Raw genomic sequence first — 72,089 nt, forward strand, 5'->3', positions numbered from 1 at the left:
GTGAGCATAACCAAGAAAACACTGTATTTCTTTTTTTTTATCACTGTACTTCTTAACAGCAACATTTTGTGATGACCAACTATGATAGACTTAGCTCTTCTTAACAACAGTGATCAAAGAAAATTCTAAAAGACCCAAGTTGGAAAATTCCATCCATATTCAGAGAAAGAACTATGAAATCTGAATGCAGAACAAAATATACTATTTTGACTTTTTAATTTTTTTGTTCATGTGTTTTCTCTCCTTTTGATTGGATTATTCTTTTACAACATGACTAATATGAAAATATGGATAACATGATCACACATCTATAACCTAACCTATATCAGATTATTTGCAATACTACAGTGGAGGGAAGAAAAGGGTGGGAGGGAAAAACATTACAAAATGTTGAAAATTTATCTATATGTATAATTGGAAATATAAGTTAAAAATATAAATTCTTTGAGGGCAGACACTAGCTTTGTTTTTATTTTATTCCCAGTGCTTAGTACAGTGTCTGGCAAATAGCAAGCATTTAATGCATGTCTATTGAATGACTAACTGACAAATAAATTTTCACTGATGCATAATTTAGCTATTCTATATGATCTGGCATTGGAAAAGAATGAATAAGGAACATAGATTAAGGATATAATGAGGAAAGAAAGCTATATGAATTTTAAATGTGCATATTCTAGACAAATTAGAAAATAATTTTAGAATATGGCTCTTTTCCTTCACACAAAGGAGGAAATTATTGAAATAGCATTACATTTGCTATTCTAGAAAACATGATTAGCCACTGTATAATGACTTTATGAAGTCAAATGCTTAGAAGTGAGCTATAAGAATCTACAATTGTAGAACATTTAGCTATGAGTTTTTATGAGTAGTTTAGACTGTTAAATAAAGTAATCCTCAATGAGGAAGGAAAACAAAAATATGCCTGGCCCCTAGTGAATGAATATTTTCCTTTGAATATTCATATCTTCTATCCACTAGCAAGCAATTATTGATGAAAAAATATTTGTCGGATCAAAGACACTGACTAAGTGCAGGAGGAAACTGTGGAGACAAATTAACTCATTCTACTTTTTTATGGATGTTTCAACTAGTTATGAAAAGGCATTGAGAAGAAATTTGAAGAAGATATAATATTATTACATTTCAAGCTCGAATCAAAATGTCAGTACTAAAGAGACATAGAAATCCAGGGTAATACGCACAATTGGCTACTTCTTTTTTATCTCAGTCCGTTAACCATAAATTAAATAGAACTGGTGATCCTGGATTCTGTTTCAATGACTAAATGAGTAAAAGAATAGAAAGCTGTTTAGTGAACCTAAGAGAAATGAAATAACATGTTCAAGGAAGGAATATGTCATATTCGTTGTATCTGACTTCAGAGAAAAAAATTTTAATTGATCAAACTACCATTTTCCCTTTAAAGCAGGTAAAACAAATAAACTTGCAAGGTGTGGTAATAGGATCTTCACTCTCATAGGCAGAACAAATATGAAGTTAGAGAGAATGGATGAAGCAAAGTTGTCCAGGTAGTTATTGTATATGCAGTGTGAAAATTCTGTCAAAAGAGTAGAGAAATATCACAAATTTGAACAAAATATAAATATCATTTAAATATTGCCTACTTTCTGTTAGACACTTTGCTAAATGTTTTACATTATTATTTTTGTGTGAAGATAAATATGAAAAAGAAAAAGTATTATATGTGAGAATTGATATGATTTAATAAATAAATACCTATGAGGCTGAGGAAGAGGAAAGAATTAAGAATAACTCCCTTTACATGAATATAGGTGACTGAGATAGTGGCATCCTCAATAGAAACTAAGGTGTGGAGTTAGAGTTTGGGGGAAGAAAATGAAATTTTTTTGTTTCATCTACACTTAAATTGAGATACCTGTTGTCTATCCATTTAGAGATATCCTATAGAACTGGGGCCCAGGATAGATAATTCAATGGATATCGACTGATCTATGATCAACTGTTTATATGACCCTCTCTATATGACCTTCTCTTTTGTAATTCTTATTTGTGCCTTTCTATAAATCTTACATAAAGGAATCAGACAATATGTTGTAGAAATTTCTAAGGTCCTTTGGTTTTGCTGAGGTTTTTTGTAGGGTCCTTTGTCTCCCAGTGATATTCCTAGCACAAACCATAGGACATCACTAGCCTAGAATTAGTATCTTAGATGACCTAAAGAACAATGGAAAGAAATGTCATTGGTATGAGTAGGCTGGAATATGTTTTTAATAAAGTTATGTTTTATATCATATAAAAATTCTGTTATAGAAAAATATGACTTGAAAGGAAGATAGTTCAATAAGGCAGCACTGGAGCAATATTGGTACTAAAAACAATTTGATGTAAGGAAGACTGAAAGCACTCCTCAGTTTCCAAACTATGATGCAGCCTGAGCTCCTACTATTTGATTTTGTTGACCAGACATTCAAAATAGACCGTGCAAACTGTAGATCACTGAGTTTGACCTAAACTCTTGAGAAAATTTTGGAACACATTTTATGAAAAAATATTTTTGCTGCTTTAAAAAAATTGTTTTCAATTTCTACCCAAAAAGAACCTTTACCTTATTATAAGTACAGTTAAGAAAAATAAATGAAAACATCAGTCAAGTCTAAAATCTATGCTTCATTCTGTATATATATATATATATATATATATATATATATATATATATATATATATATATATATAATTTCTCTACCAAGAAGTGGTAAATGAGTTTCACCATCAGTCTTCAAAAGACATGATGCACCACTACATTTATCAGAATTTTAAAGTCACTTATGTTTCTTTTTATTTACATTAGTATTGTTGCTATTTAAATTATTCCCTACTCCATTGATTTGCTTTGCTATGATTCAGTTTATATGTCTTCCCTAGTTTCTCTGATTTTTTCATATTTATTATTTCCTAAGACAGCAATATTTTATCATATTTATATATCAGAGTCTGTTCATATAAAAATGGTCATCTACTTTCTTTTTTGCTAGTATAAAAAAACAACTTTTTGTTAGTATAAAAATATTATGACAAAGATAGGTCTTGCTTTTATATAGCTATATAATTTGTTCTATCTTTACTCTTAATTCAAAATATCTGAATAGTTTGTCTTTAGGATTTCTTTAAATTTGCTATTTAGGCTCTTTATATTTTTTTCATTTTTGATCATGGATTCCAGGTAATACAATCATTTTTAGGCTTTTTTTTTGCAAGGGCAAATGGGGTTAAGTGGCTTGCCCAAGTCCACATGGCTAGGTAATTACTAAGTGTCTGAGATTGGATTTGAACCCAGGTACTCCTGACTCCAGGGCCAGTGCTTTATCCACTATGCCACCTAGCCACCCCTACAATAATTTTTTTAATTGTCTCTTCTTGATCTTTTTTCTAAGTCAATGTATCTTTACTTAGAATATTTTGTATTTCTTCTTATTTTGCCAGTCTTTACACTTTGCCTTAATATTTCTTGTTGTCTCACAGAATCCTTAACTTCTATTTGGTTGATTCTAATTTACAAAGACTATGTTGCTTGGACAAATTTTTGTGCCTCTTGAGATATTAGTTCTCTTTCTGGTTCTCTATTGTAGTTTCATTATCCCCAAATTTCTGTTCTGGACTTCCTTCTTTTCTCTTTCAATACTCTTTCATTTGGTGGTCCCATCATCTTTCTTTTCTATATCCTCAGAACTACTTTTCTATTTTAATCTCTCTCCAAACCTCCAAATCCACATATCTAACAGTCTATCAGGCATCTCAAAATAAATGTCCCTTAAAACTGAATGCATCATCCACTATCTCCCTCCAAAAAAAAGAGAAATCATCAATTATAAACTACTATTTTATTGTGGGGGGTACCATCATCCCTACAGTCTCCAAAGTTCACAATTTAGGTGTTACCCTCAAATCTTTACTCTTTCTCATTGCCATTACAAAACCTATTATCAAGTCCTATTGATGTTTTCTTTTGTGGAATTTTTCATATATATGCCTTCTTCTTCCCCTATGATGACCAATTAGACTACTAGTCAACTGATTGATCTCCTCACCTTAATTTCCTCCCAACTCCAAGGCCTCCTTCAAATCAGAAGTCAAAGTGATCTTCTTGTAATCATGTAACCATCCCTCCCCACCTCCCTCCCAGTTCCAAACCAAAACATACCTACAACTCCCTGTTATTTCCATATCCCTTATTTTACCCTAACTTCTTAGGTTCTCTGCATTCCAATTACTTTGGCCTCCTTGCAGTTCTTCAAACAAGATAATCTATCTCTAGACTCTAACATTTTCATTGAGCATTTAAATGTAGATTGTGTAGTATTTTATCAGATCATTTGAAATTGAAAGCAGATAGATTTCACTTTTGTAATTCAGTTGTCCATTTTTACTTTACTCAGTGTTTTACAAATCTGACTTGAGATTAATATTCTGGGCCTTAAACAATCTGGAAAGAATCACAAGCCAACTACCTCTTACTACAATTTTTACAGTGTGGTTTTATGAATAACATAGTCACATTTTCTGTAGCAACAGTGACATCCAGTGACTATTCAGATTAATTCAAGAAATATTATCACATTTTATAACCTGAGACAAAAATTTTTTGACCATTTCAAAATTTGAAATGCTAATTTTACTTTTAATTGTTCTAAGACCATATTCATTCAACATTGAATCAATTTGTTGAAAAAATATAAAATAAGAAATCGAGAAAGTAAGCTGTTGCTTTTATATTATAAAATCAAATAATTATTTTGACTTTGAAATAAATCCAAAATTTTTATTTTTGCTTTATTTTATCAATTAGATTTATAGCTGATAACCATTTGCCCACAAGAGTTAAAGGTGCTAGAGAAATATTAAAACAGAATCATTTGTATAGGTCACTGCTAATTTTTGCTTCATTACTCCCCCCCCAATTTAAAATGTATATGTAGAGAAAAATACTAAGTTAATATTGAATACTGATCAGAATAATGTGTTTAAATTATGTGACAGATAATGGAAATAACAATAGAAACTGAGGCAAAAGAGAGATTTTTATATAGGGTAAATATTTCCTCAGTAATTGGATTTTTACTAACATTTGATTTAACTGAATATAGAAAGAAACTATTATCTAATAGTTCACATTTCAGTGTATACATAATTTCTTTTTATGACTTCCTAGCAAAAGCTATGGGCATCTTAGTCAATTTACTTGCAGAGTTTCAAATTGTTTTTCAAAAAAGTCATGCAAATTCATAACACCAATAGCATTATTAGTGCACCTTTCTTCCCCAAATACTAAAATATTGAATATTTTCATATTTTTATATCCGTCAATTTTATGGATTGTTTTAATTTGCATTGCCCCTATAATTAGTGATTTGAATAATTACTTCATATGGTTATTTATAGTTTGAAATGCTTTTGAGAACATTTTTCCTTATATGCATACAACAAATTTCCTTTCTTTCTTTGGTTTATTAATTTTTAACAATGCAAAAACATTTTAACTTCATATAATCAAAATTATATATTATTTCTTTTCTCTTCATGTCTCATCTGATTAAGAATACATCTCTTACTAACACCTGTAAAATATTATGATCTACTCACATTTTTTTAAATGATAGGATTGAAAATATTAAGATTTGGAAATTTTGATTTTACTGTAGAATGCAGTATATATATTCTTTAATTAGACCTACTTTGCCACATAATTTTCCTATTTTCCAAACAGATTATATCAGAGGAACTTTTTCTTAAATAATTTATTTTATGATTTATAAAATGATGGATCCTTTGAGTTACATTTTTCTTAGTTTTGCTTTTCTAGTCTTTTCCATTAGTATACATTGCTTTTTAATCATTATCAAATGATTTGGGTTTATATTTTAAATATTTTAAATCTTTGATTTTGTGATAATTTTAATGAGTATGCTAATTGACACATCATTAAAACATAAAACAATTTTGATAATATTATGAAATTTATTACATTTACATTGCCCAGATTTGAGCATTGAATAATCCTGCATTTATTAAAACTATTATTTTTTTCCTAAGAATAATTTTTTATTTGAAATGAAATAAGTAGTTTGGGTGCTGATTCCCTAGGTTTTTCAAAATAAGCTATTATGCTGTCAGAAAAACTGAATGGTTTTATATCCTCTTTTCCTCTCTTTATTTCTTCTAATAATTCCCTTATTTTAGAGTAATTGGTAACATTTTTCAATTTATATTAAGTAATAACAGATAGAATGGAAAGCCTTGATTTTCATCTGTATTTATTGAAAAGGTTCATAAAATATCTCCATTAATTTTTAATACTTTCTATGATATTGCAAATATATCTCTCAAAGCAATTTTTTCATTTTTTTATTATGACTGCTATATTTTCTTTATTTTCTGCATCTATTGAGATTTTAATGGTTTTGTGTTTTAAATATGGTTATTTTAATTGTTTTGACAATACTGAGTCATTCTTGCACCTTTATGCAATTTAGACATAAGGAATAGTTTCTTGGATCAATTGATGCAAACTATGATATTGATCTATACTTCTCTGCTCCATGTTCACTCAGTTGGGGTATTAAAATATCCATCTGTTGCATAAAAGGATGCTAGTAGACTGCTCATATTCTCAGTTTTTCACAATGATTTGAGTAACATTTATATTAATAATTCTTTAAAGTTTTGGAATTTGTCTGAGTCCATTAGTTCTAATAGTGTTTTAGTCTATTAATTCCATTACAGTAAATTCTATGTTCTCTTCTTAAATTGGACTATTTTAAATCCCTATTTATTCTTCTATTTGGGCAATTTATATTTTTGAATAAATTATTCTATTTCTTAGCAAGTAGGTAGTAATAGATAGAGTTCTGGGAAGAGAGTAGGAAGATCTTAAGTCAAATATGACCATGGACACTCATTAGCTGTGTGTGACCTTGATCAAATCACCTAATTTTAGTTTCCTTATCTATAATAGAAGCTAACTTGCAGTGTCAAATCATATAATACTGAAAAAGTAACCACCATAAAAATGTTAGCAATTGTTTCTTATTATTGTTGTTACTGCTATTATTAATAATAATGGAGTTTCATTACTATTGCTTCATGCTCTCTTTTATTAGCAATAACCATATTACCAAATAACATATATATATATATATATATATTTAGATATATAAATATGATTCTAATCATTCTTTTAAATTTTTTTTGTTTGTTTTTGATTTATTTATCCAAATACTATTTTTGATTTTCTGTTCAGTTCTTTTTAATCAGATTGGCTAAAGATTTAAAAATTTTAATATTTTTATTTAAGAATCAGCTTATTTCCTCATTTATTACTTCTATGGTATTTTTGCTTAAATTTGTCTATTCACCTTTTAATTGTCCATATCTCTTAGTTTTATTTTTGGTCTTTTTAATTTTAAAGTGTTCATGGAAATCATTGATCCTTGCTATTCCCTTAATATGTATTTCTAGGAATAGATATATTCCCCCTGAGGAATATTCTAGTCACATTAAAGAAAAGTTTATGATTTTATCATCATTTTATTTTACTTTATTATTTCTATGTATTGTTTTATAATCTCATTATTTATAAATTGGTATTTGGGTCTGTAGCTTTAATTTATGTTCCCTGTAATACTTACTATTTTTATTATTTTGCTGTATGTAAAGAATATCTTTAATGGTTCTACCTCTTGATATTTATTTGCAAAACTTTTGTTCCCTAATCCATGACCAGTTTTTGGAAAAGTTCCATGTGGTGGTCAAAAATTTTATATTCTTTAGTATCTCTAGTTAGAAGATGTCATAATTCATTTTATCTCTAGTTTTTCCAGTAATTTGTTCAGTTCCTTTCCCCCTTCTATTTATCTTTTTATTAGAATTAATTAAATCAGGGCAGCTAGGTGGAGCAGTGGATAAAGCACTGGCCCTGGAGTCAGGAGTACCTAGGTTCAAATCTGGTCTCAGACACTTCATAATTACCCAGCTGTGTGGCCTTGGGCAAGCCACTTAACCCCATTTGCCTTGTAAAAACCTAAAAAAAAAAAAAGAATTAATTAAATCTGAGAAAAGGACAGTGAAATAGTCTATCCTATCTGTTACTGACCATGTATTCATTAGTTCAGTCAATTTTTCCTTTATGAATTTAGGTACTAAGACATTTGGAGCATATGAGTTTAATATTTCTGATGCTTTCATTTTATTTTATAGTGGGTTATCCCTGATTCACTGGGCACCAAAGCTATCTCAAATTCTTCCTATACTGGGAAATTTAAATTTATTTCACCATCTCTAGTCACCAGAAAATATATTATTGATCTCACCTGGATAGCAGTTCCCTTTCCTTTAGGTCTATACATACTGATTATCCCTATACATATGGATAACCTACAGTTTCCCTATTCTTTCATTTTCTTGCTAAGTCCTGCTGCTCTTTGCTGCATACCCTTACCTTCCATAACAATTCCTTCTCTACAAGGTCACAGGCCAAGATCTGCTGCTTGTTGCCACAGAATGGTGATCAATGGCAAGATATTCTGGAAGAGACTTCAAGAGCAGCAAGAAAAATTCTGAATAGATCCCAAAGCACAAGTTGGTGGGTTGAATGGTGCAAGAGTCTGGGTTATGGGCTAAGGGATGTATTTGACTGAGCACATTAGAGATTAGTATTCTCTGCTTTAAATTCGTAAGGTTTTTCCTTTGCTAGATTTCTTTATGTCTGAGCCTGTGGAGAGATTGGCAGTTGTTTGTTCTATCATGCACAGTTTCTCTATGGGATAATTTTGGAGAGCTAGTAAGAACTAGAGAAATTATCTAGTACAATATTTTTATTGACATGACTCAAAAGTAAATTCCATCTTCCATACTACACTGTATATGAAGTAAAAGCATCTTATGACTGTGCTTGAGGAGACCCATTTTTCAAAAATATTCTGAGGAAAATGTTTCTTTTTGAGAATTAAGGGAAGATTAACTAAAACCATTAAGAGACATACTGATCAATTCTTTTCTGGAAGACATTGAAAAAAGGAAATTCTATAGTATTGCCAGTAGTTTCCATTCTTATTCATTCTATTCCATTAACTGAGTCCATACTCCTAGTCAATTTTTCAGTTGTTTCAGTCATGTCCAACCCTTTGTTATTTCACTTGGGATTTTCTTGGCAAAAATATTGGAGTTGTGTGCCATTTCTTGGTGTATTTGTTTTATCAGACAATCAAAAGTTAAGGAACTTTGCCAGGCACACATAGACAAGAATATCTGAGGCTAAATTTGAACTAAGACCTTTCCTGACTCCAGATCCAATAATCTCTATCTTGTGCCACCAACTACCTCTAAGAGGTTGGCTTGTATGGCCTTTGAAATCCTTTCTAATTCTATGATTCTACAGGGAAGGAATCTTCCTTGAGTTCAACAAGTTTTACTTTGCTATTAATTGATATATAACAATCAAATAACATAAAAAATAGAAAAGTTGATATTATATAATCCTTTAAAATTTTTTCTATGTATCTGCTTACATTTTAAAGGTCCTTTGAGTTTTAAAATAGTAGGTACATCCATAATACATAGTACTTAAAGAAAGAAATATTTTAAAGGAAGGGATTAGGAGATTATCAGACTGGGAAAGGTCTTCAGAAAGTAGAATTTAAGCTGAGTTTTAAGGGAAGTCAGGGAAATTCATTATGCATGAGTCAGAATTTTCTGAGTCATATTCAAACTGCAAGATGGGTCTTTCTTGTTCTGTAACCATGATATATGACCCAGAACAAATAATTGTACTTAGCATTACTATAATGACATAACTTAAAATGCATTTCACTTGCATTAGACTCTACAGACATTATTTGTAATGTAGGTACATAAATAACTACCAGTTATAACTACCATTTATATGCAGGAAATTATTATTATAAGTCATTGAAACTAAAGTATAGAGCTATGAGAAAAGTTGTCACTTAAGAATCACACAATCTGAACTGATTTCAATCAGCAGGCTTCCCTTTAATAGCACTACCTATCAAATAGTGAGCTGCCAGAAAATAATAATCTATTTGTCCAGTTGTCTGGTCTATTTGAGATAGCTGCTAATCTTAAAAGGTAATCCTTTATCCAGAATTTGTATTCTGAGTAATAAGGAGATGATTTTTTTTTCTACTAGTCATACATAAATGCATTGTGGTAGGTCATAGTAGAATGATCCCTATACTTGAATCCATGAGTAATCTGAGCAGCACACTTGCCTCTGGTGCTTACTCACTGCGTGATCTTGACAAAGCATTTGTGATTCTCTGAAACTGCTTTTTTGAGAACAAATCATTACCAATTATGTCTCTTGAAAATGATATTAAAAGTTTAATACTGGTTTATCCTCTTCCTATTTTTATGGACTAAAGTTGCCTATCATCAGTAGTTCTGAAATGAAAAAATATAAATGAATGTTTAAACTTCCAATAAACATGTGGAAAATATTTGAAATGATTTATATTTCTTTTTCTTTTGTTTATTTTAACTTCCACTTACTGTAGCAATTATTTGAATAAAGACTGTCTTTTGTTGAAGACAGCATTATAGTGATCACAGCCAAAGAATCAACACTAAGTACTACTGTAAGACCAGTAGCTATCTGGTAGACTGCCACTTTAAAACCAACTTAAAGCATATTTCATTCTCTACTAGATAATTAGGACACACAAAATTGATAGAAATTTTCTCCCCCCCAAAAAATCTTTACATGGAAGAATTTTCTCCTCTTGCCTTCATGCCAATGGGATTGAATTTTTGTGTACTACCACATAACCTTGCATTTTAGTGCATGCAAAATGAACATCTGGTGTTCATCAACAAGTTGTTGTTGAGTCATAAAATACATAATTTTGGAATTGCATATTATGTTTGCATGCATATGTGCATGCAGATTAATCAATTATATATGTATGTGTATATATATATATATATATATATATATGTATGTATTCAGATTAATCAGCCAAATTCTGATAACTTCCAAAATGTGATAATTCCTGGGGAGATAGGAAGGAGAGAATTAAAGATATATTAGAAAATAATTTAACTTGATTGAGTCTAAGGGTGTTTTCATAACTTAGTGGTCCTATTCAGTAAGAAGTAGGACTAGCCCTAGTAGGAAAGATGAGAACTTGAAAAACATGACTTCAACTTTGTTATTCTGTCTTCCTTTTTTTCCTTTCCTCACTCCCTTTTTTCCTTCCTTCCTTCCTTCCTTCCTTCCTTCCTCCCTTCCAGATTATTCAAAGAGAAAAAGAATAGTAACCAGTAGAGTGTTAGTAAATTCTTTTCATAGCAGTGAGTAATGGAAAAGCAAGTAGGTTAGTTTTACTTGAATTTAAAGGGTATTGGAGAAGAAAATATGGATGCCTAGAATGGCAGATTGAACCAAATTATATAAAACTTTAAGAGCCTAGAAATCTGTACTTTATCAGAGAGGAAATAGAGATCCTTAAGTTTCTTCAGAAAAGGTGAGCTACTTCAACAAGTAAGATGTGCTTTAAGACTACTTTGGAAATCATGATTCTACTTTGAGGGACTGATACAGGACACAGATCAGACCTTCACTATCCCAATAACTTAAGGTAATAGGGAAGGACTGAGTTTGCTCTTACACATTGTGTCTCAGTTCTTTACTGTTTCAGGTCCAGGACTATGTGTTTATTTATGTTCTTTCCAGTAGGCAGAGTACAGATTCTTGCCTAACTCCACCAATACCTTTAACTCTTACTATTTCTTAGTCTAAGATATTTTGTAACTGTCTAATCATGTCATGGTCTAAACACTCTATTCTTATCTTTGGAAGATGAATTTCCAAATTTTCAACATTACATATTATCTATACCACTGCTATGCCCTACTACTACCTCTTGAAGAACATGGTTAAGAGTTTGTACCAATTACAACATGCTTTTTTCACTGCCTCTCCATACTTCAATTGCTACCATACACTAACAGCAATAGTTATGAGATTTTATTCTTTTCTAAGACCAATAATTAAAAATATCTGCCATCTATGACTGTTATAATACAACTTTGAGTTGAAGCTATGGAGGGAGATGTGAAGGTTTCATTCATGTCCAAATCACCAGGAACCAATATTTGTTCTTAGCTCTTTCCTTCTAATTACAACATTACCTGGACCAAGACTTAGAAAACTGTCATTCTTTGCCATTTAATCTTTCTCTATTGGCATATTGAAACAAGATACCAATTATCATTATACTTATTCAATGGTTTTAGAAAATTAGGAACTTAGGTGAGATATATATATATATATATATATATATATATATATATATATATATGGCATGCAAAGATATTGATACAGATGTGCATCAATTCCACAGGATTATGTCAATGATAGACTTTAAGAAAGAGTAGATTTAGGTGGAAATCATTTCAGAGAGGAAATTAAACTAATATAAGCAACATGTTTTGTTTTTTAAAACATTCATCTTAAAATGATCAAAAAGTTCCAATTTCATTAGGGAAAAGAACTAGAGAAGCAATGAAATATGTTTCCTCTTTCAGGGGTAATAGTGAAATGTAAATATGAGAGTAATTATGGAGCAATCACAAGGCGAGTAAATCCCACCAGAATCCAAATGCTTCAAAGTTCCTCTCAAAGGAACTCAACCAATTTATTTGAGTGTCCAAACGTGCTTTGAACACAAATTTAAATTCAACCCACTTCTCAAGATGTCATAGGCCTTCTGGAGTTAACAAATTTAAGTATTTGCTTGGAAACAGAGGTAATTATTTTCTAATGCCCTGAAGTTTTCTCCCATGCTGTTTCAATTTATGTTGCTTCTTGGATCATAGCCTTTAGAAAAGCAGAAGGTAAATATAGACAGAACTCTATAACTACCAGCTACTTTCTTTCCCTTTATTGAAAAAAAAAACATGTTTCAGTGGAAAATTGAAATAAAGTGAATTATAAAAAATAGTATTTAACGGTTTAAAATTTCTAAATGGCTTCAAACATCAACATTCAATAATTTGAGAAATTAATGAAAAAAAAAAGGTAAAAAAGGTCACACTACCTGTGCTAGAAACAAATGCATTAGAATTCATTAGGAAAAGCCAAAATAAAACTAAAACATAACAAAATGTAAGTAGAATATTAAGAATTCCAGTGATTCAAATTTTTTTTTCAGAACAGAGGTTGACTTATCATTCTATAATGAAGACTAGAATGAATTCTTCACTTCAATATTGAATTTATAGTTGATGAAGAAATCAACTACAGATATATATGTGAATTTTTAATGTCTATTAAAATGGAAGGAACTGTTTACCTATTTTTTTTTTTAGGTTTTTGCAAGGCAAATGGGGTTAAGTGGCTTGCCCAAGGCCACACAGCTAGCTAATTATTAAGTGTCTGAGACCTGATTTGAACCCAGGTTACTTCTGACTCCAGGACTGGTGCTTTATCCACTGCGCCACCTAGCTGCCCCTGTTTACCTATTTCTAAATGCCGAAGACTGGATTTCATAGAGAACAACTTAATATATTAATTTGATCAAAAGTGAGATAAACTTTGATATCCTCTGAAAGAAACTAAAAACTGCTTCTAAGTTATTTTAGTATTGCATATTATATCCAAACTATCTGATACATGATTGGTTCTGAAGTAATATGTTTGTGTGTGTGTGTGTGTGTGTGTGTGTGTGTGTGTCTTAAATCACTGTGGGTTATAAGGGTCATATTTCTGTTTGCTTGGCTTCACCTGATGGTTTTCTGGTATTTTGGGAAGCAAAAATGGCTCACTGACTTTTATTGGGCTGTTTGGGATACTAGAGAATAATGGAATCAGATATCAAATAAAGCAAATTAAACTCCTAATAGGATATATAATTTCATGACTAAAATAACTGGACTACACACAAATTAATATGCACATGCATATGCATATATATGTGTGCACATCTCATTGTACAGGGTTTTTCAAAACCAGCAATAAATTATTTTAAAAAATTAGGGCACTACTGTTTGTAATAACAGGTATTATATTATCATGTTATATTATTACAACATGTTATATCATATTGTATGATGTTATATTATTATGTCATTTGATATTATTATATCACTTAATATTATTTATATATGCTCCATGTAATAAACTTATTTCTTTGTATCATATTCATTTAATTCTCATGAAATGTGAAACACTTTTCACATTTATCATACCAGGAATAATAAATTTCCCATGAATCTCCAAGAAGAAATCCTTTTATTTCCTCTTAGATATGGTAGTACTTCAAGTGAATCCAAAACCTCATTGATGCAAGCATGTACTTTATTGACACATATTAAAATTCATCTAAGCCTTTTCTTGCCGAATGATTCAGCCAATGTCCTCATAACAAAATTTTGGTAAACTCCAACCTATAATCTTTTAAGTATTTAATATTTAAAAGTACCAATTTAGTTCATGGACTTTTTATCTACTATCAATCCATCTTCCTACCTAATTTTTCCAACTCCTTTTTGGATCATCTATTTCTCACTATGCTGGCAAATGTTTAACAATCCGCTCTCCCCACCAAAAAATGCACCCATTACATAATTTTTAAGTTTAATCTGTATCATTAACATTTTCCAATAATTTCCTTAATTCTATACAATCAAGATAACAACATCCAATTTGTAACAATTACCAATTTCCATCATTTAAATAAATCCTTATACTGAAAATTTGACAACCAACTCTTACAAGCTGGATGAGCTAGCTATAAAGCACACCATTGCTTTTATGCCATTTCTTGCAAGTCAGGCAATATGTTGGTGCCTTCATATGCCCACTATATCTCCCACTATTGATATTTGATACTTGCAATTTCAGCTCTGTGGACAATAAGAATTTTCATTATTCCTAACTATATTGCAATTTGTAGAAATTCCTATTAAAGAAATGTGTTAAAACAAATGAGAATACTCATGATAAATTTAAATGGTATTGTACAATTTTTAAATGCACAAACATATGAAAGCAAAAAAAATAGAAAATATATGTTCACTGCCAATGTGCAAAACAATTTGAATGGTATAGTAGAGGTGAGAGAACATAAAAATTAGAATTTCTGTACTGTCATCAGGTAGAATCCCTACAGTTTATTCTCTTTCTCATCTTTGATGAATTTGGATAATGAATGTCCTCACATATTAATTCTAGTTCTTTTATTTGCCTTATTTTTCAGTTAATTGCTGAAACAGATTCCATTATGAAGTTTAAGCTATAATTAATAAAGTTAATAAATTTAAACAAATAATAATTTCTAAAAGCTGTCAAATTTTAAGATATTCAGGAATAGGGGTGGCTAGGTAGTGCAGTGGATAAAGCACCGGCCTTGGAGTCAGGAGTACTTGGGTTCAAATCCTGTCTCAGAACTTAATAATTACCTAGCTGTGTGGTCTTGGGCAAGCCACTTAACCCCATTTGTCTTGCAAAAATCTAAAAACAAACAAACAAATAAAAAAAGATATTCAGGAATAAAAATTTCAGGATCTTAAAGAACCTCTTTTTGTAAATCAGAAAATCATAATAACTCATATGTTTTGAAGTTGTAAATAATTTTCCTCACATCAAACCTATAAAGTAAGAATTTAAATTATTTATAATTTGGATTTCTAGTCAAACCTGGGAATTTTATATGAGACTTTTCTAATTGCTGGAGAGAATCTCAATGAAATTTTCTTTCTTCTTACTCTTTCCATCATTCAATCACACAAGAAAATATATGGTCATTCTCTGTAGTTATTAGGATTATCTCATTCAAAATGTCCCCAAAAGAAACCTTAAGTTCCATATTATTAGTTTCATTTTACAGATATGGAAATTGATTATCAGAAAGGTTTAAATGATCTGTCCAAGTTCACACAGGTACTACATGCATGAGGCATAAATCAAACCCTTCTCTTTTTGATTCTAGGCCTGGTACATCATGCGGGTGGGATCAGAATTACATGAACAAAGGTCCTCCTAGTGGTTAGTCAAGTTTTTTGGTTTGGTTTTGTTTTCCCCTTCAATATTTTGTTAAACTAGTCAAAACTGATTTTAGAGAGGAAGTGAAGAACTTCTTTCGTCTTTCCTATTCTATCTACACATTATACTGGTGTCCTAACCAGTCTTCCCCTTTCATTCTCAACTATTATACAATCTCCCCTTTATAATGCTTACAAAATAATCCTACAGAAACACAGATCTGTACTCAAATTTTTTCAGTGACTGCCAATGATGTCTTTAGAATAATTCAGATTCCACAGATTGGTCTTTTGTTTTTTTAGCTATTTAAGATATTTTTCTTTTTCTTTTTTTATCAAAATTTCATTTTTTCTAAATACATGTTATGACAATTTTTCAACATTCATCCATATGCATATGAATGTTTTGAAGTTACAAAATTTTCATCTACCCTTCCCACTCCCCTCCTCCCCTCCCCTCAGAGGCCAACAGTCCAGTTAATATTGTACATACACAATTGTATTAAACATGTTTACAATTACTCATTTTGATATGAGGAAATAAAATTAAGGAAAAGAAGTACATAAGAGAAATTTTTTAAAAAATGAATGTAATGTTCATCAAATTCTGAAGGGGTTTTGTGTTTTTGTTTTTTTTTTGTTTTTGTTTTTGTTTTTCTTCCTCTGGCAGAATGATCTTTAAAACCCTTATTAACTGATTCCAGTTTACAATATACTTTTTCCTATATTCCATATGGCTTCCATTCAAACATTCTATTTTTTTTTTTTGGTGGGGCAAGGGCAAGCCAACTAAGATGATTCAAAATATGTCCTTCCTGGAACCCACAAACAGGGATGTGTATAATAGAAAGTACCCTTGCTCTCAAGTTGATCCAATGATCCTTTGATTACAAGTCAGTTAGATTGCTCAATGGAAAGAGTGCAGTCAGGAAGATCTGAGTTCAAATTTGACCTTAGACATTTATTAGCAATGTGACCCTGAGAAAGTTATTTAACCTCTATTTGCCTTAATCCACTGGAGAAAGAAATGGCATTCCAAGCCCTTTGCCAAGAAATTGAACCATACTGTTTATGGGATCACAAAGAATCAGACATGACTAAATGAATTTTAAAAAAATCCTCTAATCATTTCCTGTTAGCTCATTTTGTAATGACAGAGAACATCAAAATTGGCTGTTGTACCAGAACTAAGTGCTTACTCAAGAATATCACTATACTAACTCTCAGAGCAGCAATAGGGTAGATAGAATCCCCATTTCCCAGGCATACACTGCACATGATATGCACCTAATTTTTTGGAATGGAATTGTTTATTTGATTACCTCCTTATCCCCATAAATGCTTACTTTCTTTCCACTAGCCTATTCCTCAGAAATTATTTTGTCTAGGCACCAGATCTTCTGAGAGGTTTTTGTTTGTTTGTTTGTTTGTTTTTCTGTACAGTTGTTGTGAGGGCAGTTAGGTGATGCAAAGGAAAGTATGCTGGACCTAGAGTAAGTAGGACTTACCTTTCTGGATCAAATCTCAGGCACTTAGTAATCCTAGGCAAGTCACTTAACCTTGTTTGCCTCAATTTTTCCATTCAAAAAATGATCTGGAGGAGGAAATGAAAAAACCATTCCAGTATTTTTTAATAAGAAAACTCAAAGGGGTCAAACAGAATCAGACACAACTAAAAATGACTAAACAACAAAATTCTATGATGGAAAAAGCTTCATAGTGGTCTGTGGTCTGCTCTAGCAGATGTAAAGAGGGTATAATATGTAGGGAAGAGATATAAAATGTAATGGATTCTCTCTGTTCAAGGAAGAAAGTAATCTCAGAGTTCTATTTCTTTTGAAATCATGTATAATTGCTACTACATGGATAATTGATGCTAGAATTTACCATTTCAATTCATTATAAGGAAAATAAAATGTCTTGCCAAGGAGGGCAACCAATCACACTAGTGGGTATATATTCCATAGGACATAATTGTGAAGTATGAAAATCACTTCTTCCAGTTCCTTTAGTCATAAGAATTGTGATTTTCTGATTTTTCAAAGAATGAAATAGAAAGCATTAAAAAATGAGACAGGAAAGGGAAAAGACCAATGTGCTTGAAGTCCAGAACCCTGGAGTCCTTGCTTTGTCAAAAAGAGATTAAGATAAATTGCATCACTTTGGAGATATCAATTCCCTCTCCTGATCACTAGATTTGGAGTCAGAGGATGCAGGTTAACATTTTGGCTCTACTACTTACTATCTGTGTGAATATAATCAAATCATTCAACTTTGCCAGGTTTTAATTCCTTCACCCAAAAAACAAGGGTGTTGGGCTACAGGATTTCTGAGCACCCTCTCAGATTTAAATCTGTGGTGTATAAAATATAGGGGTTTGTTGAGATCCTTTTCAACTTTAAAATTTTTATTAATACAAAAAACTTGAAAATGTTTACAAAATTCTGTCAACAGAGGGCAGTAGTTAACCATAAATAGCACTGTATGCTCGTTCATCAAATTATTAAAATTTTGTTAGCTGATGGGAAAAGAATGACAAAAAAAGAGGTTCCTCACCTCCACCATAAGGTCTTAGATCACACAATGCTTTTTTAATTTAAATTTATTTATTATTCTAATTATATGCCAAGATAGTTTTAAACATTCTTTGGGTGAGGAAATCTATCTTACACTAGAGAAAAATGAAAAGAAAGGGATAGGATGAGGGAGAATGGGGAGAGGGAAGGGGGAGGGAATAGGTGATAGAAGAGAGGGAAGATCAAGGGAGAGGGTACTCAGATGCAACACACTTTTGGACAGGACGAGGATGAAAGGAGAGAGAATAGAATAAATGAGAGTGGGGAGGAATAGAGCTAGTAATAGCAACTGTGGGAAAAATATTGAAGCAACTTCTCTGATGGACTTATGATAAAGAAAGCAACTCACCTCAAAGACAGAGCCATTGGAATCTGAACACAGACTGAAGTATATTTTTTTTCCTCTCTCTCATTATTCTTGAGGTTTCTCATGTGCTGGGGCGGGGGGAGTTATGTTTACTCTTATGTTTATTCTCATAACACTTTTAATTTTGATCACTGTATAGCATGGAAACAATGTAAAGACTATCAGACTGCCTTCTATGGGGGAGGATTGTAAAATTCAAAACCTTGCAAAAAATGATAGATAGAAACTACTATTGTATATAATTGGAAAACAAATAAAATGTTAACAGAAAAAAAAGAGAAGTTTTTAGTACTTTGGACAAATTCACTTACCTTTGCAGTATCCTTTCCAGGAGGTACATGTTGACAATAAGGTTGGCACTCACTTTGCCAGAGCTAGTTCAGTATTTGGCTCCTAAGGAAAGTGTGGGAGAGAAGAGGTATTAGACTGTCTATCAAACTGAAGGTCTACAGATCCATTGTGTTGTCCTCATTGTTAAAAGCCTGTGTAACCTAGACAGTCTACTAGTGCCATGTCAGGAAACCGAGTTGCTTCCATTTAAATTAGAAAGATTCTGAAGATCATTTGACAGGAGAAGATATCAGACACTGAGATCCTCTCTCAAGCTAAACTACCTACCATTCCAACATTACTACAGAGAATGCAACTACAATGGGCTGGACATGTTAGAATGCCAGACATATGCTTGCCAAAAAAACCCTATTTTATGGAAAATGCACACAGGGCAAACTTCCACAAGGGGGTCAGAAGAAGCAATACTGAGGTATTCTGAAGGTCTCACTGAAGAACTTTAGAATTGATTATACAGCATGGGAGACACTGGCACAGGACCACCCAACATGGTGTGCTCTCATCCACAAGGAAGACAAAATTGAAACAATTCAAAGAAAATGTGACATATAAGTTTAGAGTACCCACCCCAGGTATACAACTGGACAATTTGTGTCCAAACTGTGGTAGAGCATTCTGAGTTCATATTAGTTTGATCAGCCACAGTAGGACACACTGTAATTTGTCTCAAAAATAGTGATTTCATATTGGCATTCTTCAGTAACGAAGGACAAGAATCAACCAACTTCATTCCTGAAGAGGACTAAAATGACATCATTGTGTTAGTATCAAAGTATAGTGTGTCCAACTGTGGTTGATCAGAACAATATGAGTTTTGAAAGCTCTTCCATAGGTTGGGCACAGAGAGTTCATATGAAGATTTGGATTGGAGTTATCTCCAAATTTGTACATCTTGGGTTTCTTTTGACCTACTGCTATTCTGCTTTCTCCGTAGAACAAAGGACTTACTTTAAGGAAGATACCCCATGCTGAGTGTTCATGTTCCAGTATCTCCCATGCTCCCAAGCAATTCCAAATTTCTTCAGAAACCTTGAGAGTGTCCTAGTATCACTTCTTCTGACTTTTGACTTCTGATTTCTCTTATGAGGTTTCTTAGTAAAATAGGCTTTTAGGCAAATAAATGTTTGATATTTGAACAATGTGGCCAGTCTAATGGAGTTGTGTTCCCTTCAGCAGAGTGTAAATGCTTGGCAGTTTATCTAGACAAATGACTTAGTTTTGGGTATCTTATCTTGAGTGATCTTCAAAATCTTTCTAAGATTATTCAAATAGAAGTTATTCACCTTCTTGGCATGGTGCTGACATACTATCAGCTTTCACAGGCTCACAACAATGTAGTCAGTATAATGGCTTTATAGACCTTCAGTTTGGTAGACAGTCTAATACTTTTCTCCCATGCTTTATTTTGGAATTTTCCAAACACTGAATTGGTCTGGCAATACATGCTTCAATCTCATCATCTATGTGGACATTCCTGAAAAGTATAACTGTCAAAGTAAATGAATTTAACCACAGGATTTAAGATTTTTCTATTTGCTATAACCAGTATTTCCACATAAACATGGTGTGGTGCTTACTGGTGGAGAATCTCTTTATTTTTATATTGTTAGGTCAAAATTAGCAAAAGCAACAGATCTATTCTTAGTTGCATCTCAGTCTCAGAGGCTGCACTGAATGTATAGTCATCTACAGAGGAAAAGTTATGTAACAACTCTCCACTTTATTTTTGACTTTGTAAGCCTTTTTAAGTTAAATAATTTACATCAGTGAGGTAGCTGACCTTAATGCAATTTTTATCCTTATTGAAGGTGTCCAACAACATTACTGAAAACATCATGCTAAAAGCAAGGGGAGCAAACAAACAGCCATGCTTCATTCCATCGGTGAATAGGAAAGGCTGAGAGTTAACATCTATTATCCAGAAATCATGAAACTGTAATATCATATTAATGAAATTCTCCAAACAGGCAAATTTGGCTATGATTTTAAACAAGCTTATGAAGTAGCAAACACCATCTCAACTGTTCCTTGACCCTTTCCAGCTCTCGGGTTAATTATCATCCAGGTGAAGGAGCAATCTATTAAGGGAAATTCTGGCAAGAATCTTATCACCAATGACTAAGAGTGAGATCCTACTGTGACCATCATATGACCATCATATACCAATGGAGGTATTCTTGAGTTCCTGGAGGAACCAAAGAACCTGGAAAAGTTCTGTCAGGATTTGTATGAGTAGAGCATCTCCTACCTGGTAAATCTCAGTTGGGATAGGATCAGTATCAAGTGCTTTGCCACATGAGAGGAGTCTAATGGCATCCAATGCCTCTTCTTCAGTTGAACATTCAGCTAGAGAGGAATTGACTTCAACCCTGGGTATATGGTCAGTGACTTCAACATTGGTTGATAATAGTCTATGGAGAACATGATGAAAATGTTCAGTCCATCTGTCTAGGAACATATCTTTATCACTAATCAATGTCACTCCATCAGCACTGAGTTGTTGAGAGAATTATTCTCATTTTGTATTTGTCCAATTGATGATCTGAGAGATTTATTCTCATTTTGTCCTTGTCCAATTGTATTTTTTAAGGATTTGTTTTCTTGTTGCAGGGTATTAATTGTCTCTCCCAAGTTTTCCAGTTGATTTTTAAACTCCTTCCTCATTTCTTCAAGGAAGTCTTTCTGTGTTGAAGACCAGGTCATATTCTCCTCAGAGGTTCTAGGTCTCTCTGAGTTAGGGTCATTCCCTTCCAAGAATTTTTTTATGGATCCACCTTTTCGCTGACCCTTCTTCATTTTGCTAAGACCTTGAGTTGGGGAGGGGCTGGTTCACAGGGGCTTGATATCACTAGAGGCTTTGCTCACTGAGTGCAATGTCTCTGACTGGCCAGTAGGAGGTGTTGATTGCTTTCTATGGAGTGTCTGTGACCTTGATTGAGCCTTTCTCCCTTAGCTTGAGGGGAGGAGTTGGAGCTAAAGAGTCCTTTTGCCTTCAATCAATGGTGGGCTTTGCCCTGGTCTGAGGTCAACAGCTGGGCTGTTTCTTCTGCTCACACACCTATGCCTGAGGCAGAAGTTCACTATTGTTTATTCCGGGAAGAGGCCTCAGCCACAATGGAGGCCTGGACTCAGAGTTCCTCAGACCAGAGGAGCCCAGGGATGGTGTGTCTGCAGCTATCCCCCCCAGCCTTGTTGGCAAGCTCCAGAGGGTCAGCGTGTCTCTGCTCCCTAGTTGACTCTAGCCCCACCACTGATCCAGCAGGTCTGGCTCTCGAGCCCTCAGACTCCCTGGCTCTACTTCAGCTGCTAATCTGGCTGATTGGGGTTGATCTGCCCTCTGGGCCCAGACTCACCCACCTGAATTCCTCCAGTGCTGCTGAGGGAGACAAATCCTGAGGTAGATGTTCTTTCTCCTCGTTTTTCTTTCTGGGTTTTATGGGTTGGATTTCTTTTAAGAGGTTTGTTTCTTGTGATAGATGGGGAAATATCAGGAGACTTTAGAACTGTGCCTGTTGGGCAGCTAGGTGGCGTAGTGGATAAAGCACCAGTCCTGGAGTCAGGAGTACCTGGGTTCAAATCCGGTCTCAGACACTTAATAGTTACCTAACTGTGTAGCCTTGGGCAAGCCACTTAACCCTGTTTGCCTTGCAAAAACCTAAAAAAATAAAAATTAAAAAAAAATTAGAACTGTGCCTATCTTCTTTCCACCATCTTGGCCCCGGAAGAGCACTGAGTTGTTGAGAAGTACCAAAGGTCTTTGGCCCATAAATAGTCCTCAGGGCATCATAAAAGTGCTTTTGATTGCTACTATCAGAGGTCTTACTCTTTCCTGAACATGGCTTCACCCTACAATGCTAATAATGCTAATGTAAATGGCAACATAGGATTCAAAAAATGTTTTTTTCTTACATGCTATGGAGTAGATCATACAAGTATAGTGAATTCTTTTTTTTCACATAGGAACCTAGGGCCTAATCTAAGGCAAACCATTAAGCATCTATCAAACTCTTACTATATGACAAACACTGGAAATACAAATATATGCAGACAGAACAGCAGTACCTGCCTCAAGGAGCTTATATTCTAATGGAGTACTATAGCATTTAAGAGAAAGTTAAAAAGGGCAAAAGAGGGAGGGATTCACAAAGAGTCTGGATGGGCAAGAAAGTCTTGAGAGTGAGGAGCATAGTCTAGAGAAGAAAGAAGACATGGATTTCCTGGGTGTTTTCTTTAAATTTGAAATTCTCAGAAAAACTAGTCATTCATATGTCATCATGTTCCCAACATAAGAACAGTAGTAGTAGTAAACCTTTGATTATTTCATTAAAACTACTTTCCCTACATAATGTTGCCTTTTCACCATGACAAAAAGGGTTCTAGAAAAATGAAAACCAAAATTTTAATTCAAAAACTACTGCCTACAATTCTGAATCTTCCTTTCTTTCCCCATCCCTCTCACCATAAGAACTTCTCTGTTTCACCTTTACCCTTCCATGCACATTCTTTTGGCTTCTGGAATTCCTTCTAATTGTAGATATAATTATGAAAATAATGATATAGTTATTTCTTTCCCACCTCTCATTCAGTATTTCCATCCTACCTGTTCTCATGCTTTAAGAAAGAAAGTAGATCTAATAATATACACATGTCTTAGTTGTTCCTCCAGAATTACTTTCATTTACAGAGAGAACTGTAGGGAAAGAATCCAAAGGAATAGAGATAGTCTAGTGTTGGAAAAATACTGGGTTTTAAATCAGATGATTTGGGTTTAGATCCTGTTTTTACTTTTGCATAATGGTGCTCTCTCTAAGCTTCAATTTCTTCATTTTCTAAATAAATGAATAGAATACATTATTTCTAAGTCCTTTCTAACTTTAATACAAAGAAAAATTCTCTATTTGTTAAATATCATGTGTTTTGAGCAAATACGAGATAGAAAAGACCTAGTAGTAAAAGGACATGCACTTTTTTTAAACCCAAGGCACGAGAATAGTTGGGATGGAAATACTGATTGAGTAGTGGAAAAAGAAATCACAAGCAAGATGGTTTCAGAAAAATCTTTGTAGACTTATATGAACTGATGCAAAGTAAAGTGAGCAGAATCAGGATAGCATTGTACACAGAAAATTGTAATGATGATCAACTGTGAAAGACATGGCTTACTCTGATGAATACAATGACAACTACAAAGGATTCCCTGTGAAAAAAATGCGATTCATTTCCAGGAAGAAAAATGATGAATTCACAGTGCAGATAGAAGCATACCTTTCAACTTTATTTTTTCCCCAGCAAAGTTAATATGAAAATATGTTTCACATGATTTCCTGTGTATAACTGATATATTGTTCACTGTGTCAATGATTGGGGGAAGGTCAGAAGCAAGATAGAGAATTTGAAATTCATGTTTTAAATGTTAAAATAAATTAATAAATGAAAATAAAAGATTTATCTGGATGGAAATCAGGAAAATATTTTTGAATAGAAGTGTAGGCTATACTACTTATGTGGTTATGTCTGACCTTGAACTTCTTCTATACCCATCCTAGATTTGCTAATTGGATATTTCTGTGACCATAAGCAAGTTGTTTCACCCCTTTCTAATACTCAACTTCAAAATGAAGAATTTGAGAAAGATAATTTCTAATATTGTTTATATGTGAATTTATTATTCAGGTATAGAAAATACAGGATATTGAGATATAGGGAAAAATGAACAAAGAAGTCAGTGTCAGGAGGCTGCCTGACACCCACAGCCTCTAAAGAGAGAGAGACCAAAAGCATCTTCTTCCATAAAAGAAAACAACAAAAACACCAGAATTTTATTAGTGAAGATTCCTTTGTCATTTTCTTTTTCTGTTATAAAATTACAATTACATTGTAAGATATTAAAAAGATGGAATATTGAATGTAAGAGAAATAACCTATCTCTAAATTTAAGTTCATATCAAAACCAAGTAGCTAATTCTAGTTACTAAAGAATTTAAGTCATTTCTAAAACCATTTTGTCTAAAGAGGGAAAAAAAAGAATACAATTGAGAAGGTACTATTACTAATAGTAAATTCTGAACAAGTGCTTGCCATGTAAACCCACAGAATACTAGAAGTCTGCATGTTTCTATCAAAGGATAGGTAAGAAAGAGGAAAAGAAGAAAAAGAAAGAAAGAAACCACCTTCTTGGTGGAAACAACTGTTGAAAGGAATCAGTATATTTGAAAGGATGATAGTTAAGATAACATTTTTGGTTAACTGTTATAAATTATTAGGTTAATGAAGGCAGCAGTGAATGAATCTCAGCCAGTGAAGACATTTTGTAGCTATTTTTTGGAGTTGACTTCTATGTAGGGTGATTTTAGATTTTAAAAAATCAAAAAAATTATTGATAGATTCTGTCTGGAATTTTTCTCCCTTTTAAATTGAACAATTGAAATTCATAATTCAATATCTACTCTAACTAAATAATGATTACCCTGCTTTAAGAATTGTGAAGATATTTTCTTCTGTAAATTACTATAAAACCTTAAGGGAGAAGTGAAAATATAGTTTCAAGGAATCCACGAGCACATCAAACATTGTCTCTCGTTTATTCCTCGCTTGAAGATAACTTTAAATGTTAACCTTAGTATTTTTGTCATTTTTTAACTATCATTGGCAACAGGCATCAATTTGAATATTTATGCGCCCCTACTCAAACAAATATTTCCAGAAAATATTTTGGCAGTTCTCTGAATGAATGGAGAATAAATTAGAGATGGGGAAAAGTGGAGGGAACATAATTAGAAGACAATTGCAAAAGACTAGGTAGAGAATTTGATGGCAAGACAGAGGAGGATGGACTATGTGAATAAGTATTAGGGAAAGATGAGAGAGAGGTAAATCTAATTTATGAGACTTATGGGAATGTCATATGAAGATGAGCAAGGTGATCTTAAAGATATCCACCTGGATTACTAGAAGAATGATGACATCCTTAACAGAAAGAGGAAAGCTTGGAAGTAGAACAGGTTTAAAGAGACAATAACGAATTTAATCTTGTGCATATTAAGGTTCAGATACTTATGGAATATCTCCATGATTTAAAAGGCAATTAATGATTTGAGACTGAAACTCAGGGGGAAGGGGGGAGAGTATTTGAATTGGATATATAGATGTGTCACTCATCTGTACAAAGGTTATTTTATCACCTTTGTACCTGATATATAAATGAATAAAATGCATGATAAAATCATTTAAATGTATTCCATGGGCTAATCACTGAAGACAATCCCTGCTCTCAAAGAACTTATTCTATAATGTAGGAAAAAAATAAAAAGAGAGTTCAGCTTCAGGAATAGCCTGATAGTGCTAAGACTACATTAGCAGGCAAATAACAGTGCCTAATAGGTAGAGAAGCAAGGCAGATGATAAAGAGTTAGGGAATATGCTCTTATCAAAGAAGTATAAAAAAGCATATTATTCTTCCCATATATATGTTCCATGATGTCTGGGTGACCTAGATTCAGTGGATTGGATAAAAGAAATAAGGAAAGGGTATTTTGGTTACAGATATTACCACGATCTGGACACCTCAGATGTGGGTCTGGGACAATCCAGGGAGAGAGCAAAGACATCATCATTAAGAGGAAGGGTATAGAGTGAGAAGAGAAAAAAGTCCAGGAAGAAGCTTAGGGGAATTATCTACAGTTGAGAAATAGTAAAAGCAACTGAAAAGGAGTGGTCAGAAAGTTAGTTGTGAGAGAGTCAAGAGAAAACATATCTATTTGTTTGAAAGAAAAAAAGTTACAGAGAAGTAAATTAGTAAACAAACATTGTTCAAGCACCTACAATGTACAAGATATTATTTTAAGGACTCAAAATTGATGATGATTAAAAAGAGACCATGGGCATTAGTAGTTGAGATGGCAAAATGGTTTGCTAGGATTCTTGTTTAAAAAAACTTCACCTTTCAATTGAGAGGTAGAAGGTAAGCTGATGGACTTGCAATCAAGAGATTGGGGTATGAATCCTATAAGAGGATCCATTAGCTATGAAAGTACATGAAAGTCATTTGAATTTTTTTGTTAGTTTTGTTCAGCTGTAAAATCTGTATTAAATGAAACAAAATAAAGCAAACAAAACAAAAACTTGCTACGTTGTCCAAAGAACCGTTACAAGGAAGTTATTGTATAAATGTAAATATTTTATTCTTGATATTCTTCTGAGTCAGTCCTTCAAGTATTGTGAAAGCCCTTATGGCTTCTCTTTTCTTATCTGTTCTATTTCAATTCAAAAAGTATTCCTCATGTGACCAGTTTCCAGACTATCCTAGCTAGCTTTTGTTCCTAGACGTATTATGAATTTTGTCAATATTAAGACCTTTAAGGGGTTAGTCCATATCCCATTTATCTTTTTATCTTTCTAGCATAGTACCTAATATATTTTCAGTGAATATAATATAATAATAATTATAATAATAATAGCAATGATAATAGCTAATATCTTTCTAGAACTTTAAGGTTTACAAAGCACTTTACATATACCTAATTTGAGCCTCAGAACAATTCCATGACATAGAGGATGCTATTGCAATTTTATGGATGAGGAAACTGAGATTCAGAAAAATTTAATGATAAATTGGGTCACATAACTGTTAAATGTCTGAAGCAGGTTTATATTCAGGTCCCTCTGACTTAGCCTGATTGCTTATGCCACCAAACTATCTATGAATGTTTATCTTAAAATGTGATACTCTTAATTGTAAACAATGTCCCAGATATGGTCTGAGAATCATTGGAAATATCAGAACTACCACTTTCCTTGTTCTACATTAATATTTTTCTAGCAAAGCATTTTTTAAAGTCAACAATGCAAATAAAACTAATAATGTTACAAAGCCATATTGGTAAAGAACCATGCCTATCTCACAATACTATAAAGAAAGTAATTCAGAGTATCTATCAAAGCAGAGCAAATAGATTTGTTAATCCATCAATTGTTAATTTCAAATTTAAGAAATCTGAAAATATTATATTGAAGATGGTGGAGGATATAGTGAATTACCATAGTTCTCTCATGTTCACCATAGGAAAATTATGAAGCAAAACCTTAGGACAGATTCTGGAATAGAAGAACCAACAAAGTGGATTTGATAAGCAATCTTTTAGCACAGGAAATTCAGAGGCTCCACAGGAGAGGTCCATTTTATGAGAGTGAAGGGGGAACTGCAGTCCAGGACAGGAAGTGTTCCAGTGGGCCAGCTGCAAACTCCACTTCAGCTAACCAGTGGGAAATCCTGAACCCCAGAATAGTGGAGTAAGAAAGTACCTACATCAGGATCTCCCATATGGGGAGCCAGAGAAATGAAGGACTCTTACTCCAAGTCACCCTGTGCTTCCTAAAGAATCACTTAGACTGCAAAATTAAACATGATACATTAAAATAGAAAGATCTCAAAGATTTCAAGAAGGATTTTCTTCTCATAAGGAGATCAGAATTAAATCAAATAATTAACCTCCAATATCAAGACCCAAGAGAAGCAGAAATAGGTTTAAAAAAAAACCATTAGGTGTTCAACAGAGATAAACTGTGTACATTCCTACATGGGAAGAAAATATTTATAATTCTTAAAAATTATATCACTAATAGAATAGCTACAAAGAATATGGTAGGTTCTTGTGTTTCATTATCAAAGAAGATATTATCACTATGCTAGAGATGAGTTACAGTGTGACTGGCTATGACTGATCAGACCAATAGGAGCTCAGAATGCTCTATCACAGATAGGGCACAAATAGTCCAAGTAAATACCTGGGAGTCATTATTCTAAATTTACATATTTCACATTTTCTTTGAGCTGCTTCCATTCTGTCTTGCTCAGAGAGGGAAGGAATATACATACACAGGGATACAAGCATAAGATGAATTGAGGGAAAGACATAAAAATAATTATGGGATTCAAAGAAAAAGTAGACTGGCTGCAGAAGGAAGGGGGTGATTACAAAACACTTTTCATACAAATAAAGTCAGATCCAAACAACTGGAAAAAATGTCAGTTGCTCATGAATTGACTGAACTAATGGAATAAAAATGACAATTCTACCTAAATTAAATTATTTATTCAGGGCCACATCAATCAAACTAACAAAAACTATTTTACAGAGCTAGAAAAATTAGTTATAAAATTCATCTGGAGTAAAAAAAGTCAAGATTATCAAGATAATTAATGAAAAAAAGGAAAAGGAAAGTGATCTAGCTGTACTAGATCTGAAGCTATATTATAAAGTGGCAGTCACAAAACTGTCTAGTACTGACTAAGAAAGAGTGGTAGATTAACAATATATTAGAAAAGTAAAGAAAAAATAGCAAGTGTCTATAATAATAATAAAAAAAGTTATGTCCAAGTCATAGATCAATTGATCCAATGCCCTTATTTTACATATGAAAAAATTAGACCCAGGAGGATAGAGAGACTGCCAAAGACACCCAGTCTATAGGCCCACCATACCAGATTGCCAATCCTATTTATGTTTTTAAAAACAGATATATATTGAAATAATTAAGGAACCTCAATGTTACCTGAATTATATATATATATATATATTAGAAAATATAATCATATTGTACCAGTAACAATTGTGATTCGTCTAAAACGGCTATGCTAGCTTTAATAAATATGTTTAACTAAAAATGAATGCTAAAAATCTTCCCAATGTTTAATTGGTAAAAAAGAAATACTGTAAAAAAGCATAAAAAGAATATAATATTACCTTAAAATGCTCTTATTGAATAGAGACACATAAGCAAGTTATTTTATTCAATAAACTATATCCTATAAGTAATAGTAAAGTTTCTAAGAAACTATAGAATGAGCTTTCATAGAATTTATGATTCTAGAAGTTCATCATATCTACCCAAACAATTAAAACTGTTTCCAAATGGCAAGTTGAAATCTCAAAAAAATAACGTTCCATTATTTATCATATGTTAAAATTAAATAGTCAAATACTGTTACTAATTGCATAATCATCGTAAATAGGGTTTTTTGGTTTATTTCCCTTTTCCACAGAATATTTTGGCTAAAAGAGGCTAATGGCTCATCAAATATTTTCTTAGCATTAAGGACAAAATCAGGACTAGGATTTCTCAGCTTTCAGACTTTCAGAGTCTTTATTGTTTCACATTTATCAACTATCTATTAATTCACTTTTAAAAAATTGATTTCATGAAAATAAAAATACATTGAATAATTAAGAAAATAGTATTGTCCATAAAATTAACATATTGTATATTATAGCCATCAGAAAGAGAAAGGGTTTTTTTTGTTTTGTTTTGTATTTTTAGGTTTTTGCAAGGCAAACGGGGTTAAGTGGCTTGCCCAAGGCCACACAGCTAGGTAATTATTAAGTGTCTGAGACAGGATTTGAACCCAGGTACTCCTGACTCCAGGGCCAGTGCTTTATCCACTATGCCACCTAGCTGCCCCAAGAAAAAGAATGTTTTGAAGGTTAGTCTTTTATTTTTTCCTTTTAATGACATTCTGAAAATATAGTAGTTTTATTTTAGGGTTAGTCTTTTAGAACAAGTATAAGTTCACTTGTGATTGCAGAATTCCTGAGTCTTCTCTAATTGCTTAACTAAGGATACACACATATACACACATTTATAAATGTATTTCTCATAAAAATGCACACATATTTATAACCCACATACATATATAATCTGAGATGGATTTTATTTTCTTTATTGCTTAATTTTGTTTTAAAACATTGATGCTCATGAGCGGTTGCATAGACCTATGAGCTCACCTGAGGCTGTATTAGCTCAGGAATACTGAGTTATAGTTCAACTAAAGTTGATTCTTGTCTGCATTAAATTTGGCATTAATATGACGATATTCATTGGAAGGGAAAAGAGTAGAGAAGAATCAAGCTGCATAAAGAAGAGTTAATGATCTCAGATCAGAAAAAATGAAGTAGAGGGACAACTAGGTGATACATTGGATAGAGCACAGGCCCTAGATTCAAGAAGACCTGAGTTCATATTTGACCACAGTCACTTAATAATTAGTTGTGCACTAAACCCCCATTGCCTAGCAAAAACCAAGAGAGGAAGAGAGATAAAATAAAGCACAGTAAAACTTCTATATTAGCATTGGAACAAGTCCATTTACCTTCATTCAAGGAAAGAAAAGGAATCTAAGCCTTAAAAACAAAACAAACAAAAAAGCAAACTTCCATAAAGGATGCTCCTTATATTCTCCTTTCTCTCCCCTTATCTTCTCCCATACATGCATACATAAAGGGAAATTGGAATGGAGGAGAGAATATACAATGGGCTTGTTTTCTTTAGCTGATAGTAGAAAAGTAAAAGGAGATCCAATAATAGTAGCCACAAGCTCCAGGATGAAAGAAAAAGTTTTTTTTTTCTTAGCCATAAAACAGCAAGATAAGAAATAGTGTTGGGGGATTTGTCCCTGGGAAAATTTGGCTTACCTCAGTTGACTTGAAAAACACAGAAAGGGATAAGAGGAGATTCTATCCCTGAGAAAAAAAGTGTACATATTCTGATCTGCAGAGACAACACTTTTAGTGAATCTCTCCATGAGAGGCGTTCTTAATCTAAGAGCTGTGAACTTTTAAAAAATATGAACACAGTAAAGTTGTTCCTTCTTCACCCCAGGGTTAGGGACATATTGCCTGCATGATCTTGAAAATTTGCATAAAATTTTTTGATTCAGTCTGCATTTTTCTTTTTTCTTTTATGTGATGTTTGCAATAATATATACATATATATATATATATATATATATATATACAACTATTAAGAATTTATCAGTTTCTAAATTTTTTTTCTGTCTCATTTGCTTGCCTTCATGGGTTATCTGCTACTTCTGCAAAACTCCCCCCAAAATTACCATTTAATTACTGCCACGATGGGAAAAATTACAGTGTGGAAGGGAAAACTATTCTACTATAATTGATTTGCTTAAAAATCATATATTTTATGCTTTGAATAAGATCATTCTGTGAAGGCTTCTGTAGGGTTCAAAAGGGACTATGAAGTAGAAAGAAAAAACAGAGTTGGGAGACAGGAAAAGTGATGTTCATTCATTTAGTAAATGGCAAGTTTACTTGTTTACTTATGAGTCTGGCCCGAAGATGAGTGTACTTTATATTATTCTCTCTTCTATCTTTTTTTCTTAGTTTGTCTTTGAATATCTTCATTTCTTAGTTTATATTTCTCAGCACACTTAAATATCAGCAAATCAAGAGACTTTACTGTTCAATTTCATCCCAGCCATTCATTTAGTTTCATAATATTATACTGCTAAAGCTTTTAAAAATCTTGGTTCTGTCATCCCATGTATAATCTATTTCTTCAGTCTTTGTATTAAATGCACATTGCATGAAAATATCTTTTATGTTATCATAAGATCACAAACTTAAACCTGGAAGGAATGTTAGAAAATAGTATATAGGGGCAGCTAGGTGGCACAGTGGATAGAGCATGGGCCCTGGAGACAGGAGTACCTGAGTTCAAATGTGGCCCAGACACTTAATAATTACCTAGCTGTGTGGCCTTGGGCAAGCCACTTAACCCCACTGCCTTGCAAAAACCTAAAACAAACAAACAAACAAAAATAGTATATAGTCCAATCTCCTCATTTTATAGATGAAGGATTAAAATTCAAAGAGATTAGAGAGGTAAGTGAATAGACAAACCGGGGTAGGAACTTAAGTCCTTTGACTTTGATTCCAATGCTCTTTCCACTTTACCATTCAAATTGTTAAAAACAAAACTTAGAAATTTAGGGCCAAGGACAGTACCCTGTAGAATATGCATAGACAATTTCATCATTTAGACCTAAATTGACCCATTAGTCAATATCCTTTCATTGCAGTTGTTCATTTTGCTATCATGCTATCTAGCTATATCTAGCTATACAAATATCTATCCACATTTCCCTGCCTTGTCCACAAGGTTTAAATGAGACTTTTTTCAAATCTCTTGTTGATATTCTAAGATACCTCTATTTTTAATATGGCAATTTTTATATAGGAGGGATATAATAAAATGTTTTTGGATGAGTAAACTATTTTTCAATTTAGCAATATTATTAGTAATAGAAATGAGACTAGATATGCAATCACTTAGGAATCTACTTTGATTCTGTTTTCATCTCTTAAATACTGGAAAGAAAAATGGATTTGGAGAGTCAAATTTAGGGCAAATCAAAAGTTCCAAAGTCTCAATTCCCTAAATTATAAAATGAAGAAGTTGACCTGGAGTTCCTTTCAGTACTAGAACCATGACTCTTAATTTTCACATGTTCATTGTTTAATTTTATCAAGAGTGATAACAAATATACTAATCTATTTTTTTTCTGGGATGTATCTTCCTTCTTATCTCATTTTCAAAATTAAAGCATCACTCTGGTTCACTGTTTTCTGCAACTTTTCTAATATTACTGATAAAATTTTTACAATTGTTATCATTAAGTTCTCTCAGCACTTGGATTATAATTAGCATATATATAATATGAAATATATATATATTTATAATATCTTAGGCTTTTTTAAAATAGAAAAGTGATGTCATGGGTTTCAGCAAGAAGTTTGTTGCATGTGCCTCTTACCAAAGTCAGTTGTTCAATTTTCAGTTTGAATATTTATATCTCAGGAATCAGCAATCACTAAAAGTCAGGACAAGATATATTTTGTTGATTATCTAGATCTAAAATATTAATAATGTAGAATTAACTTTAAAACATGTGTATAAATACATATATTTCACACATATGTATACATGTATAATGTTTTTCAAATATCTATATCTATAGGCACATCTATGAATCCTTGTTATCAGAAGAGTACCAAGGTCATCATGGAGTGATATCTTGACTTATATATGAATTGGATTTAAGCAAGGCAGAGTTTCACATGGTTGTTAGTCTCATTCTCTCTTCCAGAGTCATTGGAGTCAAAAAGTCAGGATGGCTCTGGATTCAGTGAATGACCTTGGCTTCTTTGATGTCTTGACCATACTCTAAGTGGTCCACAGCACCTGCTTCAACTGCCTTCATGGACATTGGAACACAATATTCACATCCGGCCATTCAACAAGGGAAGTCTTCACAAGCTTGGGGTAAAAGTTCCCTAAGACATTGATAGCTTTGAGACCTGTCAGTTTCTTCAGCCTGGTGTAAGTACATCTATTGAGAGGATTTTATCAGGGTGGACCACTGGGCATGCTCCATCTTCTTGGAGCTGGGTGGCAGGTAGGCACCAAAGGCGCATGAGCAACCCTGTAAAGGGCTAAGCAAACCCTCACTTCAGAGGCAAGTGTCCTCCCTGAAAACAAGACTCATCTTTCCGTATACCTGCTACCTTCTTAAATTTCTAGTGGCAGCAGTCAAAGAGGATTCCAATACTTCACCTCAGATGGACAAGATTGTCTTTTCCAGTCTTGGGACCATGAAATAGTAAAGTAATGGATACGATGGAAATTTAAGAGGGTGAAGAGAGAAGATGGTTTAAGTTATTATTTAAAACAACTGATTTTCCTCACTGATAGTATAGCAAAAGATATGTGAGGCAGTGGAAAGGACACTGGATTTATAGTCAAATGTTCTAGGTTTGATTATTTATTGATCCAAATGGGTGCTAGACACTGTATTAGATGCCAGAGATAGATAAAATAATTCCTACTCACAAAGAGTTTACATACTAACTTGTGGGCAGCCAGGTGATGCAGTGAATAGAGTTCTGGCCTTGGAGTCAGGAAAATGGACATTCAAATATAGCCTCAGACACTTGACACTTATTAGCTATGTGACCCTGGGCAAGTCACTTAATACTGATAGCCTCACATCCAGGGCCATCTCCAGTCATCTTGATTCATTTTTGGTCATTGGACCCAGATGGCTCTGGAGGAGAAAGTGAGGCATAGCACCCCCTCACTCAAACCTAATTCATATGCTGTTCATGATGATATCTTCCTGATGTCATGGTTTTCTTCAAGAATAAAGGACAAAGAGGCAGCTAGGTGGCATAGTGGATAGAGCACTGGGCATGGAGTCAGGAGTACCTGAGTTCAAATCCAGCCTCAGATACTTAATAATTACTTAGCTGTGAGGTCTTGGGCAAGCCACTTAACCCCACTGCCTTGCAAAAGAAAAAAATAAAATAAAAAAAAATAAAGGACAAACATAATAACTTGGGGGATTCCAGAATGTTTGTGAAGCTCCAAAGAGATAATGGATGTAAAGCACTTTGAAAATTTTAAAGGGCTATATAAAATGCACTTAGTATGCATTTCTTTACCATCAATTTAAGAACTACTTAAACCTTCTCTGGCATTCCTACTGAGTTTGAGGAATATTCATAGAACAAAACTGAGAGTGTCGGTAAGAGCTTTAACATCTGGCTCTGGGGAGAGGGGAGTGGGGAGGGATGTAGTATATGACATGCTAGTAAATTTATTCTGTATTATTTTCACTTTCTTAAGTCTAGACAATCCTGTTGTGGGAATTTGCAGATTTCTAAGGTATAAATGATTACACTGAAAATCTGAATATTTAATAATGAGTTCTCACAAATTGGTTAGTGATAACTTCAGCACACCCTACGGAGAGACACATGGCTTCCGGTCCTCAGTTCCTTAATCTATTAAATTATATGTGGGGTGGCTCTCTTATATTCCTTCTAACTCTAAATCTATGACTTTATCAAATGTGTGAGTACTTTTAAAAAGCTGAATAAAAGAGGTTTGGGGAAAATAATCTTTAAAAACTTTCTTAGATTATTTTATTTTTTCCTCAAGGATATGGTTTATTTCTCAATACATTCAATTTTGATCAGTGTATAGCATGGGAATAATGTAAAGATTATTAGAGTGCCTTCTGTTGGGAGGGAAGGGAGGGTAGGGAAAAATGTGTAAAATTCAAAACTTTACCAAAAAAAATGATAGGAGGAAACTACTATTGTATATAATTGGAAAACAAATAAAATATTTATATGAATAAACTTTCTCAAGAAACAATGCAATTATAATGTATATCAGATATTTATTAACTGTATTATTGTGATGTTACAACATGAGAGTCAGTTTCCACAATAAAATGGACATCATAAAAACATTTTTTTCTCAGAAGATTACAGTAAGATAAAATATAACACTATAAGTAAAATACTTTGCTAATTTCCAGTGATTTATCAGTGTGAGCTACTATTCTTCTTATATGAGACTATTTTTCTTATATGAGAAACTGAGAAAAAAATTATTGTCCTCTCCCCATCTCAGGTTATTACATACACACCAAAAACAAAACAAAGCAAACAAACAAACAAACAAAAAAGAATGTTAAGAAGCCCTCATTTAAAAATGGTACAGAATGAAATCTGAATAGAAACTGTTTTCCTGTCCCATTTCCTCCATGCTAGAAAGGCGTCTTTTGAGGGTTTGGCAAAACAAATTAGCCTAAACTGCAGGCTGGGTTAGAATGAGCTAAACAGGAAGCTCTGCTATTCCCCAAAGTTGGTGATCACTGAAACAAACTGAGCAACACTTCTGTGCTCCAATAGACGGAAGCAACCTCTGACTGTAGAATCTAAAGTTCTTACCTCTCCCTTTCACCCAGATCACAAGATCAAATTGCATTTCTTTCACGATTTTCTAGTCCTCTAGCTCACTGACTTGGTGAAAAGGAAAGAAAAAAGTAAGAGATAAATCTTCTTTTTATGCCTGGAGGGTTAAACTAAACTCAACTCTGTTTTGAAAAAATCCTTTCCAAGAACTTTCTGCAGAAACTTTGCTGGTGAGTACTTGGTAATATTTTTTCCTTTTTATGAGAAATTCAGGGGTCGTTTTGTTTTGTTTTTCAAGGCAGGGGGTGGGGAGAGAGACTGAGACAGAGATAGGGAGAGGAAGAGGGACTTGTATTCTCAGGGATGAAAACTGATTCCTCCTTTATTCAAAATAAGCAGTCATTCAAATAAATATAAAGTCTAACTCTTAGCCCTTGAAAATTGAGGCTTCTATTCTTAAAGAAGTTGAGATTGTGCTCTTACTCTGAATCTTTTCTGTTCTTTTAAACATGGAGAAATGGTTGCCTGATAAAATGTTCAAAAATAACAGCAATAAAAAAGTTCAGGAATTGTGATTTATTAATTTTTTCATGTTGTATAATTGTTTCTTCAGGAGAACAGTATTTCCCTTAAATAATGCCAGCCAGTACTTTGGAAGGAAAAATATTATTTTTTAGTTGATGGAGTCTTCTGGGTGGATGAAAGTGCTAATGGGAAACCTTTTCAACTTGTTGAATTTAGTATTATTTCAAAATTAAGTATAATGTTCAAAATGAATAGTTTGTGAACTAAAACCTCTAGGGATACTTGTTAATTTTTTCAAGAGACCCAAATATCTTTATTATGATCATTAACCAGTGATAAGGATGGTCTAGTCCTTAACTTTGTAGTCTTAAAACAGATCAAAAGAGAGTTAAGTGGCACAATTGAAATGGATAATCACAAAAGACCTGGGTTCCAGTCCTTCCTTTAACACATACAAGTGGACATATCACTTAATCAGTGCCCTAAGAAACTTCTTACTTAGGCAGCAAATATCGAGATCCATATCCTCTGAGGGCTTATTCAACATCACAATGAAAAAAAAAAATCACAGATATAGATTTTTTAAAGACATCATTTATAATTTACATCAGTCCTTTGCTTTGATGTGATAGCATATGAAACCATTCTGAGTTTTTAGAGCTAGATAGCTCAGCATAGATTCATATAATATTATATATTGTAAAAAAAAAAATCCAGATCTCATAACTGAAACAAACAGCTTTCTGTTTTTGAGGACAGTTTATTCTAGTTAAAAATTTAGGAGGGGATAAAAAGCACAAAACAAAGTCACAGAACCAGTATAGTGTGGGAAAAAAGAAGAATAGAGAAATGATAAGCAACAGACTCAATATGACTCAGTGCTCTGGAAATTAGTCACAAAATGACTTTGGATAATAGAGTATGATATGAACCTAAGCCTTTCTTCCTGAGAGTCTAAAGGGAGAACCAAGGAAGGAAGTAAACAAACCAGATAGTCATTTCTATAAGAAGTACACTGTATGTATGTCATAGGGGAATTCAAGGACCAGTACACCTTTGAAAATCATACAGAAGTTTTCAACTTCTAAACGTCTTTTTTACAATATTTCTACAAATCCTTCAAATGCAACAATGAAATAAGTATCTATTTCATTGCACAATTATATCTTACTCAAGTTTACAATAAAAATTCAAAATAATTGAAGAAAAATGGAAAAAAATAGAGAAAAAGATTATCTTTCAGGGTCTATTATGTAAGACTACTTGAATGTTGACAGAGTTCATTCTATGGATGCAAACAGAAACCAGAAACATTTCGTTCTTATAATGGATAAGTATTTGACATTGTCTTGGTATTAAGTACTGTTATTTTTTTAATGCATCACTCTATTATGTTGTATATAATAAATATCAAAATATTAGGGATAAATCAGAATATCAAATTAACTAAGAGAGAAAATGAACCTAGAATTATTTCCTTTCTCAAAAATGTGTACCAAGTCTGACTTTGAATATTCAATATCCAATTAGCTGTATTGTGACATCTATTGTTGATTAAAAGAGTAAACCTTTAACTTACTATCTCATTAAGTAATTTAATTGGAAATCTCTTTTTGATAAAAATATATTGCATGAAAAATTTGTATGTAGATCTTATTCTACTAGAATTCAGAGACTGAAGTTACAAATTCTAGGACTGGAATCAGGCAAAATCCTTATCTTCCAATACCATTTTCAATGCTTTCTAGCCATGTGTGTGACATGAGGGTACCACTTAACTTTTCTAATACATGCACATTTTTCTTCACAAAATTTTTGTGACAAAAGCATTCTGCACAGTTTAAAATGATATATCAAGCAACTAATCAACAATTTATTAAGCACTTATTATGTTCCCTATTATATATATATATATATATATATATATATATATATATATATATATATATATATACACATAGATTTCTATTACACGGAAGGAAGGAAGGAAGGAAGGAAGGAAGGAAGGAAGGAAGGAAGGAAGGAAGGAAGGAAGGAAGGAAGGAAGGAAGGAAGGAAGGAAGGAGAAAGAAAGAAAGAAAGAAAGAAAGAAAGAAAGAAAGAAAGAAAGAAAGAAGAAAGAGAGAGAAAGAGAAATAGACCAGAATGTTTATATATAGGACATTTAGATGGTACAATAGATAATGTACACAACCTGAAATTCCAGAATTAAAATCTGACCTTACAGATTCATTAGCTGTGTTATCCTGGGCAAAAAACTTAACCTTTATCTTAGTTTCCTCAGTTGTAAAAAGGGGACAATAAAAGCACCTATTTCCCAAGATTTGGAGGATCAAATGAGATATTTTTTAACATTTTAAAAAAAAGTCTTCTTTTTCTTATAATTACCATAGTATCCCTCCCACTACCCCTCCCTCCCTGAGAGCCATCCCATGTGGCAAGCAGTTTTTTTTTAGAAAATAAAAATTCAACACAACTGCTCCATACATTGAAAAAAGGTACCAAAACATGCACAATGTGTAAAATCCTTCAGAACTCTTCTTTTATGTTACATCTGATATATAATGTAACACACTATATTTAATGTTTAGTGTCACTGTTCTGTTCGTTTACATTGTAGTTGCATTGTGTATGTTATTTTCAAGATTTTGATTATTTCATTCTGCTTTAGTTCTTTCCATGCTGCTATTTATTCAATGCAAATATAATTTCTTATAGCACAAAGATATTCTATTACATTTGTGGGTCAAAATTTATTTAGTCAAACTCTAATTGATGGACTCTTTCCAATTTTTAGATATATGAAAAAGTGCTGCTATAAATATTTTTGAGTAGATGAGAACCTTTTTTTTCTTATCAGCTACTTCTTAAAGAATATCTGGTTCAAAGGGTATGGACTTTTTAATCACTTTATTTACATAATTCTAATTTCATTTGCAAAATTGTGTATCCTTTAATAATTCTCCCAATGTATTATTGTATATATGATTTCAAAATCCCTCCAATGTCCACTTGATATTTTATAACACATTTGCCAATTTATGAGGTATGAGGTAAAACCTTAGGATTGGTTTAATTAACATTTTCCTTTTATTTGGATAATTTTTATATGTTTTGTGAGTATTTTATTGTTTTGGGAGGAATTTCATAACCCCTGATCATTTATCTATTGAGTTGTGGCTAATAGTATATCACATACATTTCATTTTTTGTATGCCTTTACAAAAGGGATTTCTCTCTTTTCATTAGCTTTCTGTTTAGTCTAGACCCTCATACTCTTTTCATGACCCCTTTAATCATCTGGCATCTCTTTTTTAAAATTTTTCATATAATATATGCATATAAAGTATCGAAATTATATTCCTGGTCAAAGGTTGATTTTCTTAGCTCTTTGTGAGGAATGGAAAGTGTCCTTCTTTAGACTTGGTAAAAGGAGTACTTGTCCTGCTCTTCTTATACTTTAACTCATGAAAGAATGCCTCCTTCCTTAGACAAGATAGTATTGTATAAGGATGATGCTCTTTGATGAAAATTTGTACAACTTATTAGAATGGCCTCCTGGGAGGTTTAAGATTTTGACTATTCTTGTCAATAAATATATTTCCAATCCTTCCCCTGCCCCTTGCTGTTGTATTAATATCCCAATTTCCCTCTGCACAGGGTTGTCATCTTTATAAATGGATTCCACCATCTTTAGGCATTATCTTTGACAGATGACTTCCATAGATAGATTTGTAGTACATCCCAGAGAACAAAATTTCATGTCTCATGTAGTCTCTCCTTTTATTTTATCTCATGATTTTTAAGGTTTACAGAAGCTATCATGGGTCTCCCTTCTAGGGTCTCCCTTCTAGGCACATTGCTTAAATGGATTCTTTTTCCATTGTGCCACATTTCCAATACAGTGCCAGTTATTTCAGGTACTGAAGAAATTGTCCCAGGGCAGCTAAATGGCACAATGAATAGAGAACTGACTGTGAACTCAGGAGGTCTTAAATTCAAATCTGGCCTGAGACACTTCCTAGCTGCTTGACCTTGAGCAAGTCACTTAAGGGGGACTGAGTCACAGCCAGAGCCAACTCTAGTTAACCTGATCCATATCTAGCCTCTAATCCTGGGTGGCTCTGGAGGAGAAGGTGAGGCTGATGACTTAGCACAACATCCCCCTCACTCAAATTCAATTCATGTGCTTGTCATGGTATCACCTCCACGGTGTAATGATCTTCAAGAATGAAGGACAAGGAACAGCAGCAACAACAACCCATGGTAGGCACAGTCCCATCGCCATGTTCCTTGTTATGCAGTCCACTACTGATCTATAATTTTTTCCCTACATTTGCTTTGAAATCTCTCTGTGTCTAAGCTTTTCTTCTACTCCAGGGATCATCCCACTACCCCACTTTATAAGATATGCAGACTTTTCAAGTTTCAGTGCCTCCAGGGCTCATCCAATGTAAGTTCAGAGTCTGCTTTCCCTAGTTCTCTGGAAGCTCAGGGGTAGATGCAATTCAGACCTTTGCTTGGTTGGTGCCTAAACCTTTCAGATTCAGCTGCCTTTGCTTCTGAATGGGTATGGCCATGCTGACCTAAGCAAAATTCCACAGTCTGTAGCAAGTAGTTCCATAGCACTAGAAAATAGGAGGGGAAAATTGAAACTTGATCTGAGTCTCACAGGAAGTCAGACATTCCACAAAGCAAAAGGGGGGAAAGGTGTGTGTTCATGTAATTCTGTATCTTGTCCTTGTATACCAGTCTAGCACCTGATAGTATGGAAGACAGAAAAGGGCTGCTAAGTAGGTTCAGAATCAACAAGTTGGGTTGAGTGGGGTTTTAAAATTTTTCTTTTGGGTTCTAGGGATCCTAGATTATGGAAACAATCAAAGTTGTTATATCTTTGATCCATAATTTTTGTTTCAGAAAGGTCTGAGAGTTCATCTGCAATAGAGAAAATTTCTAGTCTGCCATCATGATGCTCACAAGACCTTGAGGTAATATTTGTAAAGTGATTAGCTGAATTCCTGTCAATATAGTAGGCATTCTAAAAAAAGACTTTTCTCCTTTATAGTAATATAGTAATATGGGGAGACAAGATACTAGCTACTAGGTTGTGGGGAATTAAGAAAGTATGTAGAAAGTGAGACTTGATCTGAGTCTCACAGGGAGTCAGACATTCCACAAAGCAAAAGGGGGAAAAGGACAGCATTCTAAGTCTATAGATGATGCAAGGCTGCCAGGGAATAGATCATCATATGTACAGTGGAACATTAGGATAATATGGCTAGATTACAGTGTTTGGAGGAGAGGGATGTTCAAAAGGACCAAAGAAGTAGCAAAAGGACATGTTTAGATATTTGGTTCAAGAAGTAATAAAACGTCACTGTAGTTTATAGATTAGATTTGAGGAAACTTTCTTTTGTGCTTGTGTTTGAACATAAAGTAGAATAATTTGAAGTAGGGTAACTAGGGAATAAATTATTATAGTACTCTAGTAGAAAGGATGTTAACTAAGGTTGTGAATTTGTTAGTGGAAAAGGGTATTGTGGAGATAGAATTAATAAGATTTTTTTTGGGTTTTTTTGCAAGGCAATGAGGTTAAGTGACTTACCCAAGGTCACATAGCTAGGTAATTATTAAGTGTCAGAGGCCCTTTGATTTGCATTCAGGTCCCCCTGACTCCAGGGCTAGTGCTCTATTCACTACACCACCTAGCTGCCCCAAATTAAGAAGATTTTTAAAAGAACTTTATATTTGGAGAAAATGAGTAAGAATCAAGAATGATATTAAGTTTGAAGAATAGTAGTACACTTGCTGGTAACAAGAAAGTTTGGGTGAGGGATGGGTTTGAGGGCAAAGATAAAATAAATTTTGGTTATTTTGTACTCTATAGACAATTTATTATACAAATATAAAAAATACTGATATTTTAGTATTTTGGCTAAACCATTCTAGATGTTCTCTTCTATTCATTCACAATCTGCTCAAGTCATGGTAGGATTTTCTGAATCTTAAAATTTTTCATTTTTTGTGGTTACTTATGCTATACTTAACTTTCCGTTTGTTATCTTTCATTCTTACCACATGTCTAGTCTGTAACCCTTTCCAGTCACAGAGATTATTTACTTATTGCTTAACATACTAGGAAACTAAGTCTTAAAGGAGTTGAATTGTGTGCTGAAAGTCACATAGTCACTTAGTGGCAAAGTTAGAATTAGAATTCAGATCTCCTGACTCAAATTTATTTGCTCTTTTTATCAGCATATTTTAAAGAAATATTTTTGTGATTAAAGTACAGCAAAGTACTTAAACCCAGTTCTCCCTGAATGTGTCTATCTACCCCACTTACTATACCACATCTATTCATATATTTTAGTACATATGTGTGCATATATAGTTGTGTTTGGATAAGTAGAAACAAAGATAATTCACCTTGATTTTGGTGGTGACTAATCTTAAGATTGTTTATTGACTGCAGTGGTAGTATTTTAATTCAAATTTCGCTCTTTTGCCCTTTAAAGACTTTAGTACTAGAAAGTTGTCTTTTCAATACAAACTATTCAACAACATCTTCAAAACTTTTTTCTCTCTAAATCCATATATAGAAATGATAGAATTCTGTAGTTTTCAATATTTGTATATAGGAAGCTTGCAAAGTCTTTCAAAATTCTTATAACTGCACAACCATGTAACCAACTATTTCTGCATTACTCTCCATATCTTTGAGAAAAAGAGAGTGGTATTCTTTCTGATCATCCTTCCTTAATTGCCATCACACTTTGTTTCTATTCATCTTCTCTACTGCTCTCCTCTTCACTGTCCTATATATTTCTGACTTTTACTAAGCCCTAAACTCAGCTCATGGAAGATAAAGCTTTGGGAAATACTGTAATAATAATGTAATACTGTAATATAATGTTACCTCTACTGAAAGACAAGGAAGTCCTTAATTATATTCCTTTCCCTTCTCTCCCTTCAACCCAAAAGATTACACTAAAATATTGCCAATGTCTTACTTCTCTGTCACTATTATATTATGTTCCTCCCTTTTGTTGTTGTAGTATCTTTCACTGAATGGACAGTAGTTTTTGCCAAATCCACAGTTTCTGAAAAGAATATCCTAAAATGGTTATTTCTTCATATATTCTCTGATGTAAGATATCACAGGAAACAGAGAAGTACATCAGATTTTCCTGGAATTCTGGAATACAAATGAGAAGAGGAAGCAGGGGACAAAGTAGAATTGGAAGAGACCATGACTAGTTTCCTAACTAGGAGGAGGAATGTGTCTCTGTCTGTGTATGTTTGTGTGTTTGTGTGTTTGTGTGTTTGTTTGTGTGTGTATGTATTTGTGTATTTTAAAAGGATACTTCCATATAATGAAGGCCCTCACACCTTACTGTGAAGCATGAAGTAGACAGAACAAGTTGCACAGGAGAAAAACTTGGGGTTATATTTTTGTGGGTACTAAATTAGAACTCCAAATAAATTGTGGAATGAGTACAAAAATGCTATAAATAGAATTCATAGAAACTCCTGAATTACAGAACTTTCCAATTGAAAGGGGTTAAAGAAGCTGACATGTCCAACTTATACATAACCAGTATTTACTCAAAAACATACCCATCTTTTTTTTTTCAATAAACTCTATAAGAAGGAAATTACTATTTTTTTTGAGATAAGAATTGCACTTTTTGGATAACTTTAATTGCTAGGAAACTTGTACTTACCCCAAAAGATATATTTGCCACATTGCAATCTCATTTATTGTTTCTTATCCTTCCTTTTAAAGGCAAACAGCACAAATCTAAATTGTACTCTATGTGATGATACTTCTTAAAAATATGAAAATAGTTATTTGGTCCCTCTGAGTCTTTTCTTCTCTAGTCAGAATACTCCTCATTGATCATCATATGGAATATACTGTAATTCTCTCACCATTTTGCTTGTCCTCTTCAGAACAATTCCAGCTTGTCTGGGATTTACTAACAGCCAAGTTTGGTTTACCTATTTTCCCTTTTAGTCTAAGTGTTCTGTCTCCTTAAGGAGATTTAGAAGAGCATTAGATTGAAACAGAGTGGGAGAACCTGACACATAAGAAAATGTAGGAGATTTGGGGACCCTAAGTGTTATGGCATCCAAATGAGAGACTATTTGAAAGAGTCTGATGTTTTAACAGTGAACTAAATGCAGAGAAGCAAATAATTTAAATGATACATGAATTGGATAACACAAAGTCCAACCACAGAATTTAATACTGCTGTAAAATATTGCACCCATGGAAAATACAATAAAGAATCCCTTTGGGGCAACTAGGTGGTGCATTAGATACAGAACAGGCCCTGGAATCCTGAGGATCTGAATTCAAAATAGGCCTCAGGCACTTAATAATTGCCTAGCTAAGTTATCTTGGGCAAGTCATTTAACCCCCATTGCCTTGCAAAAACAAAAACAAAAGTCCCTTCATATCACTTGATAAGAGATTAAGTACTCTACAAAATAGCTCCAGGGCAAAACCTCATAGCCATACAAATGCTATGAAGTTCTTTGGTTGCCCATAGTAGAACTAGGGTAAATACCAGATGAATAAGAAAGAAATATAGGAGCTCTGAAAGAATGAGTCCCATGAAGCCTCCATTTCTATTTCAGTTTAACAATACAAGTCCAAGTATTTCCTCACAATGTGTATATACTCATATAATATTATATAATATACTTATATAACATAATCCTCAATAATTAAAGGTATATTATATATACATATACATATATATACATATACATATATATGTATATATATGTATACCTAATAATATCCTGAGAGATTAAGTGATTGGTGAGAGTCACATCAAAAATAGATGTGAAGGGGTGTCTAGGTGGTGCACTGGATAGAGCACTGGCCCTGGAGTCAGGAGTACCTGAGTTCAGTCCGACCTCAGACACTTAATAATTACCTAACCATGTGGTCTTGGGCAAGCCACTTAACCCCATTGCCTTGCAAAAAAAACAAAACAACTAAAATCTATCTATCTATCTATCTATCTATCTATCTATCTATCTATCTATCTATCTATCTATGTGTGTGTGTGTGTGTGTGTGTGTGTGTGTGTGTATACATATATATGTGAAAAAGTGAGACAAAAATACAAATTCTTCTGTTTGACTTGAAAACCTGTTACAATCTATCCAACCCATCTTTCTAATTCAGGGCTCATTGCTTTCTTAATATTTTCTATATTCCAACCAAATTGTTCCAATAACTGTCTCCTGTATTTGACATTTCATTCCACATATCATACTGGCACTGGTGCTTGTTGAGTGAATGAACAAGAAAACATGGGAACTCATATCAAATATCTACCAAACTGTATTTACTATCATCTTCTTTCCTCATACTATAATAAATAGCTTCTCTATCACATCAAAGAATGAGTGTACATTCTCAACTGTGAGAGACAGAAGAACTATATTAGCAGGCAAACTTATACTACTGGAAGAACATCTTAGAAGAATATGGTGGAAGCTGAAAAATTCCAACTGAATAAAAATGAGAGTTACAATTTTGATTCTACTGCTAACTTATAGATTGTTTTACTTTCCTTTTCTTTGAAATAATTTTATTGCACAAAATATTCTCAAAGAAGTTCTTTCCAACTCTGAGTTTCTCAACTGATTCCAAGAATACCACAACCAAGTAAAGGATTCTGTTTCAAAACATGGTAGAAGCATTGCTAGACTTCTTCATATGAAGTTCACTTCAAACGTCATCAAATAAGACTTCCTTTTTTCTTTTCTCATTTTTTATATTTTGACACGTTGCCCAGATTCTACAGGAAAATTATAAAATTGTTTCAGAAAAATTTTGAGGAAGAGCGCAATAGGTACATTCTTAATAAGACTGATCCCAATAAAAGAGATATGAAAGAAATTCAGTTATTGCAGAAATAAAAGGTAGACCTTCAGTATTAAAACAATCTTCAGAAGACTTTATGTGCTTATGACAGTGATATTAATATTTAATATTAATTAGAATGAGTTTGAGTTAGAGTTCAGTTTAGAGAAGAGTATTCCAAGAAGTAAACTGTGCTTGGAATTGAGCTATCTGTAAACAGAAGACTTCCAGTTTCTTTTAGTCTAACTTTTTCATTTATTCATGTAGTGACTCCTTCTTACTTCTAGGGTAAAATAATCATTCTATTATACGAATTTTAAAGTTTTGCAATCTGATTACAACTTATATTTCTATTGATAATACATTTTATTCTTTCACAAACTCTCCCAATGAAACCAGTCTACTTTCTTTCCTCATATTATATAATTTTCTATCTCCCATCCACCTGTACCACCCACTCCCTGTGTTGTGTTTTCCCCAACTTACCCTTTCAGAAACCCCAGTCTGGATAAATGCAGTTTCCATTTTGTATCCTGGTTTTTCTCGTTCAAAATATCTTCTAGTAGAAGTTACAGAAATAATGTGGAGTATGAATTTAGTTCTTCCCCTAAAGGCTTGAGGGCAGCTAGGTATACTGGATCTGGAGTCAGGAAAATTCAGTCACTTACTAGTTATGTTATCCTGGGCAAGTCACTTAACCCTGTTTATCTCAGTTTCTTTACCTAACAAAAAAACCAAATTCACCCAGTAGGTTTGAAAGAAAACCCCAAATGACGTCACAAAGAGTCAGACATGACTGAAAACACTGAATGACCACAACAATTAGCGACTAGATTGTCCAGATATTTATTGACCCTGTTGTTCACTCATATGCATCAAACACTCCATCTTATACCTCAGCCACCCAGGAAGCAGCCTCTGAAACTGACATTAGAAGTTTTACTTTTGAGTTCTGTATTAAATATGTATTCTCTTTAGTTTTGTTCTTAGAAATATGTTTCTCTCCAAAAGATATCCTATCCTTGGACACTATTTTCAAGATTTATTGCTCCTCTCATTTCTTCTTACTTAAGGCATTTCTCCTTCTCAAGCTAATACTGGACTTGGAGGAAAGGTGGGCATACTACTTACTCTATATTTCTCAAGCTAATTTCATCATTCTGTATCTTCTTCTGAAATGTTTACTCCATCTATTGATATTGGTAAAATAAAATAAAGTATCAATTGGGGAAAAAAGGTCATTTAGTCAAACTAAATTATTTCACAAATAGAGAAACTAAAAACCAACATTCATCCACATGCCATTTGCAACTTCCCCTTAGCAGAGACCAGTCTAGTGAACATTGTACATATACATTTGTGTTTAACATCGTTTACAGATAAGTCATTTTCTGTATAAGGAATTAGGACTAAGGGAAAAGAAAGAAAACCATGAGATAGGAAGCAAAAACATGAGGTTTTTTTTTTTAAAAAGGGAACATAGTGTTCATTCAGGGGTTTTGTGGTTCTGTTTTGTTTTTCTTCCTCTGGATGTGAATGGTGTTGTCTATAGCAGATCTCCCAGGGTTGTCCTAGATCTCTGAATTGTTGAGAGGAGCTACATCCATCAAAGTTGATCAATTCACAGTATTATTAATGTGTACAATATTCTTGGTTCTACCCTCTTTGATCAACAACAGTTCCTGTAATTTTTTCCATGGTTCTCTAGAAGTTGATCATTCATGGTTTCTTATAGAACATTAGTACTCCATAGCCTTTCCCCAATTGATGGGCATCCCCTCAATTTCTGAATCTTTACTACTAGAAAAAATGCTGCTATGAATATTTTGAAACTTGTGGGACTTTTCTCATTTTTTATGATTTCTTCTGTACATAGGCCTGGTGTTGGAATTGCTAGGTCAAAGGGTATAAATAGTTTTATTGCTCTTTGGCTATAGTTTCATATTGCTCTCCAGAATGATTGGATTAGTTCACAACTCCACCCACAATGCATTAATATCCCAATCCTCCCTACAAGCACTACAATATTTTCATTTTCCTTTTTTGTCATCTTAGCCAGGACTAAATGGCTTCTTAAATCCATTGATGCTCTAAATCTATGATCATCTGAAATTAGATTGTCTTACTCCCAATTCCAATCTCATTCCATTGTTACATGTTTCCTCAATCCCCCAAAGTCTGAGGGACCTTCATTATGTACTTGTCTTATTATCTTCTTTTAGGTAACTACTCCCTTTTGATTTCACCCTTTTTGACTGACTGCCTGTTCTTCAAGATTACTGACCACATTCTCATTCCTGCTCTTGTCATACTCTTGTCATACTTGTCCTCTTCCATTTGCTTTGTTTCATCTATTGTTCCATACAGTATTTAAGAATATTAACCCTTAACTTTTAGAAGGTTACAAAACAAAATAGACATGCCTTTGTATAATAAGAAATGATTTTAGGTAGATAGATATACAATATGCAAATGTAACTTGGCAGGATCACACAGCTAGTTTGTCATCTGAGACCAGATTCAAACTACCCATCCTCCTGACTCCAAAGCCACTGCTCTATCCACTGAACCACAGAGCCTTCTCCATTTGTCCTCATTCATGTCTGGCCACTGAATCCATATGACTCTGGAGGAGAAAGTCAGGCTGGTGACTTAGCACAGCACCTCTTCACTCAAATTCAATTCACGTGATTGCCATGGCATTATCTCTCTGATGTCATGGTCTTCTTTGAGAATGAATGACAGGGGCGGCTAGGTGGTGCAGTGCATAGTGAACTGGCCTTGGAGTCAGGAGTACCTGAGTTCAAATCTGGCCTCAGACACTTAATAATTACCTAGTTGTGTGGCCTTGGGCAAGCCACTTAACCCCACTGCCTTGCAAAATCTAAAAAAAAAAAAAAAAAGGAGAATGAATGACAAATATTATATAACAAAAGTGGGATCATATGAGGAACAAAAAAAGGAGACTAAATAAATATTGAATAAATTAATACCCCATTATATTGTATTTTATATTTATATATGTATAGACAAGTCATCAACTCACTTCCATTTGTAGTCTTGAATTCACAAAACCAAGTCACAGGATAAGAGAGTAGAAATTTCATTCTCTCTTCTTTATAGATTACATAATAATGGGAAAATTCTGCATTTTATAATAATTCTATATCAGGTTCATTAAATTATTTGGGTTTTATTTTTTTTACTTTTAATTGATTTTGGATATGACAATGGAAAATTCGATGACTTTTTCCTGGGAAAAAGAAGAAAGTGTACTCCTATTATTGTCTGCCAGAAATGCTACCTTGTGTTTCACTGAATTAGAGATGCTTTATGAGAATAGAGAGTAGCCAAATAGGAGTTTTGAGTTTGGAAAGACAAAAGGTTGATTGAAAATGTAAGTAATTAACTGTTTAAATTAACAATTATTTTATTAAGTGGCTACTATATGCCAAGCAATGTGTTGGCCATTGGGAATACAAAAACAAAAACAAATGAATATCTGCCTTCAAAGAGCTCACATTCCTTTGCAAATAATGGATATTTGTAAAACCATGAAAACTATAATTGGGTCATCAATTTCTCAAACTAAGAGATAGCACTTTTCTTTTGAATAATAAATTTAAATTTAAAATCTGGAAAGGTCTTAGAAGACATTAGTCTAAATGCTTCCCTTTATAGTTGAGGAAGTTGAAATTCTTAAGACAGTTTTTCTGACTTTCCAGGGTTCTCACAAAAAGTGAATAGCAAAGTTAGGTCTTGAACACAAATCTATGATTACAAATCAATCCTCCTTGAAAGCAAAACTTAGAGGTATATCCATAGATTTATAAATGTAGAACCTATATTAGACTTTTTTCTATCAAGGGAAGGGGAGAGGGAAGGGAGGGAGGAAAAAAATATAAAACTCAAAGCCTTGCCAAAAAATGATTGGTAAAAATTGTATGTAGTTTTGAAAAGCAAATAAATAAAATATTTAATTTTTTTTAAAGTATATCCATGGCAAGTAGTAAACATAAAAAATGATATAATACAAAAAAAATAATGTTAAGAAGAATTTAGTCATAATTATGAATAAGACCTATTCACATATAAGAACTTAAGAGAAAGAACTGATAATGAACATCTTATTATAATAGCTCATATTCAGATAATATCTCATATTCGGATAATTCCCTGATAATTTTCCTCAAAATAGGGGCAGCTAGGTGGTGCAGTGGATAAAGCACTGGCCCAGGAGTCAGGAGTACCTGGGTTCAAATCTGGTCTCAGACACTTAATAATTACCTAGCTGTGTGGCCTTGGGCAAGCCACTTAACCCCATTTGCCTTGCAAAAAAAAATCTAAAAAATAAATTTTTCCTCAAAATACAGCATCTGTGGTGATGGTAGTTGTTGCTGTTCAGCCATCTCAGTCCCATCTAATTTTTGGTGACCCCATTTGGGATTCTCTTGGAAGGATCCTGGCATGATTTGTCAGTTCCTTCTCCAGCTCATTTTACAGATGAAGAAACTAAAGCAAACAGGGTTAAATGACTTGATCAGTTTCACACAGCTAAAACGTGTCTCAGGCCAGAATTGAAATCAGGAAGATGATCTTTTTGACACTAGACCTGGAGTTATATCTACTATATCTAGCAATATTACCTAATTGTCATACCTGTGGAAGAGGGAGCTCAAATATTTTTATTGCAAATTTATGTATAAAGTAAATTAGGCAGAGAAAGTGCAAATGACTGGTCAATAATTACAGAACAAATTATAAGCTAATAAACTAATAAAAAGTTGAGTTTTGAAGCCATGTCTTCTAACTCTTAGTTCAAAGCTCATTTCTTTATATTATGCTATCTCCCCCAAGGAAGAATCCCTACTATATGAAGAGCTATGAAGAAAGTGAGAACAAATTTAGGGATACATCTTTCTCCTTTAGAAGTATAACTTGATAGATGTGGTATATAATTCATACATTGTCCCTTAGTGGTAACTGTCAGAGAGATTTCTGAGTTTAGTGGAAGATTACTTTCACTCAGGAGGTCATTTTGGTGTTTCTGTTGCAATGGAAAGAAAAGGATAAAATGATGTGGCAACCAGGGATATACTGACATAAATCACTGCTGCCTTTCTCTTTTGGCCCATCAGAGGAACAACAGCAGTTAGGAATGGGACTAGGAGCTAATTAGAATAATGAGAAAGAGAGAGAGAGGGGGCTTATTTGGGACTCTCCTCTGAGGAGTGAGATAGCCCAGCCTAGTTAAAAAAACATTACTGAAGTTTCACTAAATTTATAAAGTATTATGGTGAATTTTAGGGACATAAAGTCAAAATAAAACAAAAAAAAAAATGAAACAAATAACAGATCCTGAAGGAGCTTACATTCAACTGATAGATTTAAATGTAAATATGGAAGTAACAAATGGACCAGGAGGGTTCTCCTATAGAGAGTTCATGATCTAAGCACATAAACATGTTTCAGGAGGAAATTTTCTATAATGGGTACATGAGTTAAATCTTGAAGAAAGTTTGAATTCTAAAATTCACTTATATTGGAATTCTTCCATAATTTGGTATGGAGTAGCAATTAAAAAGAAAAATAAATTAAGTGATCATTAAATAATAATGATAAAAACTTAGAAACTCAAATCTACATAGACATTAAGGACCATAATATGTTCTTCCCAATTGTGAGTTAATGGTGTACTTTAATTATAGTTTGATTTCTGTTCTATTTTTATTTCTGTCCTAAAGACATTGTGTTAATTCTCTTAGAAATTCTCAAGTGCCAAACTCGTTTTAATAATATTTTCCTTTAGCTACTAAAAATATATATACAGTATCTAGACAACAAGAAAGAGTCAGAATTCAATTTAGTATGATGGGATTTATATTTGGAACTCATCTTTTCTATGCCATTTTAATAAATAAGAAAATTAGGTTTATTCTTCTTCTTTAGTCTTCTGAATCCAAACCTAGTGGTTTTTAAAATATGCCAGATTTAATAAAAACTCATTAAATAAGTTCCATAGAATAATGTTTAATTATTGTTATAGTCACAAATGAAGATCACAGCTTCAAAAAGTCTTTCATTTAAATATTCCTTAAGGTCATACAATTCAAGTGAATAAGTATTTGTTCAGTATCAACAAAGGAACTAAAAAAATGAAGAAATGAAATAAATAGCAAGAGTTAAAATGATTAAATTTATTTATATATATATATATATATGCATCTATATGTATACATATGAGAAATGAAAAATAATAGTAAAAAAAACCAAGTCAACATCTTGTTTAAGGAGACACAAAAATTTTTAAGAAAATCACACATGGGGCAGCTAGGTGGAGCAGTGGATAAAGCACTGGCCCTGGAGTCAGGAGTACCTGAGTTCAAATCTGGTCTCAGACACTAATTACCTAGCTGTGTGGCCTTGCAAAAAAAAAAAGAAAGAAAGAAAAGAAAATCACACCTTTACAAACAGACTAGGCCAAATGGTAAAAGAGGTCCAAAAAAAAAAAACAACAATGAAAAGAAAGAAAAATGCCTTAAAAATGAAGAATTGGTCAATAGAAAAAGACTCACAAAACTCTTTAAAAAAACTCCTTAAAAAGTAGAATTGAGTAAATGGAAGTTAATGATTCTATGAGAAGTCAAGAAACAATAAAACAAAACAAAAAGAATGAAAAAATGGAAGCCAATTTAAAATATCTCATTAGAAAAACATCTGATCTGGAGAACAGATCCAAGAGGGATAATTTAAACTTTATTCAACTAACTACCTGAACAAAAGCAGAGCCTAAACAGTGTCTTCCTAAAAATTATCAAGGAAATCCGGAGGGTAAAATATAGATTGAAATAATTCAACAATAATCTCCTGCAAAAAGATCTCAAAATGAAAACTTCCAGGAATATTCCAAATTCCCAAACTCCTAGGTCAAAAAGAAAAACCTAACAACAGAAGATTTAGTGGTTTCTTAATTTAAAAGATTGGGAGCCTTGTAAAGTAATATTACACAGGGCAAAGGAGTTAGGATTGAAACCTAGAATCCCTTACCTAGCAAAAGTCAGCCTAATTTTTTTGGGGGGGGAATCAATAGTCAATGAAATAAAAGAATTTTAAACATTCTTTATGCAAAGAGCAGAACTGATTAAAATATTTGACTTTCATGTATAAGACTCAAGAGAAACATAAAAGGGTAAGCATGAAAGGGACTTAATAAAGTTAAGTTACTTACATTCCTACTTAGGAAGTTGATTCTGGTAACACATTAGGGCAGTAGGAAGAAGTATATACAGAGATAAGGAATAGGAATAAGTTGAATGTGAATTGATGATATCTACAAAGCAAAATTAAGGGGTGAGAGAGGACTATAAGGAGGAGAAAGGAAAAGAGAGGTAGAATAGGGTAAATTATTTCTCATAAAGGATACATGAAAGTTTTGACAGTGTAGGATAAAAGGGGAGAAGTGAGGAAGAGTGAGTGAACTGTACTGTCATCAGAATTGGCTCAAAGAGGGAATATCTTACACACTCAATTGGGCATAGAAATCTATCTTACCCTACAGAAAGTAGGAGAGGAAGGGGATAAAGAGAAGGGAGGGGGGGGGTGATGATAGAAGAATGAGCAAATTAGTGGAGGGGTGGTCAGAGACAAAACAACTTTTTGGGAGAGTCAGGGTGAAAGAAGAGGAGTGGGAAGTAGTATGGAAGAGATATAGTTAGTAATGGAAACTAAGAAAAAAACTGGATCAAGTTTCTCTGAAAAAGGCTTCATTTCTCAACTTATAGAAAACTGAGTCAAATTCATAAAAATAAGAGCCATTCCTCAATTGAAAAATGTTAAAATATGAACATTTTTCAGATGAAGTAATCAGAGCTATCTATAGCCTTATTTTAAAAAAAATGCTCCAACTCACTATTGGTTGGAGAAATGCAAATTAACACAAATCTGAGGTATTACTTCATATCTATTAAATTGGCTAATACAAGAGAACAGGAGAATGACAAATGTGGGGAAATGAAGTACTAATGCATTGTTGGTAAAATTGTAAACTGATTCAACCATTCTTTAGAATATTTTAGAACCATAAAATCATGCATACCCATTGACCTAGGAATACCACTACTAAGTTTGTATCTCAAAAGAGATTTTTAAAAAAGGAAAAGTATCTATATGTACAAATACTTATAGCAACTCTTTTTTGGTGTCAAATAATTGGAAATTGAGGGAATGTCCGTCAATTGGGCAATGACTGAATAAATTGTGGTATGTGATTATGATGGAATACTATTAAGCTACAAGAAATGATGTGCTCAAAAAAAACTAGAAAAACTTACATGTGCTAATGTAAAAAGTAAAATGTGATATGTATAAAGTGACAGCAATATTATAAGATATTCAGCTATGAATTATTTAGTTTTTCTCAGCAATACAATGATTCAATACATCACTAAAGAATGTATGAAGAGAAATGCTATCCAACCACAGAGAAAGAATTGATGATGTCTGAATGCAGATTTAAGCATATATTTTTGCTTTATTTTTCTTGAAGGGTTTTCCTTTTGGTATATTTTCCTTCACAAAATGACTAATATGGAAATCTTTTGCATGACTAGACTCTACAAGACATATTAAATTGTTGTTCTCAAACAGGACCATGACTTCAGGGATGTGATGACATGACATGCAAGTGAATTGAATTTAAGTTAGAGAGGGCTGTGCCAAGTCACTAACCTCACTTTCTCCTAAGGACCAATCTGGCTGGGTCCAGTGATCAAATATCTATTTAATCACTGAACAGTTTTCCTCAATGAAAACATCCTGGGGAGTAAGAAAGGGGAAAGAATTTGAAACTTAAAGTTTTAAAAACCAGTGATAGAAATTGTACTTATATGATACTGAGGACAAAAAAATACTAAATAAGTTTTTTTTTAAAAGAGAAGAAAAAACAGAGACATGGAGAATGAGCTAATTATATTTTTTATTGTCTCATCAGACTTGAGCAGTTAGGTGGCACAATGTTGGGAAGTTAAATGGCACAATGTTATCTCAGAAAGACTCAGACACATTAGTTCTGTGATCCTGGGCAATTTGTTTGCCTCTGTTTCCTCATCTATAAAATAAGCTGGAGAAGGAAATGATAAGACACTATAGTATGTGTCCAGAAAAACCACAATTGGAGTCACAAAAGGCATGCATGATTGAAAATATTCAAGAACAACAACAACAACACTCTCCAATATATACAAAGAACTGATTCAGTTTTAGGAATAAGAAATCATTCCCCATTTGCTAGTCAAATGGTAGGAACAGACAGTAATAAATAGAAGAAATTCATTCTAGACAAAGCTATATTTTAAAAAATCATCGATAATTAAAAGATACGAATGAAACAACTCTGAAGTTCTACCTTTCATGCATCAGAATGGCAAAGTTGACAAAAAAGGAAAATTAACAATGGGAATGGTAAAGGATAAACATGCATATTAAAGTTCTGAATTGGTCCAACTATTCTGGAAAATTATGCATACCCTTTTGAGTAAGCAATGCACTCCTGGGACCATGCCCCAAAGAAATCTAAAAAATGGAAAAAGGGCCTATATATTCTAAAATAGTTATAGTAACTCTTCTCATTATTTAAAATTGGTTTATAAAAAGGTGTCCATCAGTTGTAGAATAGCTGAATTTAGTATATGAGAGATGAAAAAGTCTTGTTCTAAAAGAAATGACAAAAAAGAATATGTTCATTGAAATCTGAGACTTGAATGAATTGCTACATAGTAAAATAGAAGAATATGCATATTAATTTAACAAAAACAACTTTAAAAGACTAGTCTTCTTATCAGTGTAAAACAAGCCATGATTCCACAAGATTTCATGATGGAGCCTGCAATGCATCACTCATTCCTTTTCTGACTGATCCAGACTTTCTTTATTATGTCCTTGTGCTAGGTAACTTCATCACCCTCCCTCATTTATTGTCCCCCCCCCCATTAGAAATGTAATCTTCTTGAGGGAAGCAACTGATTTTATTTATATTATCAACACTTAGCACAGTTCTTAGTACATACAAAGTGCTTAATAATTAAGTGTTTGGTGATTGTTCATTGATTTAGACAAATGTTGCATAATGATATATGGTTCTAGGACATAGCCAATGCGAGAATTTGTTTTACTTGAATGTATCCATTTTTATACAATTTTTTTCCTTTTTTTAATCCAGTGGAGGGTAAGAGAGAGAGAAAGCAGATTTCTGTTCATAAAAAAAGTAAAATTTAATCTAGAGAAAATAATAGTAAAATACTGTAACTGCAAACTTAATAGTAATCTGCATTTTTTGGGTTCTTTCAGTCTTTTGCAGAACTTTTCCCCCCTCACAATAATCTATAAAGTTAGAAAAGTAAATATTAATATCTTCATTTTACAAATTAGTTAACTGAGGCCTGAGGTGAGCAGATGTTTTTCCTATAGATTTAAATTATGTGCTTTTTTCCTACTATATTATAGTCCTTTTTTTGGATAGCCTTATCAATCAATCAGGTAAACCATTATTTATCACCTATCTCATGCCACATAATGGGAACACAAATATAGGAATGAGATATTCTTTGCCCTCTAGGAACTCATTTTATATATATATATATGTATATAAATATATATACATATATATATATTCATGAATAATAAGTAGTTCAAAGCTTTAGAAATAAAACTACTCTTGATTCAGTAGTTCTACATAATTTCATTCCCAGGGGAAATTTCCTTGCTAATCAGCCAAGAACATGAGTTATTTATGTTTTATTGCTATTTTAAGCAATCTAATTTTATCCAAGAAGGAATGTACATTATGGGCTGGAGGGGAGAATTTGCAGAAACTCATATGTTCAATAAGACAGCCATATAGATGTTAAAAGCTAAACCTCAATCTCCTATCTATTAGCTGTGATAATAATATTGTCACTACCTCCTGGGTATACATGAGGAAGTTCCATGTAAATAGCAAAGTGTCATGAAAATGCCAATCTTTGTGAATATTGTTATTACTGAGCCATCAATTTGGGAACCATTGTGACTCTGCCAATGTTAAAGTCCTTAGGAAATTTCATATTGCTTAATTTCCTCTCCCCTCTCTCAAAAAATTAGATTTCTGGTAAAGAAAAAGTGGTTGGCTTAGAGAGTTGGCTGGCTCATCACAATACTGGCAAAACTCCTAGCAATCCAAAGTGTTGTTCCAATCTGCTTTGCTTTGGTGATCTGAAATCATCAAAGTTCACTTATTCATCAACTGCATCAGAATATGTAGCTTCATCCTCAAGCTTGTAAAGTCATTGGGACCAGTTGAACCTTTAACTTTAGGATAAGATGTTGCCTCTTTTATGGCAGAATTGGAAATTGCATGGGGAAATGCTGACTCAGGTATTTCAGTCCCAAACCCTCTTTGAATTTCAGTCTTTTCTTGTGTGAGGTAAGGGCATTGGATCACATAACTTCTATAATCTTTTCCATGCTATTCTGTTCTTGGATGATTAGCATGACATCTTAAAAGAGTGAAGGAAGAATTCAGGTCTAAAATTTTGGTGTCAAAATGTACTCACAAGATACAACATGCTAATTTCTAAGAAGGCATGATTATTATGAATTGAAAGCAGGAAAAATAGAAAATAAATTGAGGACATGCAAGAATAAGGGCATATTTCTATTCTGCAGTTCTAGTCTAAGATACTACTTGTTGCTGTTATTATTGTTGCTGTTGACAATGCCTCTTATTAATTGAAGAGAGACAAGACTATAGGTAGATTTAGTCATCCATATTTCCAAACAAGATTTAGAATAAAGAACGGTAAGGCCAAAGGTGTAAAACAAATCATTTAAAATATACACAGATATTCTCTGGTACCTGAGGAAAGAAAGAGAAGGACTAAAGTTAAAGTCAGAATCAAGATATAAAATACAAGAAAAGATGGCATTAGTGTCTTTTTGTTTTTGTTCAGTTGTTTCAGTTGTATCTGACTCCTCTTGACTCCATTTAGGATTTTCTTGGAAAAGAAAGATGCCAAATGGTTTGTTATTTCCTTCTCCAACCAATGACCTGTTGACTCTCCAACTGATTATACATACCTGATTGATTAACTGAAACTTAGAGAATGAGGCAACCTTGGAATACAGAGATGGTATATGGAAAGTCTTTATGACTAGTGGCTAATCTGGATAGAGGTGATAGGAACATAGCTTGAGTAAAATAAAATTAAAAAAATAATACAGAGGGGTTATGAGGTATAGAAAAATTAAAAAGTTGACGATGTGTGATTTCTATTTTATTAATAAAGTAGAAGACAAAATCCTCTGGAGAGTATAAGGAGAAGGGGATGGTGTAGATGGTTTTAGGGAAAAAGGAAAAACTTCATGCAAACCTAAAAATTATCATAGAACTATAATAAGATATGATCTCAAAATTTATTCTGTTCAACATCTCAGCCTTCAGTTATTAATATTTGGCATAGTATCATAGATATAGGAGCTAAAGGAATCTCAGAGGACAGTTATTCAAACTAATTTATTTAACAGATGAAGAAATTGGGGTCTAGGATAAAAATGAAGTTTAAGAAACTTGTCCAAGATCACATTAGTACTAGTTAATGAAGGTAGGATTTAAGTCCAGGTCCTCAAACCCTGTAGACTCTATCGATTTTACATTAGTAGTAGAGTCAGGTTATGAACCCAGGTCTAATTACAATGATCTTTCCACAACACTGCTAATTCATAACATATCATCTGAAATAATATTTGTAAAGCATTTTTTCAAATTTTAAAGTGATGGAGATTGATCATTCTTATTATTTTTAGTTGCTATTTTCATTAACTTCCACATTATTAGGTGGAACTCATTTAAACAATCTTTGTAAAGAGGACAGCACAAAAAGCCACAGAGTACATAGTGATCTCATGACTCATTCATTTTCCTTGTTAAACAGGTTTAATTGAAAACAGTTAATGCTAAGTTCATGTAAATTTTTCCAGGTTTTCTTCTGACAGCATCCTGCTCATCATTTCTTACAGCACAATAGAATTCCATCATAATCACATGCCACAATTTATTCAGACATTTCCTTCATCAGAGAAACTTTCAAATCTTTTTTATCTTTCTATGACCCTTTATTACATGTAATTTATATTGCATTATGGTCTGAGAAGTATGTCAATTTTTTTATAGTTATTATTGCTAACTTTATTTTCTTGCATTCAATGTCTCTCCAAACACTTAATGTATTCTACATCTCCTTTCAGTCTGTTCCACCTCAAAGTGTTTTACTTATTACCACTCCCTTACCCAATATGTCCTCCCTTCTATCACCTCCTTTTTTCTTATCCCCTTCCCCTCCTACTTTCCTTTAGGGTAAGATAGATTTCTATACTCTATTCCTTTCCTAATACATAGATCTGACTGGTAAACTATTCCTTGCATTCCTAGTTTGCTTATAATATTGTATTTTTACATCTAAATCCTGCATCCATTTTGATCTTTTCTTGTTACAGGGTACAAGATTTAGTGTATTTTCGTTGCTTAACAATTTTTTTTCAGAATGCCAGGTCTAATTCACACCTTTATCAACAATGTGTTAGTATACTAATCTTTCCAATTACAACCAGTACTATTTATATTCATATAAATTTTTTGATCTTACAAAATTTGACAGGGCAAGTTGATGCTCTGTAATGGCCAAGTAGATCACATATTGCAGTGTTCCAAATTACATTTAAATCAAACACTTATTTTTGCATATATGCAATCAATAGAGAGACCAATATGAAATGTGCAGTATTCAAATTGAAACGGATCTTATTTTCTTCAGGAAATAAATTCAGCAGATATCCTTTTGAAATGGGATGCATAACTACATAAATAAAAAATCAAAGTTATTTGTGAAAATATTACTTAGGAACATTAAGTGGACACACTACCAAATAAACAATAGTTTTCTATTTTACAGAATAAGGGGTGTTTTATTATAATGAATTTTTGTCTATTAATAATCATATGTGAAAATGTATTTTTTAATATTTGGTTTAATTCTTTAAATTTTTTTATTTTATCCTTTCTTATTACTTTTCCTTCTGAACAAATTAGTATAATCTCCAGGAGCTACTATGACTTCTTCCAGTAATGGAGATGACACCAGTCATCAAACATATACACAATAGCTAATACGTTCCTGAGAAAGACACATAATTTCTCCCAGACTTGATTTCCTTTGTTATAAAAATGGGAATAATAATAGTACCTACCTTACAGTGTTATTGTGAGAATCAAATCAGACAAAATGTACAGGATTTTGGAAACTTTAAAGTGCTATATAAATGCTAGTTATTGTTACATTGGTATTTAATATATAATTAGCATATAATACTAATAGCTAATATATATTAATATGTTAGCAGTACATAATATTAATAAATAAGAGATGGATTTTGATAGATTCTATTTCCTTATTCTTGCAGTCTAATTCAATCTCAAGTTTAGTAGCAAAACCAAAGAACATAGAGAATCTTGGTAAATAGATTTTTCTTCTTATCCCTCCCCTAGACTACAAAATATAGCCTTGCCCATTTAAGTGCAAAAGATATAGTGTTCCATTAGAAACCAGGAGGGATGGGATTTCAGAGAAGCCTCGAAAAACTTGCATGACTTGATGGTGAGGGAGATGAGCAGAACCAGAAGAACATTGTACACCCTAACAGCAATATGGGGTGATGATCAACCTTAATGGACTTACTCATTCCACCAATGCAATAATCAGGGATAATTTTGAGAGGATCTGTGATACAAGCATTTATTTAGTGCTTACTTTGTTTGAACATTGTTCTAAATTCTGAGGATACCCCCCATAAAAGGTAGCAATGGGGTATCTTTCCTCTAACGGACCTCAATATTTAGTGGGAGATTAGTTGATGATGGAAACACTAAGCATGATCTATGCACTGAAATGAACCAATGCTGGTGAGTCAGTATGAATAGAGAAGACAGAACAGTGCCTTTCCACATCCTTCTTCATTCATTGAAAAGACAAATTTCTCTGACTATGTATTTTTTAGTTACTTTTTATTCTATTTGTCTCTGCTAGACTATTTGAATGACAGTCAAAATTCAAAAGTTTACCCCTTTTCCCCAGTCTAAAGTTATTAAAATAAAGCATGATGGCCAAGAAGAACCAAGTTGTTAAATGTGTCAGTTTATTTAATCTATGTATAACAGTACATATGTTTACCCAAAGCACTTAATTATATATAACATATTTATATATAATAACATAGATGCATATATGCAAAACCATATTACATTTATTAACCATACACAACACATATAACTACAAATGCTATATATTTATGCAGCTATGCATTATCATATATATGATAAAATATAGATATATTAAATATGTAATGATATATACATATGAAGTCATATTACACAATTTATTAAACATAGTATATAACTATTATATTTATCAATATGATAGTATAAATGTATGTATTCATAAATGTATATAAATGAATAGATACCTGTGTTAGTATATGTGTGAGTTTATATATTACTTGTATCTCTATTGACAAACTAACTTGCTTCTTTGAAGGGAGAAAGGCTTCTTCTATCTCTCTATCTTTGTAGAAAATAATGGAAAATGCATGAGTCTTTGATTTAGATAGAAGAAAAGAATGAAGGAAGAAGGGAGGGGAAGGAAGGAGGATAGAGGGGAAGTAGGAAGAAGAGAAAAAAGAAAGATATCCCCTTAAAGAGTTGGATATATTTTGCTCAGAAGACAGGAATTGGGAGCTATAGCCAGAGAAGAAATGAGGGTTGGGGCATGTTATTTCCCATAAACTTTTCACATTGTGTTAATTTCCAAATTTAGGAGATAATTCTTAACCTACTTCTTTTGGAGAAAAAAAATGAATCAGAAAGAAATGTACAAGAAGAGAAAGAAAGACACCACTCTTTCACTGTCAGGCCTACAATGGTTTTCATATGCATTACAAAAAATAAATGGTATGGGGTGCATGGTAAAAGGAACTATATCTGAGTATTTCTCTTGATGATATTACCATAGTAACCCAGTGACACTGTCAGTGTTCCAAAATCACCTATAAATTCCCTCTGGTGTTTAGATATGGGAGCTTATTCCTGGAGTTTATCATTCCCACTGCTCTCCCAAATTTGCTTCATGTTGAATAGACTTGTGTAGTAAGAAACAGAATCTACTTAATTTTGAATTTTTTCCCCTTGTCTTTTCTTTCTATTTTGAACAAATTATTATGTCAGGTTTCAGGATGTCTTCTTAGAAATATTTTAAATTTTTTTAAATTTTTATAAAATGGTTTTTATTTCAATGTTTTTGATATTTATTCTGTTTATTTTCCTATTCCTAGATTATTTTCAAAAAAGGTTTTTACAATTTTGTACATTTGTTATTTTTTACTGTTTCATTCCCTCAGTTTTGATACAATAATTTGTCTGTGTGTGTGTGGTTTGATTTCTGTCTCCAATTCCATTTCATGATTGTCTCCAATTCCCCTATGTCATGATCATTCTGCTGAATTCATAAAATCCATGTGATTACTATATGTTTCAACATTACTGAAAGCTAATTATTCAATTATATATTTTATGATTAAGTTATGTGAAAAATCTTGAGTTATTCCTATTAAATTATCTGAAATAGCTTATTTTGGGATATTATATTTGTTCCTCCTTTCCACCCCCCCCCATTTTTCAACTGCTTTGTATTATATTTTTCTTTATTCAAATACATAGAATATATGATAATATCCTTGAATGTAGGGATTATTTCTATTTTTTCCCAATTTCTTATTTTCTCACTTCCTACCATTTTAGAAACAATGTACATGGATTAAATTGAATTTCATTACATTGAATTAAAACAAAGATCTGTTATATTTTGCTTCATTTCTGCAGGTGCCACATTTCAAAAAAACATAAGAGAGGGTTGGAGTTCTGGAGTCAAAAAATTTTAGTTTCAGTCTGTCACTTATACCTATATGAATTACTGACTCTTCAGTTTCCTCCTTCATAATATTAGGAAGTTTGGATATGATAACTTCTAAGTTTGTTTTAAGTTCTAGAATACAATCATCCCATTTCATTGATGTTGAGGGAGTAATAGGAGACAGCATCTATTTATAACATGTGTGATAAAGAGCTGCCAGAATTGAAAAGAGAGAAAGAGTTAAAGCCTCTTTGTGGAAATAGGAAGAAATTAATTCTATTAGTTTGCTTTGAATGGATTTGGTCAAGGCACTTTTAACACATCCTAGTACCTTTAAAATGAGAATAATATTATCCATCCTATCTACCTAAAGGAATTAATGAGAGGACAAGATGTTTTTCACATATGATTAAATATTAGTTAGGAAGTAGCTAACAAAGTTAACTAACAAAGCTAACAAAAGTAGCTAACAAATTAGCTAACAAAGCTAACAGGGAACATTGGACCATTATAGGAAAATTTGGAAAATCAAGAAAACAGATCATGAAATACAGGAAGACAGTTAGACCATGGTTTGTCCCAAAGTAAATCATAATAACATGATGAATGGAGAACACACACAAGCAAAAATCTCATAAGGTACATGATTGGGGAGTTTGTTTGTATATGTTGATTGCTGCCCAACTGAAATTGCTTGCATGAATACAGGAAATTCTGAAGAAGAGAAGAGAAATAAGACCTCATTTATAGTTTTCCACTTAGTACCCATGCAGTTTGGATAACTATTCATCAGGATCTCATTTTATTCCCCAATACTAATAAGATTTTGACTTTAATGAAAAACAGAATTACTTAAAGCTTTAGGTATGTTTTCTAATTCAGAGAAGATAAAGAAAACTGAAGAATTAAAGTAGGATAAAGGAAAGGAGGAAGGAAAAAGTCAAATGGATGGGACAAATTGGAAATGATGGTTTGTTTATTTTCCAAATAACCAACAAAAATAAAATGAGAAAATTAAAAGAGCATAAGCAAATTTTTCAAAATGGTGGAAGATAATTGTAATGGAAATTCCAATTATTACTAAAATTAGGTTAATTTAAAAGACATTATTAAAACTTAAATATTATTAAAGAACAACTTGATATGTGTTTTAGAGTAATAGAGAAATTTGTTCTATTAGTACTAGTATATTCCAAGAAAAAAGAACCAGATGCAAATCCTTGAAGATTTTAATTGTTCTTTATTTTTTTCCATTATCAAGAATTTATTTTTTTCCTCCCTTCAATCTGCCCCCATTTACTGATGAAGTAAATAAGGGAAAGATGGAAGGAAGGGAGGGAGGAAAGGAAAGAAGAAACAAATGAATAGAAAATGAAAGAAGGAAGCAGAATATTACATTGGTATACTTAAGTGAAATAAGTTCCCGTGGTGAGTAATGAGGTGAGGAATATTCATTTTTATGTCTTTTAGGAACATAGTGAATCATTCAGTTGATCAGAATTTTTAAACTGTTCAGAATTTCAAACTACTGATTAAGCCCAGCCAAGTCTTAATCTTGACTTATTCTTCAACCTTGACTTACTCATTCACTGCCTTTGCTCCTAGGGGTGTGCTACTGAATGAAGATGGAGAAAATCATGCCACCATTTGGATGGATCCACTACAAATTTAAGTTATGCTGCCTCAATGAGGCCCTTACTGCCAAAAGACAATTCTATTACATCTTCCAAATCAAATCATTATTCCTTTCTCTGCAGAGGCTCCTTCATACAGACCATTCTTTCCCAACTCTAACATGACCTCTTCCCCATCCCATTCTCTTAACCAAGAATCTTGATTTATAGTTTATGAAAAATAATTGAAGCTATTCACTCTTCCCTCTCCCTCATCTCCTATCATTCTGATGCTTTTTCTCACTTTCTCCTCCTTTACCCCTTTCATGTAATGAGTCACCTTATTCCTTACTAAGTCACTAAGTCAAACCCCTCTAGTTATTCAAATGAATTCCAGTCATTTCTTCCAAAACTCCTCTTTTGCTTACTCTCAATCTCTCCCTATCTATTGGTTCATTTCCTGCTGACTTGACTCTTTTATCTTGAAACAAAGCATGATTCAACTTTTCCATCCTTGCTAACTATTGGCATATATATCTCTCATGCTCTTTGTAGCTGAATTCCTTGGGGAAAAAAACTATAATAGTTGTCTCCCCTTTCTTTTCGCTCACTCTCAGTCCCTTATGAATTGACTTCCAACCTTTCCATTTCATCAAAACTGGTCTTTCCAAAGTTAGCAATTATCTCCTAATTACCATATCCAATGAACTTCTTTTTTTCTCATTCTTCTTGTCCTCTCTGTTTTCAACACTATTGATCAATCTCTCTTTCTTGAAATTTCTCTTTAAATTTTTTTTGAGTACCACTCTATACTGGTTTTCCTCCTATCTAACTACTTATTCCAGATCATATCCTCTAATTACAGATGTCCCTCAGGTATCTGTCCTGTTTTCTCTCCTTTCTTGCTCCATACTACACCACAAAATTAATGATTCTATCAGTTGCCAAAGATTTAATTATTGCATCATGACGATGATGATTCTCATATAACCCTCAACTTTCTTCTGACCTCCAATGTTGCATATCCAATGCCTTTCAAATAACATATAGAACTTCAAGTTCAAAAAACATCATAAACTCAACACTTACAAAACTAAATTCATTACCTTTCCCCTATGCCCTCTTTTCTTTCAACTTTATTATTGTTGAGTCATCCCTTCTTAATGCTAGTGCCTTCCTTCAATTAATTTATATATATATATATATATATAAGTTTTGCTTATATATATATATATTTGCATGTATTGCTTATATTTGTTTGCATAATATGTTCTCCATTAGATTATAAACTCCTCAAGAGCAAGGACTGATTTTTGCCTCTTATATAGCAACAATACTTAGAACAATGCCTGGCCAAGAGTATATGATTAATAAATGTTTGATGTATTATATAGAATTGATACCATGATGCAAATTGTTCTGATTCTGATTGTTTCACTCTGCATTAATTCAAACATATCTTACTATGTCTCTTTTAAAATGTATCTTTCTTCATTTCTTATCACACAATAGTTGTCTATTACATTCATATATCAAAATTTATATAGTCATTCCTTAGGTCATAGGCATCCTCTTAGGTTCCAGGATTTTTTCTCTATTATAAGAGCTCCTATAAATATTTTGTACATACAGAATACTTTCTTCTTTCTTTTATCTTTTTTGGACCACAAGTCTAAAAATGGTATGAATAAAACCATTCATATAGGAGAATTATAGTTCCTTTCTGAAAACTCTGAACTTTGATTCTCAATCATTTTCAGTGTTCAACTTTGGACTCCTATAGTAGTTTGTTTATATCTCATATATGGTATACCTGCCATATCACAATTTTTTGTCCTTTGTCTTGGTTCACTCTCCTCACCACTACTGAGTATTTGTTGAGATCATAAAAGCCCAGTTTTTGAGAATAAAGACCAAGCAAGTACCAGACATGTACTCAGTTTGCAAAATGAAATATAATTATGAACTAGAACTACAGTGTCAGCATTATAGGGTCAACCACCTCCTAAGATTTTTTTTAATTTATAATAAGATGGTTTTGGCTCTACAGGTGACAGTGAAAAGCTTAATTACAAATGCAGATCAAGAAATCATCTGAGTTTAATATGCAGTTAGGAAACATATGCTAGGTACAGAGGACAATGGCAAAGCAGTGTTTTTCATATATAAAAATAAATGAGTTTAATTTTTGTGATTAAAAATTACTCATGTACATGTCATATGAAAGAGAAAGATAGGGACACTCTGAGAAACAGGCACGGCCAGGTCAACTTCAAGGGTCCATATTGAAAGGAATAAAAATCTACAATAACACTTACCCAAGTGAATATGACATCATATGAAGTTTTAAGAACAAAATGATCTTTTAAAAAAATTAGAAGATAATATAGATGTCTTAGAAGGAAGGGAAAGAAAATAGACAAAAGAGTTTGGGATATAAAAAATATCAAAAACCAAACCAATCCAAAAAATCCTAGAAGTTAGTTCTCCCAGAGTAAGGAAAAATTAGTATTTTTAGCAGAAGAGAAAACTTTTCCTGAGATACCCAGAGAATAAAAGGGAAAGCAAGAAGAAATTATATATAGAAAAGGACAAAAATAATTAAAACATCCAGCTACATAGTTGGGTCTTAAATTGTTTTTATTGCATTAAATTGTATCATAATTCTCAAAAGATATGGACAAAGAGTTAATCTAAAACCTCAGCTAAGGAGAATATAGAAGCAAACCAAGACAGGAAGAAAAGAGAGAATGTCAAAAGAAAATTAAAGCATTTGATAAAAGTAATTCAAATATTGGGAGAGCACAGGTAGAAATAGCAATAGAGGGTAGCACAAAAATGTAAGAAAATTTAGCCTATAAGTTCCTTGAAAGAAGAAAAAATGAAATTTTCATACAAGAAATAGTAATAAGTAAATGGAAATGCATTAAATTTCTTTTCTCACTGAAGAAAAGTCATGTATTTTCCATCTGCCACTCTGTTTTTGGACTTTGGACCATTCCTTTCTAATCAAAGAAGCTCTTCTTTGGGAACTGTAAATATCCTGCATGTTTGAAACTGTCACATCCTTTGAGTACCTTCTGTCTTTCTAATTAGATCCTCTGAGTGAAGGAAAGGTCACAAGCTTCAGAGTCTCAGGAGTCTCTTTTTAAAAACATGGCTCACCATAGTCTCCTTTCCCCATTTACCACCAGGTATCCTGTTTTTGGACTTATTTGGAATTCTACAACATGCCCAAAGATCTTCTCCTCAGGATCCTTCTTTCCATCTTCTACCTCCCTTTTCAGCTTCCTTGTCTTCTCTCATTAGATTGCAAGTTCTTGATGTTGAACAAAGTGAGCATAACCAAGAAAACACTGTATTTCTTTTTTTTTATCACTGTACTTCTTAACAGCAACATTTTGTGATGACCAACTATGATAGACTTAGCTCTTCTTAACAACAGTGATCAAAGAAAATTCTAAAAGACCCAAGTTGGAAAATTCCATCCATATTCAGAGAAAGAACTATGAAATCTGAATGCAGAACAAAATATACTATTTTGACTTTTTAATTTTTTTGTTCATGTGTTTTCTCTCCTTTTGATTGGATTATTCTTTTACAACATGACTAATATGAAAATATGGATAACATGATCACACATCTATAACCTAACCTATATCAGATTATTTGCAATACTACAGTGGAGGGAAGAAAAGGGTGGGAGGGAAAAACATTACAAAATGTTGAAAATTTATCTATATGTATAATTGGAAATATAAGTTAAAAATATAAATTCTTTGAGGGCAGACACTAGCTTTGTTTTTAATCCCAGTGCTTAGTACAGTGTCTGGCAAATAGCAAGCATTTAATGCATGTCTATTGAATGACTAACTGACAAATAAATTTTCACTGATGCATAATTTAGCTATTCTATATGATCTGGCATTGGAAAAGAATGAATAAGGAACATAGATTAAGGATATAATGAGGAAAGAAAGCTATATGAATTTTAAATGTGCATATTCTAGACAAATTAGAAAATAATTTTAGAATATGGCTCTTTTCCTTCACACAAAGGAGGAAATTATTGAAATAGCATTACATTTGCTATTCTAGAAAACATGATTAGCCACTGTATAATGACTTTATGAAGTCAAATGCTTAGAAGTGAGCTATAAGAATCTACAATTGTAGAACATTTAGCTATGAGTTTTTATGAGTAGTTTAGACTGTTAAATAAAGTAATCCTCAATGAGGAAGGAAAACAAAAATATGCCTGGCCCCTAGTGAATGAATATTTTCCTTTGAATATTCATATCTTCTATCCACTAGCAAGCAATTATTGATGAAAAAATATTTGTCGGATCAAAGACACTGACTAAGTGCAGGAGGAAACTGTGGAGACAAATTAACTCATTCTACTTTTTTATGGATGTTTCAACTAGTTATGAAAAGGCATTGAGAAGAAATTTGAAGAAGATATAATATTATTACATTTCAAGCTCGAATCAAAATGTCAGTACTAAAGAGACATAGAAATCCAGGGTAATACGCACAATTGGCTACTTCTTTTTTATCTCAGTCCGTTAACCATAAATTAAATAGAACTGGTGATCCTGGATTCTGTTTCAATGACTAAATGAGTAAAAGAATAGAAAGCTGTTTAGTGAACCTAAGAGAAATGAAATAACATGTTCAAGGAAGGAATATGTCATATTCGTTGTATCTGACTTCAGAGAAAAAAATTTTAATTGATCAAACTACCATTTTCCCTTTAAAGCAGGTAAAACAAATAAACTTGCAAGGTGTGGTAATAGGATCTTCACTCTCATAGGCAGAACAAATATGAAGTTAGAGAGAATGGATGAAGCAAAGTTGTCCAGGTAGTTATTGTATATGCAGTGTGAAAATTCTGTCAAAAGAGTAGAGAAATATCACAAATTTGAACAAAATATAAATATCATTTAAATATTGCCTACTTTCTGTTAGACACTTTGCTAAATGTTTTACATTATTATTTTTGTGTGAAGATAAATATGAAAAAGAAAAAGTATTATATGTGAGAATTGATATGATTTAATAAATAAATACCTATGAGGCTGAGGAAGAGGAAAGAATTAAGAATAACTCCCTTTACATGAATATAGGTGACTGAGATAGTGGCATCCTCAATAGAAACTAAGGTGTGGAGTTAGAGTTTGGGGGAAGAAAATGAAATTTTTTTGTTTCATCTACACTTAAATTGAGATACCTGTTGTCTATCCATTTAGAGATATCCTATAGAACTGGGGCCCAGGATAGATAATTCAATGGATATCGACTGATCTATGATCAACTGTTTATATGACCCTCTCTATATGACCTTCTCTTTTGTAATTCTTATTTGTGCCTTTCTATAAATCTTACATAAAGGAATCAGACAATATGTTGTAGAAATTTCTAAGGTCCTTTGGTTTTGCTGAGGTTTTTTGTAGGGTCCTTTGTCTCCCAGTGATATTCCTAGCACAAACCATAGGACATCACTAGCCTAGAATTAGTATCTTAGATGACCTAAAGAACAATGGAAAGAAATGTCATTGGTATGAGTAGGCTGGAATATGTTTTTAATAAAGTTATGTTTTATATCATATAAAAATTCTGTTATAGAAAAATATGACTTGAAAGGAAGATAGTTCAATAAGGCAGCACTGGAGCAATATTGGTACTAAAAACAATTTGATGTAAGGAAGACTGAAAGCACTCCTCAGTTTCCAAACTATGATGCAGCCTGAGCTCCTACTATTTGATTTTGTTGACCAGACATTCAAAATAGACCGTGCAAACTGTAGATCACTGAGTTTGACCTAAACTCTTGAGAAAATTTTGGAACACATTTTATGAAAAAATATTTTTGCTGCTTTAAAAAAATTGTTTTCAATTTCTACCCAAAAAGAACCTTTACCTTATTATAAGTACAGTTAAGAAAAATAAATGAAAACATCAGTCAAGTCTAAAATCTATGCTTCATTCTGTATATATATATATATATATATATATATATATATATATATATATATATATATATAATTTCTCTACCAAGAAGTGGTAAATGAGTTTCACCATCAGTCTTCAAAAGACATGATGCACCACTACATTTATCAGAATTTTAAAGTCACTTATGTTTCTTTTTATTTACATTAGTATTGTTGCTATT

General features: G+C 32.7%; 1 long non-coding RNA gene across 1 annotated transcript; it reads left to right on the forward strand.

Annotated features, from left to right (window-relative positions):
- The first annotated feature begins 36,806 nt into the window (after nt 1–36,806).
- On the forward strand, nt 36,807–42,412 carry LOC141507654 (uncharacterized). The gene is made up of 2 exons (XR_012474222.1): nt 36,807–37,129; nt 42,342–42,412. It is a non-coding gene; the product is annotated as an uncharacterized LOC141507654 (long non-coding RNA).
- The last annotated feature ends 29,677 nt before the right edge of the window (nt 42,413–72,089 follow it).

The sequence above is a fragment of the Macrotis lagotis genome, chromosome 1 (genome assembly GCF_037893015.1).
Source record: "Macrotis lagotis isolate mMagLag1 chromosome 1, bilby.v1.9.chrom.fasta, whole genome shotgun sequence".
In the NCBI taxonomy this organism is placed as follows: Eukaryota; Metazoa; Chordata; class Mammalia; order Peramelemorphia; family Peramelidae; genus Macrotis; species Macrotis lagotis.